Source organism: Homalodisca vitripennis, chromosome 1 (assembly GCF_021130785.1).
Source record: "Homalodisca vitripennis isolate AUS2020 chromosome 1, UT_GWSS_2.1, whole genome shotgun sequence".
Lineage (NCBI taxonomy): Eukaryota > Metazoa > Arthropoda > Insecta > Hemiptera > Cicadellidae > Homalodisca > Homalodisca vitripennis.
This window is the reverse complement of record NC_060207.1, coordinates 9,872,255-9,944,343: the sequence shown is the minus strand read 5'-3', so window position 1 is coordinate 9,944,343 and position 72,089 is coordinate 9,872,255. Positions and strand designations below refer to the sequence as shown.

General features: G+C 31.3%; 3 protein-coding genes across 3 annotated transcripts; 1 reads left to right on the top strand and 2 right to left on the bottom strand.

Annotated features, from left to right (window-relative positions):
* Nucleotides 1–13,231: 13,231 nt before the first annotated feature.
* LOC124352716 (putative gustatory receptor 2a) lies at nt 13,232–14,407 on the top strand. The gene has a single exon (XM_046802382.1). The coding sequence runs from the start codon at nt 13,232–13,234 to the stop codon at nt 14,405–14,407; it is 1,176 nt and encodes a 391-aa protein (XP_046658338.1).
* Nucleotides 14,408–40,608: 26,201 nt separating this feature from the next.
* Nucleotides 40,609–46,856, bottom strand: LOC124356811. The gene is made up of 5 exons (XM_046808437.1): nt 46,744–46,856; nt 45,123–45,165; nt 44,820–44,863; nt 43,263–43,317; nt 40,609–41,120 (listed from the first exon to the last, which is right to left on the bottom strand). The coding sequence occupies exons 1-5, from the start codon at nt 46,780–46,782 to the stop codon at nt 40,660–40,662; spliced, it is 642 nt and encodes a 213-aa protein (XP_046664393.1). The 5' UTR covers nt 46,783–46,856; the 3' UTR covers nt 40,609–40,659.
* A 9,576-nt stretch (nt 46,857–56,432) lies between these two features.
* On the bottom strand, nt 56,433–63,725 carry LOC124356994. The gene is made up of 5 exons (XM_046808354.1): nt 63,607–63,725; nt 61,708–61,750; nt 60,010–60,053; nt 58,411–58,465; nt 56,433–56,946 (listed from the first exon to the last, which is right to left on the bottom strand). Exons 1-5 carry the CDS (start codon nt 63,643–63,645, stop codon nt 56,486–56,488), a joined length of 642 nt encoding a protein of 213 aa, XP_046664310.1. The 5' UTR covers nt 63,646–63,725; the 3' UTR covers nt 56,433–56,485.
* Nucleotides 63,726–72,089: the final 8,364 nt, after the last annotated feature.

Here is a 72,089-nt window from a genome sequence, read left to right as displayed (position 1 = left end):
TTAAAAGTTAATACTTATTTTGTGTGTGTGTGTCCAGTAATTTTTGTATAGACAATAAACGCCAGATAGCAAGCTGCCATAATAGCAATTTTGAATTTATATGTATATACATTAAAAGTAACCTACTTTTTGGCTAAGTCTGTAGAAGAATTTCCCATGCCATGCTACGACCATTTTAATTTTCTTAATCGAGTTGGCTGATGCTAATATAAAAATTATTATTGCGATCGTTCTTAAGTGTGTCAACCTAAAAGAATGTGGTGTTAGGAAAAGTATCCTCATCAGTTTCATAACAAACAAAGGTACTATGTTTATTATACGATGAACATTTCATCCTGGCTTTTGGAGTTTTGTGGAAGTTTTATGACAAATTTCTATTGTTATTTCAGTTTCACTAATTATTACTCCAGTGAATCAAATAGTGGATAAATATCAACAGCGATAGCAGTAAAGTAAGTGTAGGAATTTCACCAGTAAATTTGCATTGGTTCCTTACATCCCTATGAGGATCGGTGATTCAAAAAGTTGATTATACAACTGATTTTAAATTCTTACTGATTGAAATTAGTGAGTATTAAAGGTTTTCTGTAGATTGTTATCATTTTTAGTATTCCCTAATGCATCATTCTTGAGTTACGAATGCCAAAACCATATTCGTGGTGGTACAAAGGTTCCAAACACCCAGTAAGTTTTGTGAGCTTTATTTTCGGCATTTTCATATCAAACGAAAAAGCTGCTTATATAGTTTGTTTTAGAATTTACATAACAAAAGCATCTGTCACCCTGAAATTATCAGGATTTTAATAAACAGTAATAATTCTTTTCAAGCTTGAGGAATGAACATTGCTTTTCGTATTGTCACTGCGTAAAATTTCAAATGAATTAATTTTACAATTCATTCTTGCAGTGTTACAAAGTACCTAAGTACTCAGAACAGAAGGAACATTTTTCTCCCCTCTCCCTCACATCTGGTGTCACGTGACCGACTATCCATCAGAGCAGTCTCCCTAATGGCGCGTTTGTTGTTCTTGTCCGAACATGTCTGATCGATGGACGGTGTCAAGAATATCTTCCCAACATATGAGAATCTCAGTCCTTATAGCAACTTGACCTCTCTATAAAACATGATTTACGTGATTGCTCTTTACATAAGTTTAATGTGTGTGAGATAATTACACTACGTATAACCTTGTAATTGAATACCTAAACAACTTAAAAGCCCATTGAAGTGTGTAGAAGGAAATGTATCTTTCGCATAATTTCTGAGACAGAATTTAAGAGCATCAATAAAGTGCGAGGAAATAATTTTAAATTTATAATCTTTTTAATAATTTTAATAAACTTCTGATTTTAAAAATTATATAATTAGTACGCAAATAAGATATCGAACCAATTATGATAAAATTTAATAACGGCGTTGATTTTTCAATATTAGTAGTTCATTTGTTATGTAGCGTATCGTTCTATTTCTATCAGGATTAGTATTATTATTATTGTATGTGCTAGGGATGAGTCAAAATTAAAATAGCTTAAAACTTCAGCATCGGCTGGTGAGCGAGGGATAATGTGTATAGACTTAATTCTACGGAACAACCCCCCCAAAGGCCGTAACTTACGTCAAAACGTAACTACGTAACTACACGCACTTACGTGTGTAGTCTTGTTAAGATTGTCTTGGTAAACTGGAAGTTTTTGATTGCATATTGTATGTAAACATAGTTTTAAGTTGTTCCTATACCTAGATAAATAAGTCATTTTTTTAGTCATAGGCTAAATGGTTATGTACCGTTGGAATAAATAAATAAATAAAAGGAATTACGACTACAAGATCGAGGACAAAATATCCATACAATATAAAATTCCGGCCTACCTTACAAGCAGAGTTATTTAATTTTACGATCAAAATTACAAGAACTAAATGAATTTACAAATGTTATACTATGTTAGAAATTAAATCAGGGACACTTAAGAACTAAATCCATCTTGGAAAAGGGATCAATGAATCTTCTAGAAAGTTATGGATAAACTTAGTAAGCTTGCACATAGAGAGAAAAAGGTTGAATAAAATAATTATGCCACTCTTCTATGTGTTCACCTGCCACATGTACAGTAATTTACGGCCGAGACGTCTCATCCTCCTAAAGAATTGTCACAGAGTCGACACACTGTATATAGGCACATTTACAGATGAGAGTAGAGTCCAGCACATTACACACTCGTAGTCCTCCGGTATGAAAGGTTAGGAAAATCCGATTAGACGGGAATCCACATCTGTCCATAGTCGCGAAAGACGAACTCCACAAAATCTAAAAGCAGATTAAATGTAAAGTAGTCCACACCTTGTGTGAGTTAGGATCACATAATATGTGAAGAAAGAAAAGAACAAAACACATGTGCTCGGGGCAAAACGAGCAAAGAGAAATCGACATAAACACGTTCCAGATTTACATCATGGAATTTCGGCAAGAACAGTGACAATACGCCGTCTTCCCGATCACGTGTTTCATTTCGATCTAGAGGGGTAAGTACAATACTTTGACCAATCAAAAGAGCGGTCACCTTATTATAAATCATCGTCTGCATCCATCTAGCCAATGAAGACAGCATACTGTGTATTTTATATAAAAAATACAAATATAAACGAAATTAATCTAAAGTACATATTATACTACAAAGTAAAAGTGTTTTAAATATGAGATACAACAAAAAAGACCTTTTAATTAAAACTATACAAATAATATGTATATTAAATAGTACAGTATAATTTTTTTTATCATTGTAATATTGTTTTTAATACACAATGTTTAGTTCCGTAATTTCAGTAACATTCTAAACCAGTTAGTGGTATTTCAATATTTCTATACCAATACATTCAAACCTAAGTACTAAAATAATTCAACAATACCATTTTTAGTTTCCTCTGTCTATTTTAGCTTCACCAGTTTATGCGTTTGTCACATTGCAACCCACGTGACAATTTACAGCGTGGTTGTGTGGTCACGTTTCAACCACTTGTAGTGACGTAGCATGGCGGAAGTTTTGATTATTCAATTAAAATAGTAATTTTCTCTTGTTGTAAAGGTAAAATTTGTTGTAAATACACGTATATATTATATATCCATGTAAGTTTCATAATATCCAAAGTTGCATGGTAGTTATTTGTAACTAATACGTTTCTTTGAAGTGGTTTAAATCTTAATTTTTAAACAAAAAAAATTAATTGTGGAATCTTTTCCCAAATAAACAAAAAGAAAACGCAATTATAAATATTTCGTTGACATTTCGTACACCTAACATATTCTTTTTAATCTTAGCGAAGTACGAGTAAGGTTTTATCAATCATTAAACCTGGATTTTGTTTTAAAATATATATAAAATATAGAAATATCGATACACATGTTGCATTATCTTCTTAAAAAGTGTTCTTCTTAAAAAGTGTAAATACAACTCTAATATCATAGCCAATAGTAACTGTAACTACCAGAACTGAACTAGAACAATTTTATTAATTGTATAACTTTTCTCTAGTTATTGGTTTCTTTTTTTTTCACACTGTTTAAGTATCTTATGAGGGTTATAGTACCTTTATATCGTGTATTCCATTAAATAGATTGAAAGGGTTAAAACACTTTCAGTAATCCCTTTTATACAGGCATTAAAATTTTGAAATAGATTCGAAGACATGATGTTGTAGGTACAACGTGCTCATATACTGGTATTAAAACGTTTGAAGCCGAAGCAGACACATAGTACTCGTGCATATGATAATTTCGAATTTCGAAAACCTAAGGGAAATACTAATGGTTTTCATGAAAACTACAAATAAATGCTGAAATTCCACACAAATTCAAACCGTACACACACACACACACACACACACACACACACACACACACACACACACACACACACACACACACACACACACACACACACACACACATACACACACACACACACATGTATATGTATATATATATATATATATATATATATGTATATATATATGTGTATATATAATATATATATATGTATGTATATATATGTGTATATATAATATATTATATATATATTGGAATTATTATTGTTATAAATAAAATAATTATGATATCTAATATGCGAAGATTGCTACTGCAAGTAAAATGAATTGTACTGGTTCTAGTGTAATTATGTTCATTAATGCAGATCTGAACTATCGTGATATGATTAAATTGGTTAAGATTATTAGTAAGCATACAGGGGTAACATCGCCTGTAATATATGATAGCAGTAATTAGACTGCATCAACTTGAGGTAGCAAAACACGCAACATCTCAGAGACAGCGCGTTATAACCGCTCTGTTATATAATTGACTGTAACGTTATAACCGCTCTGTTATATAATTAACTGTACCATGTCACATTAGCTGATAGTCTCTTCAGTCATGGCGTTAACATCGCCAGGAACTTGAGGCTGTATCAAACGGTACGTGAATATTACTGAAGTTCCGGAAATATTTGTTCTTATTAGTAGTACCTCTTACTTAAGTAATACCAATAATTTAGTTGTAAAATTTAATCAAATCAATATATAATGAGGTAGAAATTTAATTGATATCAATTAACGTTAAAAAAATCTCCCATGTTAACGACCTCTTAAAACAAACTAGGAATACGCTTTATAATGTTATCATTTAAAACTACTAATTTGAAAGGATAGCTGGATTATGGACATTTTCAATATTTATATGCTACAAGAGCAGAAACACCAAACTTGTAGAAGTCCAGCGACATTACAAAATTTAATTTCAAACACACTTCCTACCAATACTCTGGAATTTCCAGCTTCTATCGGTAGAAAAGAGGATGTTCGAGCTCACCACAATGTGAGATCCATTTATCAGTATATGTAGAACGTTTTTTCGCCGACGCTCAAGTCATATCATGGCCTGAACCATTGACCATAGATCATGTTAGTTGGTTTGCGTTGAAGGATCAAGATTACATCCACAACGAGATGGTTAATAATTTCATCATTCGTTGAAGAAGGTCTACTTTGGATCAGATTTCAGTGGTCAACCTACGACAAGAGGAAGGTGAAATCGAGTAACATTTCAACTTCATTAACAGTAACAACCAAGTAACAACCAACTTTTAGAATTGGTTAGTTTTTGCCTTTAGGTATAAAATGTAATACGCTACATCGAGAATGTGAAGAAGAAGAAAATGTAAGGACTTAACTATTAACATAGCAAATGTAACGTTTACAAAAGACGTGTTTGTATTTAACCCCTTAAACCCCTCCTTCGAGTACACCTGTGAGTTTATTATAGTGTATCGTATTAACGATCTTCTTGTGTCACATCAACGTCACATCTTGTGTCGATCTTTAACGGTTATCGTCACTTAAGATACACACCAGGTATTCATTACTTTTAAATTTTTTTACTTTAGCAAATATTCTGATATTTTTAAAATGTTGTGTATTTAGAGGTAGTTTGAACCACGATCTTCCCGTGTATTAGACTTCTGTATATGAGCCAAATAGCCATAAATTATGTAACCTAGGGCTATGAGCAATGTTAGTATGAAGATTTACAACGTTATTATACTAAAAATGTTTTAAAATAATTAAAAAAGTTGCTACAAGTACATTATGTTTATTAATTTTGATTTCCACTGATAGGAGTGTCAACTTGTTGCACCAGCAATAACGACTGAATCCTTCCATCTATGAGTTATAACAATACAGATGCATATTTCGCTAACAAAAGCTATGTGTGAAATGTCTACACTCATAAAGCTAACAAAAAGTTACGAATTTCGTTATTATTTTTTTGTGGACAAGACAGGAATTCCTTTAGAACCTCGTGACAGGAAATCAACAACGTTTATCCCAACAATGTGTCCCACACCATGGTCTGATTACTGCTCTGAACAAATCAGGCTAAAAAGAACCAAAAGTTACCTGTAATCAAGCCAACAGAACTGATAACCCCATCGAGCAAAATGTTTGAAGGCAACGGACGTATATCCTTGACGGCGTCATAAGACGTAGGCGAGGGACATCCACCAAAGGAACATGCACCTTCCTTTAACTCAATGATGTATATTTATAAATTTCAATTTATCAGTTACATTCGGTCCCATGTACAGTTAGCTTTGCCAAATGGGGCTGCATGCGTTGCCTAAGTGCGAATTAAATCTAATCCAAAATTTTTAAGCTAATATCTCGACCAATTTCCAAGATACTGAGCAAACAATAAACTTCGCTAATGCTCATACAATTTACATGGAGGCACATACATTCTCATCAAACTCAATCCTCCCTACCTAGAAATGAAGTTCTAAGTCAAATTTCAAATCTATATCTAAATTAGTTTTCAGGAAAGCCAAAGGAAAACACTGGCTAAGGAGAACTCCTTGTTTCGTGCAGCGTTTGAAAACTGACACTGGCACAGAGTAGAGATCCGTAGAAAATTGGCAACGGAGATGTTAAAAGTTTTCTTGTTTCATCGCTTCAACATCAGAGACACCTAGGATACAAACGGTATCTTTCTGGTTAGAGTGCAGCTATCTAGTGCAATCTAGATAAATCAACCTTTCCCACCATGGCTACGTTACTAAGTTCCTACACGGTAGTTCGGGATTGTGTCTCAAACTTTAAAGTGCACTCGATTGTGCATCCGATGAGACAATTATAATAAATCTTCATCTTTAAATTTAATCTGTAAGTATGGTTTTTGGGAGGTTGCCAAATAAAATAATAAAGCGTTACTAAACTAGCTTACATTTTAAGGTATTATAAGGTTGAGTTACCTCATATTAAAAGTTGGAATTGTTTAGTCAAATTTAATTCTATTTAATACCGAACCTTTTATATAAATTTCAAGCAGAAAAGTTCCTAAAAATGCGTACCTTTATAATATTATTTATCATGAACCATATTTTATAATTATCTAATAACCATAACTACTCAATGTTCTTCAATCGGCGGAATATCCTATTTTGTTTTTAAAATACACCTTCCTGTTTGCAAAACTGAATTAACCAACCAACCACAATAGTTTTTTTTCTTATTTCATAACACGTTATTTGTAGTACCATTAGAAATCCATGTTGGTGTAATTGTAAATAACCTACATTATCCTAATGGTACCTATATAGCACAATACGGTGTGGTATATTAACCGCCGTTATCGTGATAGTAAAACTCTTAATTCAGATGTAATTTATAAACAAATCGTGGAAATCGTGCCAAGAAGGGGGTTTTATCATTTTCATTGTATATGCACATGATGTCTGTATTATAAGAAAGTCAAGAGAACTTCTAAGAACGAAATGCTTGTCAATAACAGGCAAACAACAGGTAGGAAAATAATTTACCTACACCTTGACTCGTGTGAGGTGATGACAAGAACAGTGCTTCTTGGTAGTTTCATGTCACATAAATAACTTAAATCAAGGATGTAGTATTCCTGACATAATTTAACAAGTAATTTTATAATTTTCAGCTAATAATACAAGTTGTTTGCGAACTCTCAAAAAATTCTTAGTTTGCTGCCAGTCTGTATGTGTGTGTTTTAACTTTTATTTTTTTATTTCATAAACGAATAAATGCTGAAATTTGGCATAATTATATTTTTCATAGCCTCAAATTAAGAGAAAATTTGACATTACATTATTATTCAAATTTTAAGATGGCGGACGATTAACGTTATTAAAGCTTAATACTGTAAAAGCTAACAAAATTATCAAATCCTTAAAAATAATAATAGTTTATAAATGTAATTACATATATTTAAGCACTTAAAATATACAAATGAGCCAAGAAATAATGCATATTTAAACTTAAAACTTTTCATTAACCATTTCTTTCTATTGATGTAATCCTTTGCCCCAAGGTTTTTTTAAATCTGAATTTAAATTACCTAAATACTTTGAAATACAGAGGTATGCTATGATGTATAATTTATTATTAAAAATGTTAGAAAATGTCAGCCACACACAGTATTTTCCGTTTCAATTCAAAAAGAAAATTAAATATTAAAATAATGCATTTAAATTGAAATTACTACAAAATACAGTCAACACTTTTACAGTAACAGCCAAGTTAAATTACCTATCATTGGCTGATATTTTAACAGTACGATTTATATACTTGATGTTATATATTCAGTTAGAAGTGAAGCCATTAGTATTTACAAAACTCAAACATGAAATAAGAAGAAAAGTCCTGAAACCCGAAGATCTACATCCTGAAGTATTCATATTTGAACTGAGATTCATCATCATTATGTTACGCACGTTATAACAACCTGTACTCTTTATTGACTTTTCTGTACTTCACTTCATTGTTATATTTTCATTTCCAATAAATGCTTACTTACTGTTCCGTATGCTGTGTGTAGAGATTGAAGTGAAATGATCCATAAACGGATTTCTTTACCTTTTATCTACTTGTTGTCTGTACGTATCGTACAAAACATCGTACAAAATATATAATAGTAATAATATTAATAATCTTTTATTGCACTGTATTAACAATATACATTGCATCGCAATCGTTAGTAGATTTCTTAGTTCAATAGGTAGTTCCCTCATCAAAAAATTCACACACACATTCAGACTTACAACTATACCCACATACATTCGGAGTCGCATTGACTTCAGATTCAGTAGTTTCAAATATCCCACTGTCTCGTAATGAATTCATCAGTTGAGTAAAACACATCGGACACCAAAAGGTGGTTGAGACGAGTTTAAAATTGATATTGATTATCAGAACATTTTATACATTCAGGGAATTTATCGATTAGTCTGACACCAACTTATTGCAGTAGCTGTTGAAATAATATCAGTCAATGTTAGTGTCTTCTTAAGTTTTTTCTTGTTTCATATTGATGAACGTCACCACCACGAGTCAAAATGCATCTAAATTTGCAATATCGATTACCGCAAGAATAAAGAGGCAAGGCAGTCAGTAACCCCAACTCCTGAAAGCTTCGCTACACGACTCTCATTATTCATTATTTTGCCGATTATTCAAGTAATCTATTTTGATGACGGAATACTCGGTCCATTGTTTTAGCACAGTCTCACTCCACACACAAAATATGAATAGATTAAGCCATGATAGGCCATTTTTGAACTCCCGGGGAATAAATGATTACAATATACTCGCACCACTTAAGCCTTCTATCCAGGATCATTCCCGGAAATTTTGACGAATTAGTCTCTTCTAAAGGGACATCATCCACAAACACAAACAGCTGCATAGCACGATCATGCTGACGAAGGCATAAATTTATGATATTAGATTTAAACTGATTTGTTTTAAAATTGATTTCAAACACATATTAAAAGCTTGCATTTAATGTCATGGGAAATTTCAATTTTGCTTGAAAGAATGCTGGAAATCTCCACGAATCAATAACGATCTTTTTAAGGTACACATTTTTCATGGAACACACAGGCATAGTTGCGTATGCATTTTTTTACTGAATGCCTAGAAGCATATCTTCTGAGATCAATATTTTCAATTTACTCGAAAACTGTGCGTGTCATAAATTTATTCTGTCAGTAAAATTCATCGCAATAACATAATACTTTAAGTACACTGGACCTGAAACTTTGATACTTAGTGAAAGAGATTTTCAATAAGATAACATGGCATGCAAAGTGTATACAATTGTTAATAATTTTTTAAATAAATAAATGCACGTCATAATGGTCTACTACGCCTTTAATTTCAAAAGTGGTCATCTATGAAAATGGATATCTTTCTTCTGCGTGGAGGCATAATTGTTACTTTCATCGTCTAAATATGAAGAAGGATAGTTGCCCAAACGTTGGAAGCTTAAGCATTAGACTTTTTATGATTTTAATGTTTGGAAAGGTGATTGAGTACGGTCTAAAACGTGGAACTTTGGATCTGAGTTAACTCCACTCATACAACAATGTCTTGATTCGTCTCTTCACCCAAACTTCTGGTTTACCTTCTCTGCCAGAAATAGGTGTATATGAAGGCCAAATGCGGCCACCGACCAGGTTCAACAGTGCATGAAGATCATTGACTGAACATTTGTGCTTCACAACTTCAAGCGAACCAGGCACGGTCAGGATAGTCGGACTAAGTTGGATAGTGTATGGGGTACATTAGAGATAGCGCTGGTTAAAGTCTTGTCTACGACCGAAGCACATATCGGTACTGCTGACCTTTACTGTACCGACTCTCCCTCTTAACCTGTCTGATAAGATTTTCGTACGGAACAGTGATCATAAGAATGAGCAGAATAAGGCTAAACGTGCGATGGCCATTCTTTAAAGAAGCCTTTGTAATTAAAATCCTCAATTATGTAATAATCATTTGCGATCAAATTCTCTGGACATTTGCCAAACATTATTGATTTGTTCAGCAATTGGAAATTGTAATCTATAGGATAGACATTGAAAACGTTATGTTTACAGTACTTTGTTAATCAATCTCTTCATATGAAATAAAAGTTTATGGAAATAAAGTTTCTGACAGAAATAAAATGTGCCTTATTAGTTGGAAAAGTATTTTTTTAATGTAACCTTTACTTGATGATTAAGTTCATCAAAGTTTCATTATAAAAAGCAGTTGACCATTAAAAAACTGAGGTAAACATAAAATGTTTTAATAATTATTAACTTAATTTTGACAGAAACGTAACAACGCGATGCCGATGAAACTGTAGAAGATACAAAAACAGTTTCTACACAATGAGATGTTGAATTATTTACTTCTTTTATTAAACAGTTATTCAAGATAAAACCTAAGCCTTAAACTTTGCTATATCTTTAGTTTAATTGCGGCTAAATGGTGCAATCACGCTCGGTTATCGAGGGATTTCAGTAGACCCACCAAACGTCATACTAGTTTTTGATTACTTCCGTTTGTAGTTAAGTCTGTTTTGTCCGTCTAATCAAACTCCATAACCAATTTGGTTTTTCTTAGACACCAAAACTTTGGTATAATCGAAATTCAGGCGAAGCTGGAGTATAGCAGTGGCAGATAGTGAAAACCCTATTATTGATGAATACCAATATTCAAAACCTATTTCTTGCTGACAAGAGAGAAGACACATAACATAATACCTACTTTGTACACATTCTTCAAACCCCCCCCCCATTCCTCTTCTTTTATGAAACTTATTACTGATGTTTTTTGCTCAAATGCAAGAAAATTTGTAATAGATTTAAGGTATTTTTATATTACAACTGTAAATAATTATTTGTTCATGGTTCAGTGTTCTAATGACAACTGTACAGAGAATTGTTCCTAAAGTAAAAATATCACTTAAGCCATTTGGTTTAACAGCCCAGACCACTTGAGACTATACGTTACTCTTCTCCCTGTCTTAAGTGAAGTGTTGACAACCATACTAGCCACAATAGCTCGCGTTACCGTTTAGGGGAAAGCTGACCACAAAAGCATTTTAATACATTTTCAGAAAGTCCATAATGAAATGAATGATATTTTTATCAATTCATTATGTGTTTATTCAATGTTTATATTTTTGCCCACTGACTGTATGTAGCCATACTGTTTTGATTTGATACAAATAAGGTACGTCAAGTTGCTTTTTTCTCTACACCAAAAACAAAATTGTCAACAAATATTAATCTATGTTTACCAAAGATCAACAATATTTTCGAAGTCCCAGGAAGGTTTTTACTCATGATGCTATGAGATTCTCTTGTGCAGAACCGATCAGTACAACTTAATCTCCGTATTTTTAATTATGTAAATAAATTTACGTTAAATTCTCAAACTTTTCCCCCTTAACCCAATATTAATAATTATGTATAAAGGCCCTGAGTATTATTCAATGTCATTGTCTTTATCTTTGTATGGCCCATAAATTTATCAGAATTTGTACTTGGCAAATCAATAAGTTGTTGACCAAAAACCCCTTTCTTTATAACCATTGTAATTTTGAAATATTTAGTAGTTACTCTTAAATGTACGGAATGGTTTAAAAGTACGTAGTATCTTATCTATTCAAATCTCTGTGCAAAATTAGGTTTTTCTCTAGCCTAACTAGTTTGATAACTTGTTAATAGAAATACAAAATGGCGGCTAGCGGCTAAACGATGTGGAAATTAGAAAACATGTATTCTTCATTTTGATCTTAGAATTACACACAGAATTTGAAAATGCCTAGCCAGCCTAACCTTTTTGTTAAACTCTGTATAATGATATAGTTATTGAGTGTCAAAGACTCAATCATAGCAGTTAATTATTTATAGAACTAAATATTAGTAGACTAATCGCTAAATTATTGTATTGTATTAAAACTGTATATTTATTTAATTCAGTAAATCTATACAAAATTATTAAAATACATTAAAGTAAACTGCTTGTTAATACTAAATATATTGTGGTTGTTGTTACGAAGTAACAAAGTTCTTGAACTTATTTTCATTAAAACGCATAGTATGATAAACTTGTCAATCTCTATTGGTAATATTTTAAATGCATTGTAGAAGATTATGTTAAATCTAAACTATGCAGAAATACAGGACAAGTGCAAACTGTTAAACTCAGAATAGATACTTACTCTTCTATAAAGATACTTAAACTTCAATAAACATTAATCAAATCACTGCTGTTAGAACAGTACTAAAATACGTCTATGCCATTGTTTGGCGTTATTAAAATATGATTCTTACATTGTCCCTCATTGTCAGTGTGAAGTGCATGTAAGTGTCAGAGTGAAGCACTGAGAGAATAGTTTAAGACTTTTCAACCCATTTTCAGATTACTTCTAATGTATTTACTACTAGTGTCGCAATAGTATGGTTGTTTTCATACAACACATTTACTAGCTATTTAAAATTAGTAGTTACTCATAGTTTTTGCAAAAAATAATGGAATTGGTTTGGGTATTTTTGGTTTAGAATTAAAAAATTTTAAATTTGAAACTATATACGGTATCATGTATTTACTTTCAACTCAATCCAATGTCAGTGAATAACAGAGCCTGTGACAATAACATAAATCTTCCAAATTACCTTACATTTTGTATCATGTGAGGTTTTTTAAATGTAACAGTAAGGTTTGAAGATTACTGAAAAGTAATGGTGCAGGATTGCAAAATACACTTTATATAAACAATAATACGGTTCACTTATTTTATATATGTACAAATAAATGGGTTGTTTATCGACACTGCAGTAAACTGTTTTGAAAATCATTGCTATATCACACTAATGTTGTAGCAAAATGCATATACTTCCAAAATGTTCTCTTTTATATATCCAAGTGTTCATAGGATTCCCACTGAAATACGTGCCTGACTCTGCTGGAGTGCCTGGACTCATATTTTCTCCAGCAGCATTCTGGTGGGGATTGACAGTGACTTTACTACATATACTGTTTGTGTGTTATGAACTATACAGAAGATTTATGGGAGATCTCTCAATACAATTCCTAGAGACAGAATCCAGTGTATTGTTGCTTTCTCTAAGTGTGATCAATGGAAATATCCTGTTGATGGAACTTGTCATTTTCAGTACCTACGCCATGAAGTATCCTCGGTTCCTAAAATTCTGCACCTTACTAGAAGAGTTTGACCACACTTTGGAACTTGGACCGTCAGAGTACAGTAATACAGGAGAATTAATCATTATCATCCTTTCCACGGTGACTCCGGTAATACTAGAAGGAGCTGACCTGTTTAAGGCATTACTGAAAAATGAGGATGAACTTATCATCAGAAGGATGATTTCCTATGTCTTTATGGTGGTTATAACCTGCGGCCGAACTGGTATTTTAATCCATTTCCAACGGGTCGCCTACGCCATTGCTGATAGATTCAGCATCCTTAACGAAAGGATCAGACGAGAAGTACTCCTCAAGCTGAGTCAATTTATCCAACGCCAGAACCCTTCACGTGCTGATCTCAGACTGGAATGTGTCACTCGTAACGTCCAGTCGCTTATGAGCGCTTATCATCTCTTATGTGACGTTGTGAACCAAGCCAACGTCTTTTATAACGACTTGTTATTAGTCTCCATCGCTACTGCATTCATGAATATCACTGCGAGTCTTTATTTCTCAATACTTTCAATAGTGCAGGGTAACCTAGCAGGTATTATCGCCATGGCAGTTTGGACCTTTTCCCAAGCCGGTTTTCTGGTGCTGGTCACTCTCTTCAGCTCTGGTGTCTCCGAAGCGGCTGGTGAGACTGCACCGCTCGTCCGTAAGCTGATCAGCCAGGACTTGGGCTCGGAACTGAGGGAACAGCTAAAGTCATTTTTGCTGCAGCTACTAGATAAAAACGTAGAGTTCTCTGCAAGCGGATTTTTCCCGATCAATAGGAAAATGTTGACTTCAATTGCCGCAGCTGTGACTACCTATCTGGTGATAATAATTCAATTTGACGCTCAGTTTACATAAGGAAATGTTAATTGACTATTTTGTGTTTAGGGTAACGATGTTAGTAATTTTAATATTTTTCTTTTCACGCGTGTAGGCTAATTAAAACTGCATTGTTATACATTTGTTTATACTACTTACATATTCATGTTTATATATTAGCACGCAGTAGTTGTGTAAAAGTAAGTAAGAGGCACCACCATCATTTTACCTTTTACTATACCGGTACTATACATTGTTAAACTTCTATGATTGTTTCAGATTTATATTCACTTTCCGTGTAACATAGTGTTCAATAAATAGTAACTTCAAGTCAATTGCTCAATCTAACACTTTTAATTGAATTTCCCCGACAAATTTGAATGACTCCTCACTATTACTACAAATAACTATAAAAAAAACGCACTCATAACACTAATATATCGTATAAGGTTTAGAAAAGTTACAATTTGAAATAAATATAATGTTTGTATATGCATAATGTAAATATAATGCTATATTGTTAAAAATGTTTAAACAATTTTAAATTTAGCAATCTAAGCATACCAAACAAGATATCCTGATTGACTGATTCATCAACGCTCAAGAACATTCAAAGATAGAGAGCTATTATATTTGCACATAGAGGCGGACTAAGGAAGGAGTTTTCTCTCCGACCTCAGGGATCTGCTCCACTGGCTTATAAAACTGTGAAACGTCATATAAGAAATGCACTGCTGGAAATATGTTATTAATTGAACCCCTCAAATTTAATTAGCTATCCTGTGTAAACATTTTAATATGACAGCACACATAATTTTAAATTGGTTTACATTTATAGTTATTGAAGCTTGAAATTTAAGTAAGTTTGACAGTGACAACACCTACAATTTCAAACTTTTTTGGGATTGCAGTGGAACCCAGAGCTTATCCATACAAGGAAGTTAGAAGTCTTGGTAAAAATGTACTTTGAACTGTGTACATTTGAACAGTTATTACAATTAATTATGTAGTGCTTGATCAGTAATGTAATTTAGATAAAAAAAGCAATACCATCTGACTTTTATCACAGATTTAAAGTCTATTATAAAATCCACCTTAGATAATGTTTCACAAAAGAAGGCTACTCAGACATCCTTATGTATATTTCTTCTCGTCGGGGCAATGAAGCAAAAAGATTCGTTCATTCAGGCGCAAAGCTTAAGTAAAAGCTATTAGCAGTTTTGCTTCATATCTAATGCTTTTAACTATGAACAAAGACATAATATGGACGTACAATATACCTATTGTTTCTAAACTACGAGTATACATACCACATTCATTTATTATCGAAAATCTAAGTATTTCTACATTTGGATTCTTTCACACTGGCCTAGATCTTTTTGATTGTTACTGAATTTGTTGGCTTTATTCAATCAAATACCATAGAATGTTGGGGAGAACATAAGAAAAACATAGCTTATAAAACTGTTTCACTTTTAATTCGGAACCCCTAAACACTATTCGTTTACTTTGAGTCTAAAATGTATCAGGAGTTTAGAATACCTTTCAGATATTATGACATCTCAGGACTGGTAAAAATATAATTAAATACAATAAAACCATGTGGTACCTCATATAAACAAGAAATCGCTTGCGTAGGCGCGGGTAACTGCTAGATAACATATATTGTCCAAACTAATAGTCGTTTTCATTGCCACTATTTATTTAATTTAAAATCCTAATATTTAAGTTTTTATATAAAAATATGGTTTACTTATATTTAGGATTTAAACAGCCTGTTTATTTAATATAAGAATTGTTCGTTCTAGTTTTGTGACATTAAAAGCGTTACTTCCTGCCTTAAAACTGCCTCAAGGAGGTTTAATCACAGATTAAACGGCTGGGATTTCAGTTGATTTGCTAATATTATTTTATTTTGGACATAGAGTGAGTTAGCATTGATAATTACACGTTTAGTATATAGAGATAATTTAATTCATGTATGTTAGACAAATGTGACAGGTTATGCTATCCTAGGTGCAGTCACTGGTACTAATGGGAGTCATGACTAAGATGGTGACATTACAGAGTGCCTGAATGGAAATACTTTCATAAGCACGTAATTTACCTCACTAAAGAAACGGAATAATATTTACGTTATGCATCATGATGACTTTCTAGTCGAAGTCCAAATGTACTCGTTCATAAAATTCAATCATAAAAGTGACTATAAACTACCGTGTGTTTTTAAAATCTCTGTGGATTAAATTTACACAATTTTGAGGTCGTCTCTGCATGATCAGGATACATGTTTTACTGTACCTCAAAATCCTGTTTTACTGAGAAAATGTTTTTTTTTTTATTTGATAAGTACATACCTGTATATTAAAATAGATGTAACAAAATAACTAGCAAGTGTTACGCTTATACAAACATATTTTTATGATGAATACTGTAGATTTTAAGATTGCTTTAACAAATTTGTCTCCTTTAAACGTATTATTAACAGCAAACAAATGCTATGCTTGGTACCATGAAGAATGTAATAAATCGACTGAAGCTGTTTACGGCGTTGGCCTGGCAACAGCATTGTCCGGCTTTGTCGTGATGGCACCGATCGATCTGATGGGGAGCACACTTGGCCCTTCTTATTTCAGTCACTGGGACCCGTACTTAGATTATAACCTGTCTCATTATACGGTTAACTAGATTTATATTTAATTATGTCCATTTGGTAAGAGCTGCTTCTGATGGTTATCATTGCCAGGTATATTTAAATTTTCATATCGAAGATGTAATTAATTAGTAGTAAATTAAATCAAAAATGTATATCTTAAGTTATAACTAAACACACTTTACTGTTCGTAAACATAGTAAAAGGCAGGAGTTCCCCAGATCACCCGTCTGACGATGCAAGTTTTGACAGTCGGCTTCGCTGAAGTTGTAAAATTTCAAGTAAATACAGATCAGTTCATTCTCGAAATATCGTGCAGACATAAGACAGAGAAGAATTTTTCCAGCACACACACACACACACACACATATATATATATAAATTTCAATAAACATCGAACCACAAAAAGTACTTGCTCCGCTGGGATCGAACCCGGATCTCCCACTTGCCGGTTAAGTAACCAAATTTAGAATCCTCATAAACCTAAAACTAATCATTTGCCAGTAGCTCATCAGAGGGTTCTACAAACTAAACGGTCTGATGGTATAAATTTAAGATATGGATAGTTGTAAATATAAAATTAAGTATTTCAATTCGTTTTATTTTATTAAATTACCTAATTAACCACAAGTTTACTTTATAAATTGATATTCCTAGTATTATGCAAAATCATTTAATTTTTGTAATTTAAAATTAGTTTTATGATCTTATGATGTATTTTTTGTTTATTAGTTTTTTGTTAGTATGTTTACACTTTTATATCTCTTGAAAAATGTCTTGTATTTTAGTCTAAATATAGGAAGTTTGCATGTTCATTTTTCTGTTTTTACATGAAAAACACATTTTATACCGTTGCATGATTGTAACTACAATATTACGTAGTTATTAGGTATAAATATTAGTAATAAATCAATATTAGTCAGGTGGCATCTTTTGAGCTAAAATTCGCCAAATGGACTGAGAAACGAAGATTTCACGGAACTTCTATTAATTGTTGTAATGTAGTTTTTACATAACCATTTTCAATTTATATAACATGACCAGGTACAAAACAATCTGCTGCAAACAAATATATTATTCATAAACATCGTCTTCGACTTATTGTGAAATCAGGCTCCAGTACAATCTCCAGTGGCCAGCAATTCACTCTGAAAGGGTGTCAATTTTGCCCTCAATCAAGGAGAATATAAGTTGTTTCTGTTCCTCCAAAGCCATACTTTTGCCCAGCTGTCACGTTTTGGTGATTTCGAGGTGTAAAAAGAATATAGTAGTAAAGAAGCTGTATAAATTCTTTTCATCTCCCTATTAGCTCAGACTTCAAATTCAGACAGCGTAGTTTTATAATCGAGCTACTTTTATTATTACGGAGTATGCTAATACAATATCAGTGCTTGTAGTCCTCCAGATTATTTGAAGATTAAAATGAACTAGTAATTACAAGGATGCAACTTCACACGTAGTATTATTGATTCATTTTTAATTAGAAAGTATATAATGTTAGTTTTAGTTTTTAGTTTACTATAGTAGGTGTTATAAGTGTTAGTACATACTTAAAATAATAATTAAAAATAATACCGTTCCGTTTGGTTAGATAAATTAAATGAATTTACGACAGAAACAAAATAATACCTTTTGCTTTATGACACTGATTGCTTCTTATTCTTTAATTTTTTAGTTTGATGATTGTGTACAACACAAATATGTTCTAAACATATATATTCAAGTATTCACTTACGTTACCAAATTTTACAACCCAATTTTTGCTAGCTTAAAATATATTGTTTAAGATAAACGTGCTTATGTCAAGTAACATGCTAAAAAAAGTAACCAATCTTACCAGAAACTACCAAATCGCAGTTATTTATATTTAATGGTTGCTAAATAATCAAGAAGGGTGAGATGTAGTACGTAACGTGTAAGTAATTCTACCAGACGGTATTAAATATGTGATTATTCAAATTGATTATATCTAATATACTATACAGCCGCATGTGTAACTGACTCACTGACTGATATATAGATACAAATTCTAACATAGTTCTAGAAGTGCTAGAAACTTGAAATTTGGCATGCAGGTACCCTTTCGCAATATGACCAGGAGGAAAAGTCTGAAAACCGGACATTTTTACTTCTAAACCCCTCAAAAAAATTCGAGAAAATTTGCACATTTTTTCACCCTTGCAGGCCTTTTTGTAAGCCCGATAGCGGGCGAACCGTTGGAGCTAGCTCGGCATCTGACGAAAAATTCATGGTGAGGAATGAAGTGAACTACAAAAAAGGTCGAGTGACTTTTTGCTCTATCTTCCATGGTTAAGCGACAAAACGCTCGAATATTTGACATTCCAGAGATTTTATCGCTAAAAATAATGTTTCGAGCCCAATAGCGGCCCGAACCGTTGGTCGTAGCTCAAATCTGATTGGCCAATCAAATTAGCAAAATTGGCGCGATCTACAGAAAAGGGTCTAGTGACTTTTTGCCTTATCTCTATTGGTTTGGCTAAAAAACGTGATTATGTGCAATTCTTTTGTAATTTTTACGTGAAAACTTTGTTTTTAGGGTCGATAGCGGCGAAACAATTGGTCGGAGGTTAAAACAAAACAAAGGTTAGATTTAGGAAATAATATGATCTAAAAAAAACGTTTAAGTAACTTTTTACTATATCATTTTCACACATTTCACATTTTCAAGAAAAGTACCTTGCGTACTTATAGGCCCCCCGATATCATAAACCCCCTCCCCCTCCCGCGAATTCTGGTAGATGAACTCCTTGATTAAATTAGACCCCGTGATCAGCCTAATAATCTGATAAAGGTAGTTTTTATTTTGTTTACACTGAACAACTCACCATAGTTGGCCAGTGCAGTCTTTTCTCCCAAGCTTTGTACTGCAAAACCAGAGGTCGTAGATGAAATCAGATAGCAGAATCCTCCTTCAATTTTAAATTTTCTACAAGAAAGGTTTGGTAACTTTTTGTCGTATCTCTAACGGTTAAGGCCGTAAAATGCTCTTTAAAATCAAAACTTTGGTTAAAATTAACCACCCTACTTTCGTAAACGACTGACTAGTATACGTCTACTGGAGCACATCGTGAATTTGGCTGAGCGTTAGCGAAGGTAACATTAACCCCTATGACCAGATAAACCTCCTGAGTAAATTAAACCCCCCCCCCCCGATGTCTTAAACCCCGGTAACATTAACCCCGTCCCCTGGGAATTTCCTGGTATGACCAGATTAATTCCTGAGTAAATTAAACCCCCTAATCAATTTCTTAATCTGTTAAATATTACTGACTTAGATTGAGTACTCTTCATGTAATAACACAGCTTTCCTCATAACGCCCTGTGGTACCACGTACAATTTTTAACCCACGATAACATCAAACCCCCCTCCCGGGAATTTCCTTGTATGACTAGATAAACTCCTGAGCAAATAGTAACCCCCTAAACAACTTAAAAATACTGACTTATGGTCGTTTTTTTATTATATTACACTAAAAAATTCACAATAGCTGACGAGTGCAGACTTTTATCCCAAGCGTTGTACCACCTAAACCAGACGTCCGTACCTCAAATCTGATACCAGAATCGAATTTAATTTCCGACAAGAAAGGTCCAGTCACTTATTGTCGTATCTCTAACGGTTAAGCCGTAAAAAGCTCTCAAAGTCCAAAAAGTTTGGGTAAATCCGAAAAAAATTAAACTATGATATACAAACCTAATCTCGGACTTTAGTTACCATCAAATTCTTCTTGTCTTCTAATTTCGCGAACACATAACTTAATTGTTCTACGGTATCTATTGATTATTATTATACACCACATATCAATTAGCTGAGCGTTAGCAAAGCATTATGACCCGTACGATTCTCGAGAACGGATACATGAAAATTTGGAAACCTAATGTCTGAATTTAAATCAATCACCAAATTCTGCTTATCCCCAGAATTTGCAAGCGTACACCATGGGGACCGAAGGCAAGTAATATATATATATATATATATATATATATATATATATATATATATATATCAATTGGCTTGATATATATATATATATCATACCAGAAAAATATACCAAATTCGGTGCAATATACGAGTACTAAAAATCACATAGACTCCACAGTAAACCCATTAGAATATGCTCAACAGCAGATTGGTACATATGGTCCAGGTATAGAGTAACATAAACTGGATATGCAATTTGACAATATGGTCTATATGCAAGTTTATTTAGTAAATACAGTTACGTTATTCACTAGTTTAGGAGGGGCATGATACGTGATTGCTAACATTGCATACAGCAACATGTATGTATGTACAGAACATGTTTGGCCATAATGCCTATTTACTGTATGTAAATATACTTGAACCGGACCTACTGTTTTCGCATTTAAAAATACCTGCAGCTTCAAGATTATAAAAAGTATGCTATATAAGCTTAGCTTTTGTTTACTGAGGATATTTAAGGTCTGACATTTGACTGACCTATAAATAAAAGAACTTTCGTCTGGCAAGATAATCTTTCAAATGAAAAATAAACCCTTTAACATATAACAACTTATCTTTGCGATAACCCTTGTAACCGCTCCGCTGCGCCATTTGCAGCAGGGATGCGGTAGATCTCAAGTAGATGATTATCAATTCACAGACTAATTCTCATATACAAATTTATAAACTTCAGTCTGGTAGCTCGTGGTATGAAACGTATGCTAATTTTATATACCTTCTGTTTGGTTCGGCATTCAAAAACTAAAATTGATAATATTAACATAGCTTTATTACCTGTTGGTGTTGTTATAAATACATGAGACGTTTCCTAAAGTAAAAAATATTTTATATCTTTTAATATAGTGTATTTTTAATTTACTAGACCATTATGTGCTAAATATACAAATCTATTTATAAACGTATGTAATTATTTTATGATTTGGTAATTTAAACTTTATCCTTCCACCCAACACTAGATTATATTTAGATTTATAATGAAAATCTCTCATATACTATTAATAATATAATATATATATATAAATATATTACAAAAAATGTATATTATTATACTATTTTTATATTATTAATAGCTAAAATGCTTTACCAATAAACGTATTTTAAGTTTATGAATAAAATATGCGTGTGGAACATAGCGCAAATATTAACTTAAATATATATATATATATATATATATATATATATATATATATATATATATATATATATATTTAAGCAGGCTACTATTATTAAATAATATTTTTATAATATACCCTTATTTATACATTACATAATATTTCATATTTATATTTTCTTTTAATTCATTAATAACATTTTTCCAATACATAATATTTTATCTAAGTTGAAAATGAATACCACATCTTTTTGTAACTCGTTTATATATTTTACACGCATAAGATTAGCATTTATTTTGATGGGTTTTAAATAAATAAGTTGAAATATGTTTTACTGCAAAATTTAAAAAAAAAAACTTTTAAAAGATAAATCTTTTCTAAAGATTGAGTTGTTTGTTTCTTGGCTCATCTTTGTCTCGAGTTAAACGTTTTGGCCTTACTCATCATTGCTAAAGCAAGGTAATGACTTAACTTGTTGGATCGCAAATGTAAATATTATTTTATATAGAATATGTAAATTTTACACTACTACTTACGCAACTCCTTATTAACACCCAACGTTTGATCTATTATTAATACCTAGCGATTAACAATTTTTGCGACAACTCTAAAATACATTCAAGGCATTTAAGGCTTGAGCAACATAATCAAAACCTTCACGACTTTTGCATTCCTTGCTGTGGAATATATGGTATTGCCATGATATCGAATAAAAGGTTTTATAAGGCTATACTAAAAACTATTTTAGTGGTGACTAACGAACTCCATAATAAACTAGAGTTTTAATATGTTTATATTAACACTTTCTAATTTTCATTATACGTTTAGGTTGCTTCACAACAACACTAAAGTTTGAAACTGGTAGTATCTATTTAAATAATTTGGTAACATAAAAACATTCTCACAAGAACCCACGTTCCACGACTCTATAATTTAGTGTTGGTTGTAAGCCCAGTTGCTTGTTGTAAGGTTTCCTGCCAACACTTTTGTTCAATGGTTCATATGACTTTTCTGTATCATTCTAGGAAAAGCTATGCCATAATTTTTCACAATTCTAGTAAGTATTTAACATTTAAATTGACATAACATTCTACAATTTTTTAAATAAAACGTAAGTGTTATTTTTGGTATTCACAGTTAATTTAGTGACAGTTAACAGAACATAAACTAAACCTTTTGGTTAATAACTTTAGATATTATTTTATAAAGTAATTATATTTTAATTACAACTCTTTAGTTACATGAAATGTTTAGTTCAATATCCTCGTAGTTGCAATTTTGTGTGTGTAGTTACTATAACATAGAATTAAGTAATAATGTGAGCAGTATCACCCAAACTTTTAAGACTTAAATTTACACCCTGGTTGTTATATAAATGGTATTGCTATAATGTTGGAAAAAATGTTTTTTTAACAAGCCGTGTTTTTCTAGGTAATGACAAACTTACTCTGTCATAAAATGGTGTTTGAAAATGTTACTCAATCAAACTGTAATAACACGTTTGAATTGCCATACAATAACACTAAAGTATCATTATTTGAAATGCACGTTTAAATAGTTTTGGTAACAGATAAACATTCTCACAAAGGTCCCATGGTTCGCATTAAGGTTTAGGGTCGGACGCGCCAGAGTTGTAGATCTCGGGCTGCCTGTGATTGTATGGCTTGTCCCTTATCTGAGGGATTACGACCTGAACCGTGGAATGTTTCGGGCGGAGGAGCCAAACGACCACATAGCCGTGGGACGTGTTGTTGGGGCCAAGTATAGTCTCTCCTCTACGTCTAATAAACAAAGAATTCCGCAATAACTCTGGATAGCAGGATTTCTCCTAAACATTTTTACGGTACCTGTTACACTTCCTTTAAGGGCTTAAACACCTGTGTCATTTTCATTGCTTTTGTTTAGCGTATGACATGAATTGTTCTATTATGAGCACGATGTTTATTTAAGAATCTTGTGTATTCCTGCTAATTGAATAAATTAACATGCAGGTTATGTACGTACTGTCAACAAAAATATATTGATTAAAATACAATTAATTAAACTTCAAACACACTTCGTCCTATAAATACAATCATAGTTGAGTTTTACGTGTTGGGCACTGTGCTAAATACGTTTTGAATACGAAAATTTCATTTAAAAGAAACAAATAAGCGTAACAGTATGAACTGATTTGATGATTTTAAATCATTTCATTTGTCGTTGTTTATGCAAATACAACGTTCCGGAACAAGTTTATATCCAAGCAATTTACTGACAAATTTCGTCTCAGTATGAAAAATATATTCTGTGTGATTGAGTATCACATATTTAAATACTAACATAATGAAATATCCGAATACCAAAACACCATTCTTCAAAACTTACAATATAATAAGATATAAATATTTAATTACAGTTTACAAAAAATTTCTAATTAATCCTAAAAGTTTCAATAGTGAATAAGTACTTCTATATTGTTTCATTTAAATTTATATAAATTATTAATAACTAATAGTGATGCAAAAAATTTTCAATAGTTGTTACGTGTTGTGCTGTTTTCGTCTTTGGAGAGAAGACAAGTTTCAGTCCAGACAAACAAATAGACCGACTATCATTCCTCACCCCCAATTGTCGTAAAGTCAGGAATGCCACTCACTCACTCCAGCTAGTCTTTACAGAAAATAGTCTTGCGTGTGATGAGGAAGTAGTCTTTTCCTTACAAGTTACTTTTCCTTAATGTATTATTTGACTAAATATTTTGTGTAAAAATTTGAGGTGAGAGGTATAAACGATGTGGGTGATTAACTCCTTAAATCTTTTTTACACAATACTTATAGTCTTCGTAGAGTATTTACTTACAGTTTTTTTTTGTACTCATTTTGGAATGGTCAAAATCTAATTTAGTCCAAAAATATAAAACGCCATAACTTAAGTGAATGAGAGAGGTGAGGGGCATTGTGTAAGACATGCACAATGTTACTGTTAAAATTCAGGGCATTCAGGGAGATTATAAAATCAGGAAATATTTTACTGCTTAAAAATCTTTAAGGTGCCGGTATGTATTTGTGCACTTCTTTATACAACTATTGAAAATTCAAATGTAACATGTAACCTATTAGAATTTTGTAAAATCTACTATTATAGAAAATTAAATTGTCGTATAAAATACTCTTTTTTGTGAATTAAAAACCCTGTATATATTGAAAAGATAAGAGAATTTTAAGGAACGTACTTTGTTAAATAACAAAGCCTAACACACATACATAGCCTATTCACATGTTGATGTATTACCTCTCTGAATACTGTTATAGACAAGACCCGTTGAAGATGTTAAAACACACTCTAAACAAGTTATATAGATTAGAGTGGATACAAACAGTATTGTTACTTTCTGAGTTTGGGTACTGCTGCCAAAAGGAGATCACAATATCCCAATTTCCATTCTAACTAACAAGGAAGAAAATACTATCTCGGAGCTTATCCATTTTTAATCTTCTGATATTTGGTTTTAAATTCTTTTTTTACCGTTCGGAACCCCATGGTTCACTTTACAAACATGAGTTGGAACCTGTTTTAACAATATGGCTGCAATAGTTTGCTGGAAGCCTGCTATGCAGTCTGGGTTCTGTCTGGTTAAATAGGTGATTGGTTGCATTGTTCATTATTCAGGAACTATATTTCATTCATCATCGTTCTTCTTTTGTATGTCAAAGTCAATTCATGAAATAATTGTCTGCTACTGGATAACGTTGTAGTTTTGATAAATTTTCAGCCAAATACCTAGTTTACGGATTATCATATTTTAGTACTGGTAACAATTCTAATCAAGTCAGACTGTTCCAAGGTTTAGCAATGAATTATTTGCTATCAATATCCTACAAACAATAATTTGATAAATTTTAGTTTTATTCGATAGTAATCCATTTCAATTGAAGATTGTATAATTATCTGCATTTGATATCTCTAATAATTGCATGTAATGAAAATCAAAATTCTGTTAAATAGCCGTTAATTATTCAACATACTAAATTAATCTCTTATAAATAGTATTCTTAGGATCTAATCTAAATTTTGTGTTGGCGTTGAATTCAATAAAACTGAATATTAAATTCATTAAGATTATACAAGTCTAATGTTTTTGGCAAGGGGACGAATTTAGGTAAATTTCCTTTAAGTTTTACAGAGCTTTTTGTATGACATAATGGCAAGATTAGGATTTTATTTAGCATCATCCCAATAGTTCGTACGGTATAGCTGTTTTATAGCATCCTCTTCAGATAGAGAGTTCACATTACGCTGTTTTACTAATACTATCAAGAGTATGGATTTAGTTGTGAAAACAGACGAAATTATTTGTGTTTCAATGTAAATTAAATTAATTATTTTTATTACCGTCTGATTATAATTTCTCGCTTTTCATTACTCTTGGCGATTAGTGTTACCCTTGAAAGTAGTTAATAACATCACTTTTACATCCTATTTGAAACGCAATTTAAACTATTTGCATCATTTAACTCTAAATTTGCCAATTAATGTTATTAGTTTTGTAGGTGCTCGAATAATTGTTGCATGTAATATATAGTATATATGTTATAAATTAAACTTAAACTCACTATTTATGTCATTTGCTATTTCTTCAAGTTTGCAAATAGTTTTAGATTTTAAAACATATCAAATATGGAGAATAGGTATCAGGCTAAAGATAAAAGAAGTTATTAAGTCCCTCGTGGAATAAAGCCCTAACTCCCTTCATTTATCATTCCAGGCGAACCGATTAAACGATTAAGGATTTTAATTTACATTTGTCGTTCCCTTGGGAAGTAAAATAATACAATCTCATATTTGCTAAGGTTTTTATTCCGAAATGTAAAATGTCAATATTCTATATAGTATTTATTACAAAAGATTATGAAAAGTTTTATTTTTGAAGATTAATCTAACGTTCGTTCAATAATAAATTTTCACGGGTAGAAATAAATGGAAAATAGAGCCCAGCCCAACCAAGATTGCAGAACACATTAATAACATTGATTGCCGATATCATGATAAAAGAAATCTAAAGTCTTTAAAAATAATCCACATCTCATCTTGGCCTCCACCACCTAAGATAAAGAATAGCGTTGCTAATGGCGCAGTGTAGCGGTTAAAACCGGATTGCAATGTCGAGCGTCACTGCTACTTGGATGGGTGACCGCTGAGCGATCCTGTCCTTGGAAACAGCGCCGCCTACATCCGGCCATTGGTGGTGGTTAGGAAGTCACCTAAAATCGTTGGTCCCCAGGTTGTGTTAGAGAGGACTTCTTAGTCTTAAATTCGCCTGGTACGATAGAATATCCTTTAATAAGATTACTCCACCTTAAATTAAATTTTATATATATATTTATTTATTTTATTTATAAATAAATATATGTATATATTATTTATTTGTATATACATTAAATTCTCTATTGAAAAACATGAGAGTGAAAATATTTATTTCCTGATGGAACAAATATAGCTATTGTATTTTGAATAATGTGGTTGCAATTATTGGTTTTAAGATGTGCAGGTTTTTCCTTTTTTAGTTTTTCTGTGACAACGCCTTTGTCTTCTGTTTACGTCATAAGATATCTTCCAATTAAAATAAAAAAAATATAAATTTTTTTATTAATAGTTTTACATTTTTTTCATTTTACTCGACTGGGTCATCCTAATAGAATGTTACCAAACAAATCCTGAAAGAAACAATACTGGTTTTTATCAATGTGTACGTATACTTTTGCAGTATGTTTATACAACCTTTCAACACAAAAAAATATGTAGGTATGTAACATTTAAAATAAAACATGCTTTTCGCTGCAGACGTTCTTTCATAAATTATTTCATTAAACATTTAATTTCTTAGAGCCAATGTTACAAACATATTTTAATCCTCTGGGTATGATATTAAAAGGAACTGAATGTAATGTTATGTACATATGTTATAACATATAATAATATAATATAAGTTGAAACTAGGTCCTGGAATGATATTAAATACGTAGCTAATTTAATTAATAATACTTTTAAAATGCTCGCAATCCTAAAATGAAATATGCAACATTTAAAATTTGTCTGTTAGGTGGCTTAATATTTTTATATTAGTATAAACAAATAATACAATAGTCTACTATAACAAGTACACAGTTAATCGGTTTGAACTCCATTTTCAATAACTGTTTCATAATTGCTATTAATATCCAAAGATTAATGTCAAAATATCGTAGAATACGATTTTAGGTTCTGTTTCACCCATTCAAAGCGAAGGAAAATTATGTTTTCTTAAAACACAGCTTCATATAAATGTTTTACTTTAATAAATAATGTATATAAAAACATGTACTTATGAAGTATGTTGCTGAAATGAATTTTAATGGAACTAAACTGATATAAAAGAATTAATTATATAACGTTGATGCAAGTAATCCACCACTAAATATTGGAACACATTGGCGATGTAAGAATTTCCGATTCTAACAGTTTGATAATCCGTATGATAAACTAATTATTTGCCTTAAAACGGATCAAAACCATCTTGTAGCATACAGCTATTTCACAGGAATGTACTACACAAACAAAAGGGGAACGGTGCTGAATAAAACGCAGTTCCGTAGTAATAAACAATACGACCAATCACCTGTGTTTGTTAACTGGACAGACTCCGACTACACAGCAGCCAGCAAACAATTGCAGCCACATCGCGAAACACATGTTCCAATTCGTTTCATGGAGTGCAAACCATGGATTCTAAGCGTTATAGAAAGTATTTTTAAAAGAAATCGTCAGAGGTGTACGAAAAGCCATAGATCCGAAATAACTAGTATTTGCTGCCTTGTTATACGAGAGGTATTAGAAAAATAAGGTTCCCATGATTTTTTAAAATAGACAGCTCTATATTTTTACTTAGTGTTATACATCAATTTAAAACTTAAAAGTTAAGCTATTTTTCCACATAATCACCGTTTCTGTCCAAACACTATTGTAGACGATGCTCCAAATTTTCTATCCCCATGTTGTAGAATTCTGCCGCCAATCCTTTGAGGAATTGAGTAACCTCTTCCTTGACTTCATCATCGGTACTGAAGCGTTGGCCACCCATGTTCCTTTAATTTTTGGGAATAAGTGATAATCACTTGGGGCTAGGTTTGGGCTGTTGGAGGGATAGGGCACAATAGTCCAGCCAAAATTTGTCAGCAGTTCTTGAGTTTGACGTGAGACATGAGGTCGAGCGTTGTCATAGAGAAGTCTCACACCACTGGACAATCTTCCTCTACGACGGTTCTAGATCGCGCGTCTCAGTTTTCTTAATGTGTCTTAATGTTTCCCCATAAACTTCGATTCACTGACGATGAATTTCAATAGGTGAAATCTGTTTTGCATTTAAAAAACGTATCACAGCACGAATTTTGCATCTGGCGGTAACAACGATAGGGAGCTCCATCTTCGAAGGCAGGTAGACCGGCACTGTTGGACGTAGCGAGGCGCGAATGGTATGGATAGAGAGAGGGACAGTTGATGAGTAAGACAGTGTTACCAGATTTCTCCCAACATATCTCATTTTGTCTAGGCGGCATATTAAACCTTACTTTTCTAATACCCCTCGTAACTAACTGGAAATGTAGGTATTTAAGTATTATGATCTCCTCCTCCTACCAGTACCTAAACTCAGTAGGTAAAAACCCTGTACGTATCCATTCTAACCTTTATAACTAGTTTAGAATGGGTTTTGAAATATTTACCGCGTTTAGTCAATAATAGTATTCAGAGAGGTGGCATATTAGCGCGTTAGTAGCATAAATAAGTATCCTTAAAATTTCTCAGTCTTTTTTTTAAGAAAATGCTGGTTTTTAATTCACAAAAAGTAATTTAAATAACTAGTAAACCATGTAGAGTAAAAAGTAAGTTACATTAATACGTCACTTGTTACATTTTTATTTTAAATAATTCCAAACTTATGCGTGCTTTAAAGTTTTTAATGTCGTAAAATATGTATTGATCTTATACAGTAAACAGTTAAACACTTTTTCATATTTAATAAAAAATATTAGTATTTAAAACGCTACTACAAATTGTAGAAGTGAAGGAATACGAACTAAAAAATGTAACGAAAAAGAAAAAGATGATAAAATTATCTCAAATTATTAAAACTTCATTAGAATATAACAACTGGATGCATAGGCATAAATATTCTAGATAACCAAGTTATTTAAACAAAAACAGTGATCCAGTACGACCGTTTTTACAGCTAAGTAAAGTAGATTTTATAAGACCTCTATCATTTCAGTGTGTAAGGTGATTCGTAGCCTTTGCTTGGAACATACAATGTTTTTAATCACCGATGGAATAAGGTTTAGGAGATTAGGAGTACAAAAATGTCTTTTATGAAACGTTTTTAATCTAATTTTCTGAAACTTAGTTACATTTTAAATGTTATTTCTTTCCGTTAATTTACGAAGTTACCCTGATAAGGTTTTTATAGTTTTTCAACAAGCGCTTTACATTATGGGTGAGATATCATGGTGCAAATATGTTTGAAGATTAAATAGGACATTAAACACAGTAAAAATATGCCTGAAGCTATTAGAGGTGAAATTAAACTAATATTCAACGCCCAATCGAGGACGAATTTAGAGATAAAATATCTTCATGGCAAATCTCAAAATGTCAACAAAACTTTAATAATCAGTAAGCTGCTATAACGGTGGAAATATTACCAAGTCCAAACTTGTAGACTTGATTGGACATCAATTAAGACTGAGGAAAGTGAAACCTATGAATACGTTTTGACCAAATCGTAAAGAAAGAAACGCTATTTCAAAATATGAAATAGGAGCAGGACGACAGAGCATGCTTAAAAGGATGAGGCTAAATCAAGTATTCAACCAATACACTGCCTGTGAAGTAAATTTTTTTTCCTCTAAAACTATTTCTTTACACTTCAGGAACATTAAAAAAACTAATAAGGATGTTGGATTCAGATTTACACAGCCTTTATTACCTAGAAAAATACATGCTGAGTTATTTTCCATCACTTATACAGCATTTCAGTTTAAAATTTTAAAGACCAAAAATATACTATAAAAAATAACAAATTATAAATTATAATAGTTTTAACATTGTAAAAAACTTAGCATACGGTGAAAGGAGCATCAAACAATTGCTATAAATGTCACTTCTATAGGCCTATTATTAGTTCTTTGATAAAGTATTTCTATTAGCACTACGAGTATAGCCATCCCGTCTCCACTTAATGGAACATTTTCAACAAATTTTATACCACTTCGAGTCTGGAAAACATTAAAATATCTACATAAACATCCTATTCCTTCTACAAATAAAATAATAAAGAGTTAAGATAAATTTAACTAAGTCTAACAACAAAATTAATATTCTTTTAAATAAACAATAGAACTAATAGCTGTTTGGGAGATAGTTGAATATTACTGTGACGTAACGAAAGCATCCGATCTTCTGACTTTATTGTGTTTTATCCTCAGTTTATTATCTATATAAGGCCTAAGTGTTATAATAATCTGATTTATGATTCCTGTCTGGATGTCTAGAATATTTGCTATTTCTTCACCGTTTATTTATTTTCAGATCCAAATCAATTCTATTAAAAAATGGTAATGTCAAAACACGATTTAAGAGTAATACGGATCCACCTCGCATCCATTTACCACACCCTCAAATAATGGCCTTTATAAGTGCGAAATTCAATATCCTGATTATTTTGGCAATAGCGTAGTAGGGTGAGGAAATAAATGTCTGTTCAGTATCAGTCCAAAAACACCGAAAATAAAGTCCTTTGATTAGAGTAAAAGTAAACCGAAATTTTCATGTTTCGGTTTATCTGATCGCGTGGATCATAAATCGGCAAAGTTTGCGGCTTAATTTTACGAGAAGCCTAATGACTTCCTTGTTCAAAGTTTACGATATTTATTGTTTAAATGTCCAAGTTTCCAAGTTTTACATACATTTTTATTACTTGCGTGTAGTTACGTAGTATATAATTTTGTTTCGATGCCACAGTTGATTTTGCCCTCTTGCCTCGATCAAAAAATAGAGTTTAGTTGATAATCCTACTTGGGTGGAAAATGTCTACTTACATTGCCTGTAACATATTTTGGTATAAGATGTGGAGTGAACATCGCGTCCGGAGGTACCTTATTCAATTTATCTCGTTCAGATTGAGTGGTAGATAAATAATAATATTATTATGAATACCACGACAGAGCTATAGTTACTTAGATTGATTGTATTAATATTGGTAAATATTTGGTATAAAGAGTTTTTATTGACGGGTAGAATGGGTTTGGTAACCTAACTTTTATTTTGTAACAATATAATTTTTCATTTTGTTTCACAATATTTACAAAATATAGTCTTTGAAGAGTATTCAGTTACAGAGATTTGTTATGCATTTGGAATTGCCAAAATATTATGTAGTTCAAAAATGTGAATTGCCACTACATGATTGAATGAGAGTCCTTAGGGAAGTTGTATAAGTGACATAAACTACTAATAATGTCTAAACCAGATAGAGTTAGAATGATTTAGGGTAGACACACCCTCCCGTCCTTCAGTATAGGATCAGTCACTAAGAATTCAGAAAACATAATACGAGTATATCCACTTTAAAATGAAATATAACTCCAAGTACTCCTAAGATCTGTAATGGCCTTTGAATTAAACTGCCAAACAGTCCACTATTTCGTTTTTTTTTCGAAACATGTCTGAGCTATCAATATTCCTACTTTGATAATATCAACTGAAACATTTGTCAATACCATATAAGGAGAATTTCTCTAATTCAAATTTCAAATATTGTCATTGCTATTAGAATTATGTAGTACTATATTCTTGGAACTCATTTTTTTTTCTTTTCTGACTTCATATAGGTTGTGTAATTACATAAAGTTTTAAATTCATATGTAGTAGAATACACGTATAACAGGGTGTTCATTTAGCTATTTGACTGAAATTAAAAATTCATTTTTAGCTTGAATGTATTTCTAAATATAAATAAGTTATACAGTAAAAATTATCTGAACTAATATTATGAAAATGTAAAACTCTCTATTTACCTCAATATCGAAAAATATATAACAGTGAAATAAACTTTTTAAAGGAAATGGATGCTTTGTTAGAATTTATTTCTTTTTTTAAGACAGTGAGATTTAAGGTAAAACATTGTTATTTTTGTATTTTTTTATTACCCAGGAAACATAATTCTAGAAGCCATACCTAATGTTGATGTACAAATTATCAAATTATTCCAGGTAAATACTAAGACTCAAAGGGGACGTATTTGTAATGCACGACTATCACTAAGTAAATCCAAACCAAGTACCCAGAGCCCCGGAGGAGTTTTGTCAAGTGTGAGTTGTATCAAAGCTACTACATGTTTACCTTACGTCTCATAGCTCCTAATTTAATTGACTAGGAATGTTACTAAAGGCATGTAAACAAACAGTAACAAAACAGTTCTAAACGTCATCTTGAACGTATCATACACGTATCATAATATGTATTTCCGACTGATATTATAATTATCTTTCTGAAGTTTTATTATTGATAACGGAAGGATCGTGGAAACAGGATTTTTCCGGACATTTACCACTTTTCAGTGATAGAAAATGAGTAACACTACGATTCGAAACTGTAATCTGATGCCTTCCTAAGGTTAATGGTTAACCTAACACATTATGTGTGTCCCAACGCTCTGGTATTATTTTTTTATTTCAATCTAGATTGTAGTTATGTGTTAAGTTACTTATCCACTTGAGGAAGAGATAAGATTGCAGATTTTGAAACTTTGTGTATCTTATGTTTTGTATCACTGAATGACATTATAATGTTTGCAGTTATATCCTATGGCCTTTTTCTTTCACTACATCCTTACATTGCATTTGATAAAAGCCATATTTTTATCAAAACATTTTCTTAACATTAAATTAATATGTCGTATATTATTTTATTCTATTACTTCATAGAATTATTTCTCGAAAGAAGGGCACGGTTTAATTTTACGACTAAGCCCTAGTTATAAGGTCGATTTACCTTGAATTATGTAAGTGTATGTCACTTGTATATTCAGGGCATGGAAGATTGCTAACACCTCCTTTACACCACTTATTTAGAGTGTCAAAACTATAAATGTGCTATTTTTAGATCGTTCAATTAAAAAGGATTGAACATATCAGCCTTATATAAATTCCAACTGTAACTAATAACACAATAGATTGCATCTATTAAAAGATTGAATGATGTGGATATAAGTGAGGATATGATTCATCAAAATCACTCGAACTGAAAACGGTATTTCCGAAATCAAAAACCTTCATATAACCTATCATGATATTTATGTTTACTTGTAAACATTTTTCTTGTAAAATATGGTACGTATTTTGAGATATTGTAAAATAGGCAAAACTAACAAAGTTTGTATAGCACAGGCTTATCTCTTCGTTTGATGTTTGTCTGTCTGTTTGCATTTTAAAAAAGAAATCATAACTCAGAGAGGTATTGATTGTGTGGAGTTTCTAAAATTATAAGAATGTGTATATTTTTAGAATATTTATAATGTGTTGTAAAGTGTACATGTATGCTATTGTAATTTACTCTGATTTTAGTATATTTTGTTCCATAGTAGATTTTGCCTTATTTCTGATCAATAAACTGTATATACATACACAGGTTTTAAAAGCCTAATTATATCAAAAGACAACAAAATTAGATTCCATAACCGTCTTTAAATGTATAGTAAAAGTTAGATCACACTATATTTCATATCCCCACTGCCAGCAGTTACCCACTCCTCCGCACGCAATTTAGTAGGCTTTGCACGTTTATGACCACTACTGGTTCTAGTGAGTTATATTTCCGACGCCAATGTTGAGTTTGACTTGTTGCCACGATCAAGAAAATGCGTAAAAATGTTTATGGCCATTGAAATGTATTTGTTCTTAGTATAATTTGTTGCATATTTTATATTGCCATGTTTCCAGATCAAGAACATATGTATCAAAGATCAGAGAAGCCTACATCTTTCAAAAGTAAAATAAGATGAGTTGTATGCCGGTTGTAAAATGTGTAGTAAAAGTTAGATAGTAACATTATATTTCAGATCTAATACTTAGTATTTTATAAAAATGTACAAAACTACATTAATAATGCCGTTTGCTTCTTTATAAACTAAAAAATATTATTAATATTATAGTTAAATTATGCCATAGCAGAATTTGCTTGTTGTACCAACGAAGAAATGAAACATAATTAGCATTGGGAAGTATACTTTATAGTGCCTTATATTTGTTTTGATGTTTTGGTGCCTTATTCCCGTGATCAAAATACAAATAAAGCACTCGAAATACTTTGTTCAAAAAGTGTCAGGATCCTGTAATCTACTTTCAGTGTAATATATTTCAGATGTAGAGTATAAAGTTATGATGGAGAGGGAAATCCTACTTAAACCCCTTTTTATTTCCGATATAAGGGAGGTTATAACTCCTCTGCAAATATATAAAGATACATAAACTCTGAAAAAGAATGGTTTATAAGGTTTTGCTCTATAAAAGTCTTGTTCTTTTAAGGAAAATGGATAATGTAAACATGTTGTTTTTCCTTTCCCTTAATTCACGGTTAAATAATAAATTTACATGATTAAAACTAAATTTTAAATTCATGTATTTTAACTGATGTAACACTATCTGTCTAAACAATTTCAAACGCTCGTACAAAAAATTAATTTATTAAAAGAAATATTCACGTAAAATAATTAAACAAAATTTATTTAAAATATAATGTAATATACACAATGATAATAGTGTTGTTTTTATAGTGAATTTATAGGGGAAAACGGAACAATGGACTCTATAATTTAGTGTTGGTTGTAAGCCCAGTTGCTTGTTGTAAGGTTCCTGCCAACACTTTTGTTCAATGGTTCATATGACTTTTCTGTATCATTCTAGGAAAATCTATGCCATAATTTTTCACAATTCTAGTAAGTATTTAACATTTAAATTGACATAATATTCTACAATTTTTTTAATAAAACTTAAGTGTTAATTTGGTATTCACAGTTAATTTAGTGACAGTTAACAGAACATAAACTAAACCTTTTGGTTAAAAACTTTAGATATTATTTTATAAAGTAAGTAGATTTTAATTACAACTCTTTAGTTACATGAAATGTTTAGTTCAATATCCTCGTAGTTGCAATTTTGTGTATCTAGTTACTATAACATAGAATTAAGTAATAATGTGAGCAGTATGGCCCAAACTTTTAAGACTTAAATTTACACCCTGGTTGTTATATAAATGGTATTGCTATAATGTTGGAAAAAATGTTTTTATAACAAGCCGTGTTTTTCTAGGTAATGACAAACTTACTCTGTCATAAAATGGTGTTTGAAAATGTTACTCAATCAATTTGTAATAACACGTTTGCATTGCCATACAATAACACTAAAGTATCATTATTTGAAATGCACGTTTAAATAGTTTTGGTAACAGATAAACATTCTCACAAAGGTCCCATTGGCTCGCATTAAGGTTTAGGGTCGGACGCGCCAGAGTTGTAGATCTCGGGCTGCCTGTGATTGTGTGGCTTGTCCCTTATCTGAGGGATTACGACCTGAACCGTGGAATGTTTCGGGCGGAGGAGCCAAACGACCACATAGCCGTGGGACGTGTTGTTGGGGCCAAGTATAACCTCTCCTCTACGTCTAATAAACAAAGAGTTCTGCAATAACTCGCTATACCAGGATTTATCTCACATTCCTCTACCTTACACTTCCGTACCTGTTACCTTTAATATTAGTACTTGAAATATTAATTTAACTGAGAGCCAGCGAAAACTGCTTGTATTAATGAAGTGTGAACAGTACATGAGGGCAACGTTTATTTCAGTTTCATCTGTTTTCCTACTAGTTTAATAAACTAACATGCAGGGGAAACGGAGCATACAATTATAATACGAAACATAATAAATGTAATGGAATTTATTTAATTTCTTATTTCAAAATACTTTTGATATATAATTATTGAAAGAATATGTTGGAAACTGTGGTAAATATGTTTCTGGATATGAATAATTCCACTAAAAACAAAAATAATACAAAATAATATATATATATATATATATATATATATATATATATATATATATATATGTATATATTATAATGGGTGTTATTTTACGAGACAAAATATCTAAACGCACTATTTTGGTATTCAATCAATGTCAATGCCAAATATCGGCTCAGTATGCCCACTAGACTTTGTGTAATTGCGTATATACAAATACCGACACGTCCCAATATATAAATATCTAAGCAACATTATTAACAAACTTATAACAGTGCTGTGAAATATGTTTGTATTCAACGTTGCGTGATGTGATGTTATTTCTGTCTTTGAAGAGAAGAAAAGTGTAAGGCCCGACAAACAAGTAAGCCGACTATTGTCTCTTAGCCCAATCGTCGTAAAGTCAGGAATTTCACTGTCCCCAGTATATTATCTGGGGGAAATAGTCCTCAGCCAGTTTATTTCTTTCAGAATGTGTGTGGTAAGGAAGTAACATTCTGAATACCATTAAACAGCTAAGATACTTACCTTGATTTAATTTTAGTAAACATCTTGTATTCAAATTTGAGGTTGAGTGTCAGAGAGGGTTTGGTAGTGTAATTCCACTTTTGTGATAAAGGATGTTTGTTGTAGAATATTTATGGTCTTCTCGAAATTATTCAGTTACGGAGGTCCATTTTTGTATAAATTTAGAATGATCAAAATCAAATTGAGATAAAAAATGTAAAAAGCTACAACTTAAATGAATTTAAAGGGTGGAAGTCCATTGGGCTCATGGACAATGTGTAAGAAATGCATAATTAACCCTCGTATACCAGATAGTGTTGGGAAGAAATAGCATTAACGTTAGCTATCATATTAATTGTATTAGTTCTCAGAATTTTATAAACAAACTTCTATAAACCTAAAATAATCTTAGAAAAAATTTGGAAGCATAAGCTTATACAAATGTAATATAAACTAAAAATATAACCTTTTTAGTAACATGAATTCAATTATTTAAAAGACGAACAAGCTTTAACTTAAAAGAGAATTACAATATGGCATAATCATGAATTATTATATGTTTAAAATAGCAAATAATAGTAAATATTCCGTATAACGTTCATTCATTATAAATAGTCTAATTTAGTACCAATTAAGATTAAAAGTACTCCCTCCTCCAAGACTCAAACTTCCTGTTCGACAATGATACCATTACACTGCAGAGTCGTGGTTTATTGTCGATCAGTACTTCTATGCATACCACGTAACTAAGTTTAATAATCAACATGTATGATAAACTTGTTGCCTTGGACATCTGAAGAATACATATCAGTGTAAACTTTGAGGAAGGAAGTCATTAAGCCTCTCATGACATCAAGCCGCAAACTTTGTCGATTTATCATCCACGCGGCCACATCAACTAAAACATGACAGTTTTTACTTTAACCCTGTTTTTGATTGTTTTTTTTTTACTTTTTAGTATGAATGACACTTATGCTGAATAGCAAATTATTAACTGACCCTTTCTGTTATCGTCTAAAATAAACAAGTTTTATACATGGGATACCGTACGTTGGATGTATTAAGAATGTGGGGCACTCGAATGTGGGGCAAATTCGTGTCAATCCTGAAACGTATTTTGAGATTCATATCCAATTCTAGGTATTACTATTAAACTTATCATTTAAATCTATATATAAACTCTGTGGTTAACAGTAATTCTAGAAAAGGTTGAAATAAGCAAATTTAAAATGGTGTTTAAATTAATTAAATATATGGTTGTTTTGCCATATTACCATGCTTACACAGAACAGTTGATCTCATGTCACGGACTCATTATTAATATATATTTATGGAAATATATTTCTTATAGGGAATTTCACAATTTTACAAACCAATGTTGTGGAGTCCTGACGGCGGTGAAGAAAATCCTTAATAGTGCACCTCTAGATAACAAGATAAACCTATGTACCAAGTTTAATATTTCTTTCTTTTGTGATTTTAGTTGGGTGTTAATGAATCGGCCAGTGATTTAGTCAATAAATACATCTCCTTTTTTATATATGTATAACAAAATTATATAAGACCAAGCCTCAGCTTTCAGGGGACTAGCAGCAAGCCTCCCCTCCCCCGCCTGTGTTTTCTCATTCGCCCATGATATCATTGAATTCTAAGTTTGACGAGATTGCTTATTTGGAGGCTGATTTCTTATTGAAAGCTTTTTAGGTGGCGGAGACTTGGCTCCATCCTGGTACACTCTCAGATGAGTGTATCATGCCGGGGTACACTTTACTTCTAAGTGACCACAAACTACAAGACATAAGACAAACATATGTTGTTGTTGCCTTACAACCTAAAATCTTGAAAAATTTACGATCAGAGTATCCTGTCGCAGGACGTGGATTCCGGTGTACAATATGTTTGTGTTTTCATGAGGTTATAAGGAGTCAGGCTCGTTTTCTGTGTGAAGTACAAGGCGCCTTGCATTAATTACACTCGGTTGAATGCTCATTTTCATACCATGTTTGTTGACCAGGAATTCATCTGCGTGAGAGAGATAAACATAAACATGCTATGAAAAATGAACCAAGATGCTAAATATCTACGTCAATTCTTGAAAGAATAAAGTGCTGTGCATGTCAACTACTAAAGCACAGAAACATAGCAATGAAACTACTAAAGTGGCACGGTCTATCATGGTTTCAGCGTAGAGACTGTAATAAGATCTCATCTATGTCATTGAAAATGGGTCACCATGCTTGGCAATGATATTTTCCAGTTGTTCTCTAAACTGCGTCGTGTCCCTGGAAGTAGTTGTCTATCTTTGTTCCTTCTGCAAAGATTTAATTCTCTGTTAACCACCCTATCTCATCCTCTCTGTATCACCATTTTCCTTTATTACTGTAACTCTTTTGTTTGTCCTTTGATGTTCCCTCCCCTCAAGAGTTCTCTGGTTTTGTGCGCCCTTGTTCAAGGACTCGTGATGGAAAACTTGTTTTAGCGAGAGACTTCATTTGGCACATTCTATGACATTTATTCTTTTCTTATCTTGTCCCCTTTAGTTGACAAGTTTAGTTAATCTCCAAAAATCTTAACAATAACTAATTCATGTATTTTAATTGTCCTCTTTAATCGACAATCACGGTTTTAAGAAAACTAACACTTTAGCTTTTTTTCTAGATTTTCCCTAAGAGACAAAAATTGTCCGTGTAGTATGTCTGCTGTTCAAAAACTGATAGTTTTACAATAGTTATTTTGCAGAAAGTGGACCCAACCATTTAGTTTGGGTTGAAAAGTTATAATGTCAGGTTAATATTGAAAGTTAGCTGAAATGTATTATATAGAAATTAATGTAAGGTGATAATAAATAAACAAAATAAATAAACTTAGTTTTCCTTGTAGCAATTTATTTCTGATTGAGATTTATAATGGTTTTAGCTCTCCATTAGTGTTTTCCAATATTCCAAAGTTGTAGGAAACTCTGGAATCTGTTATCGGGATTCTCGGCGGGGTTAAATAAAGAAGCGGCAGCGGCGACTCCATCAGCCCACTTGCCCCATTTCTTGGCGTCATCGTTCTGCCTGACCTCCCTCATGACCTTCTTCACCATGGCGCAGTCTTGTCTGCTGAGAGGAGTGGAGCCGGCCACCTTCCCGTCCTTGTATGTCTTGAGCACGCAGCGGTTGTCCCGTACCACCACCAGAGTGTTGGCTGTGTTGCTGAAGATCATGTTGCCGACTGTCAGTTGGTTGTTGGTTGTGATGATGCTGGACTCCATGTAGCAAGGAACTTCGATCTCGTCATTCACTCCGTTCCCTTCCACAGTCACAGTCTTCTGGCACTGTCCGTTAACCACGTGGGGGACAGAGATGGTTGCCGAGTACAGAGGTTCCTCACTGTCTGAGTCTGAAATAGTCAACATTCTTCTAGAATCATATAATATTGTATCATTCCATATACCGTACAATATGTAGTTTTAAAGTAAATCTTTTACATAGATGTGAAAACATTTGACTGACTTAATGTTATTTATCTTTAAATTGTAAAACAGCACCTAAGTTCTAATTACGCAATATTTAGAAATTGATCTTTTTCTGTAGCTTTTACGATGTAATTATTTAAATCAAGCTCGAATCGTTTAACCAGGTATATCTGAGATGCAGAATCTTACAATATTCCTTTACACTAATATAGAATACTACGTTTAAATGCGCTAGATCGCGCTAGAATTAATTTAATGTTTTTTTACTATGCATAATATATCATATTTCTTAAACGTTAACAGAAACATAGAAGATAATAACTCTAAGGATTTTTTCCCGAGCTATAAAAGATTTATAGAAAACTTACTGAAGCTGCAAATGCGAACGATACCATAAATTCCATTAATTCTATCAAAATATAAGAAAAACAATTTGGTATATAATTAAAAATAAAATAATCTTACATGATAAATTAAATTATTAATGGTTCTAAAATGGTCAAATTTAATTTGGAGATCAACGTGTGGATTGTGAGAGTGAGGTAGCACTTCTTTAACTTAATTTAAGTTATTTTACTGAAACCTGTGAGCAGGTGTCTCGTTCATTAGAACATCAAGTAAATCTCATTCAAATACAAAGTCCTGTAATCTCAATGGTCCTGACACCAATCGTCGTGGATGAGGTGGATAGAATCATTGACCAGCTTTCATCGTAAAAGTAAAATGATACTAATTCAGTGTAAAATGTGGCTCATCAAGCAATGCTCCAATCATATATGAGACCTTTGACGGTATTAGTTAATACAAAATGAAATAAATAATTGTCGGTTGGTCTTGTTTTCCAAATATTCAGCAAAAGAACCTAAACAAATTTTTTAACGGATACAATATTCCATTTGAGTCTTCAAACGAACAATTTGGATTCAAAAAAAGTCAATCGACGATAGCAGAAGTTGTGAGTCTGGTCAAGATGATTGAAGGAGGTCGAAATCACTTATTGAATGTATTTTTATATTTATCCAAAGCATTTAATTGATCATCTCACGCTGCAAACTGGACAAACTGGAGTACCATGACATCCGAGGCATGTATATTTTGTGGCTTAGTTCATCTTTAAGTCACATATCTCAAGGTGTCTAAATTGCAATAATGTTTCTAGTTCTATTAAAATGATATATTGAATCCCTCAAGGATCCATACTTAGTCCTATTCTCACCCTGCACTATGTCAATGTCATAGAGCCTCACGGAACAATCGTGTAGTATGCTGATGATACAATTATTTTTTTAATGAAACATATTTATCAGTTTTAGAACAAAAAGCCTGTTTTGTATCAAACAGTTGTGTCTAGCATTTTCACAGCCTTAATATAAAACTAAATTCTTCGACATTCAATGTTCTAAATGCCTATGAATATGAACCTGCGGATGCCAGACTAGAACAGGTGTGTTTAATTTAACTTGTTCAAGGTTTGACATAGAAGCTTCATATTGATCACGTGTGCTCTAAAATAGCCTCAGACCAGTACCCTTTGAGGTCTCTAGCTAAATACTGCCCTATTCTGGTTATGATAATCACTTATTTTCGACCTTACTATTGGTTAATTTTTCACATCTCACTTTCGCATTAGTGATACAGGTAAGAGAGTCGTGCAGGCCAGTGTTCAACTGTTGATTCTGCCAAGTCTCTAGATTTTAGAAAAAACGTCACATTGAATGTTTAAATGTAGCCAATGTACGAGACAAGGAGGAAAAACTACCGAACTGAGGGACACAGGACGGTAGTTCATTAAAACTTCACATGTATGGGTTCATATCATAAACAGCTTGCCAAATAAAATTTACAATTTGCTTACGCTTAAAAAAATGTAAACCCGTTTGAAACTCCTAATAATAAGGTTATGGAAATCGTAACTACAAATGCATAGTAATTCTTACATATGGTAATATAAAGCTAAATTTAAGATAGAATATACTGTCTTATATCATATTTCAAATATATTCTGGTGAACATTATGAATCCAATATTTAAAAGGTTTTACAAAGACTGCATATTTAAGTATTTACCTTTATTATTTTCCTCAACTGCATCTGTCATTTCATTGTAAGCTTCATTCACTTGCTGAAACACACATAGAGTGAATTTCTTTATTCTTATTTATTTTAACGTTGAATATATGTGGCATATTTCATAACAAATTCTTAAAACTATTCAATTTATTTATTGTTCTAAATCTTCATTTTAAAGATACTTTAGATATAATCTTGGATAAAGCATGTACCAGCTCTATCCAAAATATTGAACAATATATGAATGCAATGCAACAGAAGATAGCATTTTATTAGTTTATTATTTATTTAATATTAGCATATGTTCAAACATTTAGGAATATTTTTAATTAAGAGTCAAGTATTTTTAAACTCCCAATTAGGACTGCTCACATTCCGGAAAACCACGTGCATTTTATTGGCTACGATATTCCCATGGTAGGATAAAAAAACTGCAAAAACATTTTATGAACTTTAAATACGTATATGCCTGCATGACTTATCGGCTTTAAAATAATGCGACTACTGAGGTATGTTTTTATAGTATAAACATAACGGATATACAGTAATATATATTATATTAACTATGTTTTAACTGTTCTTTATCATTTTTAATTGTACCTCACTCAGGACCAAAATAGTAAAATATACATTTAAGTTTAATAATAACTATAACATTGTATTATTTGCTGTTCTTTTTAAATCTGAATCAGTATAATTTTAATATTTTTGTCTTCCCTCCATTATACTAAGTAATATTTGGGCAACATCCCAAACTCCAGAAACTAGTACATGAATGTATACATAGTTTAGTTGATGCAGTCCATCATTGACAGATACATTTTTATTATGGTGAACCCACGAACAGAAAGCCACTGTTAAGACCCTATTTGTATTCTAAGTAAAAGTTTTGGGATATTTAAAATCAGTACCAAGAACAAGTCGGCTGAGTATAAAAATATGTATATTACATTAGGTATGTATTTGAATTCTGAGAAAACTAAATTACTTGTTGAGTTAAAGTATTAATACAAATACATTTAATACAAATATGTATAAATAAAGAAGAAACAATTTTTACTCATATGTAATCCGATAGAAAATGGTAAAATATGTCGTTATATACAACTTAATTTAGCAATACTTTAAAATGTGCTTGTAATTATCTCAGAAATAAAAAAGTGAGTGATGCTACCTGTCCAATGTCTCTAAGACTAATGTGTAGACTAATTAATATTTTGCAGCGCACTATCTTGGATCTAGTATGTCTACTAAGATCTAATACCAATGATCTAATCATCAAAACCAGAGCAATTTTTAGATCTTAAAAAAAGTTTCAAATTTCAACTTTGTATACAAAATGTGGAATAGTGGTAGACACACGAGCTACATATAATGAGCATTTTCCGAAAAAAGGCTAGAATACACTGTTGTGGTAGGTAACTAAAGTTTGAAATACAGATGGTACAATTTGATTTTTTAAGCCGCATATATTTTGACTAGGGTACTTTAAATTAGTGCAAAAATTTAGTACTAAACCTCCTAAAAACCTAAGAACCATAACTTAAAACTTACATGTGCAATGTTCTCTGCTATTTCTCCCCAGGTGCCCGCAGTCCCTGGACATTCAGTAAAAATAATAATTAGTTAAATATTAACAATAAATTAGTCTTATATTTAGAAGAGATCAACTCTTAATGTATTCACATGTAAATAAATACCCAGCATATCGTTTACAATATAAGCTTACGTCAAATATTTAAGATTATATTTTAAATCTTTTTATTATATCTTGTATCTATTTATGTGCATTATTGAGGATAAAATTATATACTGCATACTTTTTAACACATAGTGTTACAAAAAAAACTTACTTACCATTTACAGAAGCTGCTTCAATGGTTGAGAGGATAGAAGCCACCTGTAAAGTATAAAATATAATGCCATTCAAATAAATATGCGTTGCCAATTATTTTAAGAAATTTATAATTATATGTAACATTTGAGAGTATTACACTACTCATTACTTTTTTTTAGTACACTTATAGTTACTTTGATTTTTATATACACACTGCAATCTGAACTAGAATTAACAAAGCCATTTTGAATCTGAAATTAGGGATTTCATTTTTATAGAAAATAATTCATAAATTTTGCTTATTTTGAATTTAAGCGTGTAATAATATCATGTAGTTATACTAAACTATTATTACTGTTAGTGTTCTTTTATTGCTAATTGAAGTAGGTAGCGCAATTATAATGACAGTGTCAGGATTAATTTATATAGTTTTAAATTGTAAAAATATTGTTATTGCGTTATCTTATTATACATGGTTACTTGTTTTTGGTTACTTATATTTCAATATAGTTGGAGAATTTCTGTATTCTATTTCCAGTAGAGTAATCCAGAGAGAAATTATGTAATATCAGTATTTTATGTATAAAAAATGAATATTATTTGCTGAAAGGGTACTTATATTGAGAAAATATAATGGCATGAACAAGCTAACATAAGTCAAGTAGTAATAATAGCCACGTAAAAATATCAGAACCACGCAAATATTAACTACATTAAAATAGTAATTTTTTACTTTTAACTCCTGAAATATCTTAGAATACTTTTAGGTTTAAAAACGGGTCAACTTCGTCCAGGCCGTTAAAAACTATAAAAAATATTATTTTTATATATGTCCTTAAGGCGTAGGAGATTTATTAAACACTTAATCGTAACCCACAAGTTCTTTAAGGATATATATTCTAACCGCCGGAATGAAAAGGAGTATATTTTATAAATTATTTATGTAGTATCTATTCACGTATGTACTTGATAAAGTTTTTTTATCGGAATATGGAACGAAAATTACTTTTCTATTTATTTGAACTGTTCTAGACATCTGGAATTTTCGCATATAGAACCCAGTGTACAGAGTCTAAATTTGAGTTTCTTTCTATGTAAGTATTCTTAAATAAAAAAACTTGTAAACAAGCAGTGGTTTTATATGTATTGATATTTTACATGCTACACTATTTAATAATATATTTCTATTATTAATAATGTTTGTTTTTGTTACCGCTGAAAAATAGTGTGGCATCAAACTATGACCAAACCTAACTTAAAACCCAAATAAATTCATGTACAATATATCTAAAGTAATATTATTACAGCTGCTTCAATTTGTGTAGTTTAAGACTATTATTTTGAAATTGAAACGAATTCATTATGGATTTCGGAAATAATTAACATTGACGTATATAGCATTAGGTCTGTCTAAGGCGTATTAAGAATTTGAAAAGGCTAAAACGTTACAATTTTACAGTTTGGTATGTTCAAAGAAGAGGTGCAAGAAAGATCTACTTTTAAATATAGACTATGCATTTAAAAAACTTTACTACAAAATTAAGTCATGGAGAAGAGAAACGATAACATGATAGTAATATTATTTAAACTTTATATAAGTCTATGTACGTAACCATAATAGGAAGCAATAAAATATATTACCAATGCAGCAAGAAGCAGAGCCACGGTTTTGGAGGTCATGGTGGTACTGTTATGTGTTCTTCCCGAAAACGATACAGGTAGAGTAACAGAGATGTCAGGATTATATAGTTGTAGAGCGCAGCAAACATAGTAAACAACATGTCACTGTCAACCGAGACGCTGGTTTGTGTGACAATAAAGCATCATAGCGTATCCACTGTTTGACGTCATACCTAGAATAGGTTCTTTTGAAAATCTCATCGAATTGGTTTAAAATTTTTTTAGGAAGATAAAAGATCAATCATCTACACTTTTATTTAACAAACGGAGTTATTTTATTATGTTTTATACGAACCATGAATAGAATATTGATGGGGTTAGAGCGTTGGACTTTTGGATCTAAGAAATTTTGCCGTTTCAAATCCTGCCTGTGACCGTTGAAAATTTTGCTCTTCCTTCTTCTGTTTGATAAGATCCTTGCATAGGCTAGTGTCTTGTGAGGATAGAAGGAATATGGTAAATTGGTACCGAACTCTCGTGAATATTATGAAAAGATGTTGAAAGTGCAATAACTGTATTTCACGATAAAAAGCTACCGGACAATATTATAATTGAGAATAATTATTTTCATTTTTAGGTTCTTGTATTGCATAATTTCATTGCGACATATTACTGATGTATACAAACTAATTAATATTAGTATTTAGCAATTATATTTGATTTTACAGTCAATTCTAGCAACATTTATAAAATTTAAACTAAGGAAATGTGTATTAAGTACTTTACGGTCTACCATGCGTTTATGATTATGTGCACATACACCAAATCACAAGTTTTGAAACCTTAGTATGTTTCAGGTTCATGTGGTGAAACCCATTACAGATTTTAAAGCAATAAATTGTCACAAAATATTCAAAGCCTGCAGATTAAATCTATTTTTCCATAAGATACATTAACGTTTTTTTTATTAAATTTGGTTTAATATAAGTGTTTTAATAAAAAAAAAGTCTTCACACTAAGTCACCATATTATTATGTCGTGTTACATATGTGCATAAAAGGATAGTGAATTATGTTAATACCTTATAAGTAAAATTGTTTTAATAAATGTTTTGAATTTTTTGTTATTAATTTTTCTGCTGAATGGTTATTTATTTTCGCCATAATGCTTGCCCATAAGATCTATGTAAAAGTATTTGCTAAAGCTCAGCCAAATCTCATGAAGTGGCCTGCAATATCGTCGAAATCAGTGCTCATCATATAGATATAAAGTTTTGATGGACGAGTTGAAGTCTATATATCTAAGAATTCGGCACATGAGCGTTCAGTTTCTCAGACCCATGATAGTACTCCGAACATCACTTCACTGTTTGCTAGTCATATAGATATAAAGTTTAATGCACAAGTTGAAGTTTATATATCTAAGGTTTCGGCACATGAGCGTTCAGTTTCTCAGACCCATGATAGTACTCCGAACATCACTTCACTGTTTGCTAGTCATATAGATATAAAGTTTCATGCACAAGTTGAAGTTTATATATCTAAGGTTTCGGCACATGAGCGTTCAGTTTCTCAGACCCATGATAGTACTCCGAACATCACTTCACTGTTTGCTAGTCATATAGATATAAAGTTTCATGCACAAGTTGAAGTTTATATATCTAAGGTTTCAGCACATGAGCGTTCAGTTTCTCAGACCCATGATAGTACTCCGAACATCACTTCACTGTTTGCTAGTCATATAGATATAAAGTTTCATGCACAAGTTGAAGTTTATATATCTAAGGTTTCGGCACATGAGCGTTCAGTTTCTCAGACCCATGATAGTACTCCGAACATCACTTCACTGTTTGCTAGTCATATAGATATAAAGTTTCATGCACAAGTTGAAGTTTATATATCTAAGGTTTCGGCACATGAGCGTTCGGTTTCTCAGACCCATGATAGTACTCCGAACATCACTTCACTGTTTGCTAGTCATATAGATATAAAGTTTCATGCACAAGTTGAAGTTTATATATCTAAGGTTTCGGCACATGAGCGTTCAGTTTCTCAGACCCATGATAGTACTCCGAACATCACTTCACTGTTTGCTAGTCATATAGATATAAAGTTTCATGCACAAGTTGAAGTTTATATATCTAAGGTTTCGGCACATGAACGTTCAGTTTCTCAGACCCATGATAGTACTCCGAACATCACTACACTGTTTGAAACTCATATTATAACATTTATGAAAACTAAACGCCAAAATCAATTTCACATAAATTATACAAACCCACGTAAAGTATACATAATTTTTGATCATATATAAAACACATACATATATTTTGTTTATTGCAATGGATGTATTCTAAACAATTGAAAAACAGTCTTTAATAATTTAGTTTTGGCTGTAAGGTTTGTTCCTCCTTAAAAGTTTTGTAACTTTGATTCCCAGCCAACATTTGGGTCCAATGGTTCAGATAGCTTTATGTTTTTTATATCTTGTAACTTTGATATTCTATAAAAAGCTATGACATAGATTCACAATGGTCTCTAATAATTTAGTTTTAGCTGTAAGATCAGTTCCTCATGAAAAGTTTTGTAAGTAACAATTTGTTTCTTATAACTTTTGTATTCTATAGTAAAATGTATAATGTAATAGATTCATAATGCTAGTAACACTGACAGCATAAAAATACACAATACTCTGAAATTATACTTTAAGTATGCTATTATAGTATTCACAGTAAATTTTATGAAACTTGAAGATTACTAACTTTAATCTTTTGTAGGGTAAAACATTTAGATGTAATTTTGTAATGGATGTGTACAATTGATACCTCACTGAAATTTTTACTTATATACAATGTATAGTTCATTAATGATATCGGTAATAATTGCAATTTTGTATATGTAATATTTCTTAAAATCTTTTAAGTTTAATATTATTTAAGAACTTTTGCATTTATCGTTGTGAAATATATGGTATTACTACAATTTTATTCAAACGCTTTTTAAACTGTATTAAAAACTTTCTATTCCTAGGTAATGGAAAAACTATTTTCTTATAAAATGTATTTTGGATTTATTTATATTAACACTTTATAACATTATAGTAACAGTTCCGTTGCTTCACAACACTGAAGTGTATTAATTGAAAATACCTGTTTTAAATAGATTAGTGGCAAAACATTTACCACGAGGGACCCAAGTTTTACATTAAGGTTTAGGATCGGACGCGCCAGAGTTTTAGATCTCGGGCTGCCTGTGATTGTATGGCTTGTCCCTTATCTGAGGGATTACGACCTGAACCGTGGAATGTTTCAGGCAGAGGAGCCAAACGACCACATAGCCGTGGGACGTGTTGTTGGGGCCAAGTATAAAATCTCCTCTACGTCTAATAAACAAAGAGTTATCCTATAACTCTAGACATCAGGATTTATCTCATATTTCTCTAACTTACACTTTCGTTACCTGTTACCCTTCAGTGAAGGGATTAAACAAACTCTGTGCTTTCAATAAGCTGGGAGTCAGCGAATTACTTGTATTGATTAAGTATAAACAGTAAATGAGTACAAAGTTTATTTTAGATTTCAATTTCAGTAATAGAGCTTTTGGTTTGTAGATTCAAACATATTTTCCAGTATGGTGATAAATTGTACTATATTTTATGAATACTTTCCTATGCAATGACAATTATTGTAATATCTTATTGACAGTTTTTATAATAATTTTAAACTAAAATGATATATATCAAGAGAATATTTCGTAGTTATGTGACAATTAATCGTATACATTGCACACAGTGCATAAGGTTATCTATTTTACCAACACGTGTTACGGAAAGAACATTGGCTTCACAATATATGTATAGATGTTGTCATCCATATCCGACCAAAGCCGATCTTTACCGCACCGTAAGCACAATCCATTCTATATAAGCCGTTTCAAGTAAGGTTCCGTGCATCCATTCTGATAATAGCATGTTATATTTTTCAGCCAACTTGTACCAATATAGCCACCAATATCATACAGCTATATTTCTTTATATTTTATACATGATACTTTTCGTCAACTAATATTTAAGTTGGTAGTTACTTTAAAAATAGTAAACTAATATTAATTTATATACACAAATGTAACTGATATAATTAAATTATTCCACACAAATACTGAAATAAAGTGGTTTTCGTTTTAAAATACTCATGAAATTAATTGTTGACTATAGCTCCGTTTCACCTTCCACCCTTTGCGTCTGGATCTGGAGTCCACGTCTTTCTGAAGTGATCGAAAAGAAGTTGGCGACATAAAAGGTCACAACTAACTATAGCTAGAGTAAAATAGACACCTAGACCACAAGAGATGTCTGTCCGGTTCACCCTGCAGCTATCCAGTGCGATCTGGATGAAGAGGTGTTTCATTGTCTCTACACAGTTGGGTGGAAGGTGAAACGGTGGTAAAGTCAATATTTCATTTAATCAAAATTTCAAAAATTTCATCTACACATCTTAAGCAAAGGAAATGACATCTTATCTTATCGGGCTAAAAAAATTGCAGTAAAACGTGGCGTTAAACAGTTACTAAAACCTAACTCCACTTGAATTACAAAATACAATATATCGTTAGTTAAAGTAGTAAATTTCAACATACATGACTAATCACATTACAACATAAAACTTCAACCAATCATTAAAGCTCAATTTACAAATGACTAAATGATATTCAAAATAACCTTAAAACCAGTCTTAAGGCCAATCCTTAAGTATCTAGAATACTTTATAACATAAACTTAAAATACTACTTATTTTAATTTTAAGTTACAAGCACAATAGAGCTAGCCACCATTAAAAGATTTAATTTAAAGTTAAACTTAAGTTCAATTGTTTAAATGCAATTTTAAAAAGAGAATTTCGGGAAACTTGGCAAAACACTCCCATGGCAAATTCACCAGAGGGCCTCATACTCCGCTAAATATGTCGTGGTTATAAACGAGGAGTAATTTATTTCAGGAAGGCATTAGCTAGCTGAGTGAGGAAGCCATAAAACTTTCCTAATTTGTCAGTAAAGTTTACATTGCGACATTGAGGATTTAAGTGGAAAAGACTCAGCAAAATGATTCGTTTTATTATTTCCATAAAATTCTTCACAGTGTTTACAACATAGTGTGAAAAATTTAGTTTTCGCTATATTAAATTAACTAAACATTTAAGAAAGAAAAAAATTCAAAGAAATCTACATGGCAATCTGAAATACAATTTGATTATGATTCTAGATATGTATTCATGAAAACGTTTCAGAATTTTAAATCACTTTAAACTTATAAATCTTGACAATAATCCCAAAACGAAACGGCGAAAATTATTTGCATGTGATTTACACTGGTAAATTGGTTTAATAGTGAAAGTTTGTACTTAAAGGGGTTAGATTATTACCCAGTAACAAATAATGAAACTATACGATGAGTTGAAGAACAGTAATAGCCCATTTACTAAGTTTTTATGACACACATATAAAGTCATATAGAATGTCATTAGATGTTCCTGGCTTTATGAGTGGGACGACACCGAAGGTGTTAATAAGGCATATAAAATCCATAATGCGGCTCAGGGCTGATGGCACATAATCCACGTGGAAAGTGCTCAGGGTTCCTGCAGAACTTTCCTGTGTGTATGATGAGTCTTTAGTACGGCACATTATACGGTAGTACAATTATTCCATTTTAATCTGTAATCTGAGCCTATATCGGTTGAGCAAAGCCTAGCACTTTTGACGTGTAGGAAATATTTAATTTCCGTCTGTTTATATATCCGCACAATATATCGGAAAACGGACTGAGGAACATATTTGGGTTTTTCTTACAAAGCTTCATTTGTATTTCATTTAAAAATGATCTTAAAATAAAAAGAAATATTAAACCCTAATGTATTTTACATCTAACTCTGGTTCAAATCCCCCTCCTAATATTCGCTATTTCGAAGTTGATTTAGATGGGGTAGGTATCATAGGCCGGATATAGCCAACTACTCCTACGTAAATATTTTTCTGGTTACGAACTTGGACTGAGTTTGTTCCATATCAGACCTCCAAAATTTTTAAACGAAAGAATTAAGTTAACAGAATACAGCAAGCTTGCAAGTATAGTCACTTGTAGCGGAAGGTCCGCGTATAATTGCATCTCTTGTTGATTTAATAACAACTTAATGGTGCCGGTTGATTATTACGGCACTTAATTTTCTCGGAATTACAATTCATTGCCGAGTTTCCTGACCTACAATGGCCTTGTCTGTTACCTATACGCAACTACATGTGGGATAAGTGCCACTAGTTTTTACTAGGGGATCACATTAAACGAGTTAAACCCACAATGGTGGCTTATGAACGATTGCCTTTGCAGGCAGGAGTTCAGATCGTCAAAAGATTTTCAAATTCAATCAACAATGCCACAATGCCTAAGGCATTTTTTCAAACTCGTCTGAAAACCGCGCTGATCCCGGTTACAGTACAGACGAGTTGATGCCAAACGATTGGGGGACCACCTAATTGGCTGACCATGTGATTGGAGTAGGAAAATTATGTAATGAATAAGAATTTGGGTGAATGAAAAACTGTAAGTCTGAATGAGAGCCATTGTAATGATGAATGCAAAATTTTAGCTTTTAAATGACACGACGATTACTATGCCATGTATATTGCCTTTTATGCAATAAAACATTGAATTGAACTTTCATCGATTTGCTAATATACGAGAACGACTCATGTAAACGTGAAAGTGGACCTTTACCGACTCTTCTGTGAAATTCTGGGGGTGCCGCAGTATATCAGGATATTTACACGCAGTTTCCAATTTTTTTAAATGAACTTAATTATTATTTGTTGTCTTTATGAATTGTCTAATAAATTTGTGTAAATACTCGATATAGCACTGATATTCTCCTGCTAGATAAGAAAGTTTATGGCAGGAATTATTTTGTTATATTTAGGGACTTAATAAAGATTTTAATTTATTTTAATTTCTAGTTGATACTGACAGTTCAGGACCAAAGACTTTGCTTTAAGCCACAGTGCACTCCTTCCTGTGTTTTAAATGTTTGATAGACACTTAACTGTAATAGTAAATTATTTGCTATTTAAATTGCGTGAAAGGAAATTATTGATCTTGTAGTGTAATTTTTAATTCTTTATTTTTTATTTTGAAGATTGGGCTACTATGACGGGATTTTTATTTTAATACGTCTGAAATAATAATACACCATTCAATTTACGAGTATGAATCATTCAGTCACATCAAATAGTCAAGAAACATAGAACAATTTTGCTAGCATGAACTAAGGAAATAGATGAAGACTAATCTTACTAAAAAGCTTAAGGTTAGCAAAAGTGGCATCAGCTCAACTGTCTGTGACCGTCAGACAGTGTAATGTGCGCAGTTACGGGAACTGGTCTTGTAATGAGAGTGGTAGTATTGGTGAAGATTACCACAGGGAGAAGTAGGTAGGTTTAGTGACAATTGAAATATGATTAATTTGTTCTCATGGAATTTACATATACTCAACATCTTGAAAACTTTTCAATATACTAAAAAATTATTTATATATTAGTTGATCAATACTTCAAACATACCAAAAGACTTTAAATTTTCTCTTCTACGTTTATAAACAACGGAGCTGTGAATTTTTATTAAAGTTTAATCGGTCGCCATATTGAAACGATACAGTGTACTGAGCTGGCCAACGAACTTCGTCGAGATATATATGAGAACAAGTCTTGTATAAATATATATATATATATATATATATAACTTGGTTTTTTTTATAACTTTGAGACATTCCCCACAATATTCGTTTTATAGGATATATATATATATATATATATATATATATATATATATATATATATATGTTATATATATACACACATATTCGTTATATATATATATATATATAATATTCGTTATATATATATATATATATAATATTCGTTATATATAATATTTTGAACAAGGGAATGGGTTTTGGATTCTGGGGGTCATGATCAATGAAGTTGCAGAAACTTTTGGTAAAACACTACCATGATGACAAATGTAATACACAAATACATAAATTATACACAATATGGGAAATTTAAAAAGAGATAATTTTACCTGCTATTAATTTGACAATTATTGTATTATTTTACTAATTACTTGAATTAAATTTAATTTTATCAAAAGTTAATTTTGAAATTTTAAAGGTATTCATATTTACATGCAGAATTCATATGAAGTAAAACCGTTAGCAATTACATAATCCTTTGGTATTAAATTTTAATTTAAATTAGTACCTCCACAAAAACATTTTCACTATAATTTTTTTAAATACAGATACAAAATTGCTACTTTTATGAACATTTTTACAACTCATTATAAATGTATGTCTGGTATTGATATGTAGGGTCAATCAAATTGAGGTACAATTTGGATGAAAAAAGGATTGGTTCAAAACGTAGCCTCCTGTTCTATTCTAAAAATATTAGCAGTCAAATAGTTCTAAGTCCTGTTACAATATCAAATCATACATAAAGACTAACCAATTTTAAATAAAGGACTGACTGTTTCAGCTATCAAATCATGACTCGTTGTTTATCTTATACGAAAAACAACTCTATTACAAGGCCTAAATTTTCACAAAAGTGCATCAGAATTGTGAAAATGGGGTTTTAAACTTTACAGATATTTACTAATTTTTTTTACGATTAGCCTTCGGGCAGTCTGTGTAATGGGAACAGTTAGCGGAATTGTCGCTAGTAACGAGAAGAGCGCTAGTGTCGCCAAGACAAGTCCTCTCTAACGAGGTGAACATCTAGGTCGTAAGGTCCATTAACCATTATAACGGAATAATGGTTATTTCTAACGGAAATAATAGGCACCACAAAACAATTGTGTTACAAGTGTTGAAAATTAATAAATGTTAAAAATTTTAAAACATAATAACGTTATAATGATTTCATATTAAATATTATGTATAACAATAATAAATTAGTTGAGTTAAATCTTTGATAAGCGAATGTGATAAATTATTTGTATTTTTCAATGAAATATTTGTTATTGAGGTAGACCAGTGGATAGATTTTTGTAGTTTTGTATTTTAGTCGTTTAGCACATATTTATTTACTCCCTTCCAAAAAATATAAAATTACCTTCTTTTACAACGGAGAGCACAATAATAATAAATATATTTTAAGATTTTTAAGATTCAAGATTACAAAGAAACACAAAATTTTCTTTGTAGTATGTCTGCTGTATAAAAACTGCCTTCTATAGTACACCTCATTTAATATAAAAATAATGTTCACAATCATTTTATCCAGTTTTTTAATAGGAAGAATATGTTTTACAGGATTTATTATGTAAAATTGAGCTGCCAATTAGCGCAACCAATGAAATAACAAACCCTACCATGGAACATAGATTCGGGGGATTGATGTGGTAATCGGAACTTGAAAGAAAATTATACACGTTAAAAAGTGCAGGACAAAATTTGTAAGAAACATTTGAAATTCTTCTGTGTCCAGAGTTCAAAAGAATCATAACAAAAAAGCAAATAATTTTACGATGGTTAATTTGCTAAATATTGACACCAAATTTTGTTTATGTTTACAAATGATCAACATGTCAGTTTAATATTGATATTTAGATGAACAATACATATATGAATTAATGTAGGGTGATAAGAATGAATAAACTTTGTATACCTTGTATAAATTTATTTCTGATTGAGATTTATAATGGTTTTAACTCTTCATTAGTGTTTTCCAATATTCCAAAGTTGTAGGAAACTCTGGAATCTGTTATCGGGATTCTCGGCGGGGTTAAATAAAGAAGCGGCAGCGGCGACTCCATCAGCCCACTTGCCCCATTTCTTGGCGTCATCGTTCTGCCTGACCTCCCTCATGACCTTCTTCACCATGGCGCAGTCTTGTCTGCTGAGAGGAGTGGAGCCGGCCACCTTCCCGTCCTTGTATGTCTTGAGCACACAGCGGTTGTCCCGTACCACCACCAGAGTGTTGGCTGTGTTGCTGAAGATCATGTTGCCGACTGTCAGCTGGTTGTTGGTTGTGATGATGCTGGACTCCATGTAGCAAGGAACTTCGATCTCGTCATTCACTCCGTTCCCTTCCACAGCCACAGTCTTCTGGCACTGTCCGTTAACCACGTGGGGGACAGAGATGGTTGCCGAGTACAGAGGTTCCTCACTGTCTGAGTCTGAAATAGTCAACATTCTTCTAGAATCATATAATATTGTATTATCGCATTCCATATACCGTACAATATGTAGTTTTAAAGTAAATCTTTTACATAGATGTGAAAACATTTGACTGACTTAATGTTATTTATCTTTAAATTGTAAAACAGCACCTAAGTTCTAATTACGCAATATTTAGAAATTGATCTTTTTCTGTAGCTTGTAGGATATAATTGTTTAAATCAAGCTCGAATCGTTTAACCAGGTATATCTGAGGTCCAGACTTTTACAGTATTCCTTTACACTTATATAGGATACTACCTTCATGCATAATATATCATATTTCTTAAACGTTAAAAGAAACATAGAAGACAATAACTCTAAGGATTTTCCCGAGCTATAAAAGATTTATAGAAAACTTACTGAAGCTGCAAATGCGAATGATACCACATAATATTGTATTACTACAGTACATTTACTGTACAGTATGTATTTTTGAAATAAATCAATTACATACAAGTGAAAAACATGAGACTCAATGTTATTTATCTCAACATGGTAAAACAGCGCCTAAATTCTAATTATTCAATATTTCAAAATTGATCTTTGGATGTAGCTCGTATAATACAATTATTTAAATCGAGCTCAAATCGTTTAACCAGGTATACTTGTCATACAGTATGTTACAATATTCCTTTATACTAATATACTATACTATACTTAAGTGCGCTACACCTAATTGTTCTTTAAGACTAATTATTTGAGTGCACTAATTATTAATTAATTTACATTTTTTCTTTAAATGTGTATGCCGTATAATTAAAGAAACGGACGAAACACTTTTTGAAGCAGCCAGGATTATACTTTAAACACAAATTTATAATCACTCGTCGTTTGAATCTCCCAATACTAACGAAGATTTTTAAAATTACAATCCCTGCTAACAGACTTGACTCACGATGACCTTGAATTTGTCCTGATGGGCGATTTCAACATTAACGCTTTGGAAAACAACCACAAATCCACCAAACGTCTAGCCGAATTATTAAGGTCTTTCTATTTTCAATTATTAATTAAAACCCCACCAGAATAACAACAACGAACAATCGAATATGTATAATATCATTTCCCACCTTCCCAATGTCACGGTATCTGTGGGTAATACGACGATTTCAGACTAATATAGTCAAGAAGCTATAAATAATAGCTTACGGAAGAATCGTGCAATATGCTAATAATATGACTCTTTGTTTTAATGAAACACAAATATCAGTTTTAGATCAAAGAGCCTTTGTTGTTTCAGTTGTTTCTAGCATTTTCATAGTCTCAATATAAAAATAAATTCTTCAAAATCCAATGTTCTAAATGTTTCTCTGCGCTCAACATGCTGCACATATGACCTCGTTTTGGCTGATGCCATACTAGAAGAGGTTTCCATGTGCCATGTTTAGAAAGGTTTACAAAACTATATAATTGAGTATTACCTTTATTGTTTTCCTCAACTGCATCTGCCAGGTCGTTGTAAGCTTCATTCACTTGCTGAAACACACATAGAATTTTTTTTCTTTTATTGTTAGTTATTAAGATATTTACGTTAAATAAATTCTGCATATTTCATATTAAATTCTTAGCACTATTCCATTTAGTGATTGTTTGAAATCTTCGTTTTGAAATATATTGTGTATATAATCTTTTAATCTTTGAGGGAACTTTTTACAGATTAATATACAATAGTAAATCTCAATATTATTAAAAGAGCATTTACAAGTTCTATCCAATATATGCCACAATATATGAATGCAATGCAACAGAAGATTGGAATTTATTATTATTGATTTAATATTACTATATTTTCAAATATTTAGGCATGTTTTAAATTAAGTGTCAGTTATCTTTATACTGCTAAATAGGACAGTTCACATTCCAAAACACCACGTGCATTTTACTAGCTGCGATCTTCCTGTGTAGAAATCTGCGAAAACATTTTATGAATTGTAAATACGTATGTCTCCAAAACTTATCGGTTTTATAAAAATATGGGTTATTGGGGACTAATAAAGTACCTTTATATTATAAACATAACAGATATAGTGTAATGTACTATATTAACAATTATATTAACAATGTTTCAACTGTTCTTTATCTTATATAGTACAATATCAGTTTAAATTAAGTAATTAATGGTGATTATAGCAAGGTATATAATTTTGGTATTGTTTAAATCTCATTCAGTATAATTATAATAAGTTTGTACTCAGTTCATTATAATGAGGAACATGTGGGCAACATCCCAAAACTCTGGAAACTGGTACATGAGTGACTATGTAATTTAGGTGATACAGTCCGTCATTGACAAATAATAATTTTTAAATTCTATTTTCATATCTATTTAGAGAGGTTTTATGGTAAAACAACAAAGAGAAAAACAATCTTAAAAAAACCTATTTGCATTGTAAGTAATAGTTTTAGGATATTTAAAAATTAGTATCAAGAACATGACAGCTGATTATAAGAATATGTAAACTGCATTACGTATATATTTGAATTCTGAGAAAACTAAATTGTTCTTGACATATAATATAAATATGAATATATAACGAAGAAAGTAATTTTACTCGTGTGTAATTCGATAGAAAATTGTAAAATATGCTGTTACATACAATTTAATTTAGCAATACCAAATCTGCTTGAAAATATCCAAGAGATAAAAAATATTAGACATACTACCGTTTAATGTCCCTAAGGCATTAATTTTACAATGCACTATCTTGGATGTAATATGTCTACTAAGATCTACTACCAATGATCTAAGCCAAAGCAATGTTTAGATCTTGAAGAAAGTTTGGAATTTCAACTTTGTGTACAAATGTGGAATAGTGTCAGAGATCACACGAGCTACATAACGTGCACTTTCCGACAAAAGGCAACAGTAAACTGTTGTGGTAGGTAACGAAAGTTTGAAATACAGATAGTACAATTTATTTTTTGAAGCCGCATATATTTTAACTAGGGTACTTTAAATTAGTGCAATAAATCTAGTGTTAAATCTTGTAAGAACCCAAGTATCATAATTTAAAACTTACATGTGCAATGTTCTCTGCTATTTCTCCCCAGGTGCCCGCAGTCCCTGGACATTCAGTAAAAATAATTATTAGTTGGCTGTTAAAAATAAATCAATATTTTATATAGGAGTGATCAACTCTTACAGTATTTATATGTAACAAAATATTCAGCATATCATTTACAATTTAACCTTCGTAAAATATTAAAGATTGTGTTTTAAATCTTCATTTTGTAATTTATATTCATATTAAAACATTTTTCATATATTTTATAATTTTCCATCATAATTATTATTATGATTATTATAATTTTAGGACTTAATATCTACCCAAAGACTTTTAATCATTACTCACTAGTTATTTCATATTATATGTTTTATATTTAATGTGAGGTTATCCTACCAGTCGTAAGTTTTTGTAAACTCATTTGTGTCTGCCTGTTTGATGCCCACACGTTATCTCTAGAAAGAACTAATTTGAATACAAGCACTGAGTTCAGTGATGGTGAATATCATTTCAGAGGATTTGGATGAACTGTAGCGAATATTTCTTTATTTATTTTATGAGTAACTATGATGGCTAGGAGTAACTGGCAGATCATTTTTTTAGATTCCAATTATTATTAATGAAATAAAACACAAAAATAAAACATTGGAAAGTCAATGTTAAATTTAGATATAATTCCAGCTCAATGTACCCTCTATTTACTTTTATACCATCTAAGGTATTACATGTTTATGTTTTTGTAAAGCTGTCTTTTATGTCCTTTGATATTGTTCCTTCCCGTCGATTTTCATGAAGATTTGCTTAAAAAATGTTTAAGAGATGACCATTATGAAACTAGTAGCAGGAGATATTTTACCATCCAGTAGAAAATAATATCAAATAAGACATACATAATCCAATAAGTAAATAAAAATGTAAAATGAACCGCCAGTCACATAAATATGGAATCAGACCATAGTATTAGAGGAACCTTTTGATCGTTCTCACCTATTCAAACACATCCGAAATATTTACCAAAATTTACACCCTGTACTTATATGTTTAGTATACATTTACTGTCCTATAAATGTTTTTATGCTGAGATAAAACTCTAAAAGTTAAAAAAATCTACAGTTTGCCTAGAGTTTTGTATCACTCAGGTCATTGTATCTTTATATTAAGTATTGTTAATAAATTCAACATGGAATCACAGTGGTTAGGTATAAAAGACAGAAATAATATGTTTTAAGTAGTCAAATGGTAAAACTACGTTATGTTTTTATTCGTTAATACAGGGACTTTTGTTGTGTGTTATATATTATTTCAGTTTGCTTGTTTAGTTATCAAACCGCTCTTTGTTCTTGGTTGTAGTAGAAGTCTCACCTTTGGTGTCGATGTTGGAGAACCTATTTCTCGTATTATTTTGTAGGAGAACTCTTGTTCCGGATTCCGATGCCCTTTGTAAACCGCACATGTTGGCTTGTGTACTATGGCGAGTTATAGCTGTGCTTGTATTATGCTTATATTACTTTTTTTACCGTAAAAGTTTTGCCTTAATGCCATATTTATGTAAACATTTCAGACGCAAGATAACACCGTTATGAGTATAATGGTCACTTAAATCCAAGTGGTATTACCATATTGTGTTGGGTTATTTCTATTTATGTGCATTATCGAGCATAAAATTGTGTACTACACACCTTTAAACACATGGTGATACAAAAAGTTACTTACCATTTACAGAAGCTGCTTCAGTGGTTGTGAGGAAAGAAGCCACCTGTAAAGTTGCCAATTAATTAGAGTAGTTTATGATTATATCTAACAGTCAATCATGATATTAATCTACTCATATGCCGTTTTTTTACAAACTACATAAGTAGTTGTACTGTTTCTATGATTTTTATATTCTTCCTACAATCTGAACTAGAATTAAAAATGCAATTTTGACGGTGGAATTAAAGCTAATTGTCATAGATATTACTAAAAAAAAAAAACGATTTCTTTCTTTTTTAGATTTCTTATATTGTACTTCCCTTATAAATGTAAGCGTGTAATAATGTCTTATAGTTATATTCATAAAATTATTATCGTTAGTGTTCTTTTATCAGTAATTGGGGTAGGTAGCGCAAATATAATGAAGGTATTAGAAATAATGTATATAATAATACATTTAATAATATTGTTATTGGATTGTCTTATTAACTCCAGGGTTACTTATTTTGTAAAAAAATTATTTGTATTTGTATAACTAATAATCTTTTAGTACACTTATTTGGGAATTTCTTTACTATATTTCAAGTAGAGTAAAAATATTACGTAATATTATTCTTTCAAGTATGAATAAAGAATATTATTTGCTTGAAGGGTACTCGAGTATTGAGAAACTATAATGATATTAAAACAACTAACATAAGCCAAGTTGTAAGAATAAAACGATTGCCACGTAAAAATATCAAAACCACGCAAATTTTAACTATAATAAAAAACGTAAAAGTTTCTATTTTATATGCCTGATACATCCAAGAATACTTTGAGCTTTAAAAAGGGGTCAACTTCTTCCAGGCCATTAAAGACTATAAAACAAACTATGGTAGTACTCTTTTTAACCCACAACCTCTTGAAGAATAAATATTCTAACTGCCCGAATGTACAGGAGTATATTTCGTAAGATATTTTATTTATTTAGTGTGTATATATTCACGTATGCACTTGTTAAAATTTTTCTCTATCCGAATATGGAACGAAAATTACATTATGATTTATTTAAACTGTTGTCGACATCTGAAATATCCGCATATAGAGATCACTGCATGCAGTATGATTCCAGTTTCTTTTTATGTAAATACCCTTAAATAAAAGAACTCATAGATAAAAACTTGTAAAAGAGCAGTGGTTTTATATATGCTATAATTCTACATGCAAAACTTTTTTAACAAACATTTCTTACTTGAGTATTCATTTACAACTGACAATATTGGTAAAGTAAAGATGTTTTCAAAAGTTAAATACGAGGACATCTTTTAACAAGGAATACAATATTTGTGTCCTTAAAAGAAAACATGAGCTCAAAGTTTAGTTTGATCTTAATCTCTCATTGTATCCAATACAGTTTGAATTTAATATCAAACTGCTGAAAAATATAGTGTGGCGTCAATTACTATGGTTTCCTAACTTAGAAGCCAAACCAATTGTTTTTCATTTGAATTGAAGTAGTATAGAATTGAAGGTGCTCCGATATCTGTAGTCTGCATTTAATTATTATTTTTTAATTGTTACGAATACATTAAAGGTTTCGGAAATAATTTCCATTTTTAGTAGAAATCTTACTCTAGCCTACAATAAAATATTTCTCTGGATGTTTACGTATTGACGTATATAGCATTAGGTCTGTCTAAGGCGTTATAAGAATTTCAAAACGCTAAAACTTTACAATTTTACAGTTCGGTAAGTTCTAAAAAGTGGTGCAAGATAGATCCATGGTACTGTTAAATACAGTCTTTGTATTTAAAAAAACTTTACTACAAAATTAAGTCTTAGAGGACTTTATAAAAAGAATCCTATGATAGTAATATTATTTAAACTTTATATAATTCTAAGTATGTAACCATAATAAGAAGCGATAAACTAGATTACCAATGCAGCAAGAAGCAGAGCCACGGTTTTGGAGGTCATGGTGGTACTGTCAGGTGTTCTTCCCGAAAACTTTACAGGTAGAGTAACAGAGATGTCAGGATTATATAGCTGTAGAGCGTAGCAAACATAGTAAACAACATGTCACTGTCAACCGAGACGCTTGTTTGTGTGACAATAAAGCATCATAGCGTATCCATTGTTTGACGTCATACCTAAAATCGGTTCTTTAGAATATCTCAACGAATTACTTTAACATTTTATAGGAAGATAAAATATCAATTAATCATCTACACTTTTACTTTACGAACGGAGTTATTTTATTATGTTTTATATGAACCATAAATAATTGCTCTTTCTTTCATTTTTTTTTCTTTCATTCATTTATTCTGATAAGGAAATTCTTTTCACCATCATGATTGCCCATAAAATCTATCTAAAAATACTTGCTATATATTGCTTTTAAGTTTAATCTTTTAAGATTTATTTCTGTATTTATCGTTTAGAAATATAAGGTATTGATATAATTTTGATCAAATGCTTTTTAAAACTGTATTAAAAACTTCTTATTCCTATGTAATGGCAAACCTATTCTCTTATTAAACGTATTTAGGATTTATTTATATTAACACATTCTGATTATAGTAATAGTTCCGTTGCTTCACAACACTGAAGTGGACTAATTGGAAATACCTGTTTTAAATACATTAGTAGCAAAACATTTACCACAAGGGACCCACGTTTCGCATTAAGGTTAAGTATCGAACGCGCCAGAGTTGTAGATCTCGGGCTGCCTGTGATTGTATGGCTTGTCCCTTATCTGAGGGATTACGACCTGAACCGTGGAATGTTTTGGACGGAGGAGCCAAACGACCACATAGCCGTGGGACGTGTTGTTGGGGCCAAGTATAGCCTCTCCTCTAAGTCTAATAAACAAAGAGTTCTCCTACAACTCGAGATACCATGATTTATCTCACATTTCTCTACCTTACACTTACGTTACCAGTTACCCTTCATTTAAGGGCTTAAAACAATTCTGTGATTTCAATAAAGTGAGAGTCAGCGAATGACTTGTATTATGTAGGTATGGACAGTAAATGAGTACAAAGTTTATTTAAGATTACAATTTCAGTAATAGGGCTTTTGGTTTGTAGATTCAACATATTTTCCAGTATGGTAATAAACTTAGTACCATATTTTACAAATACTTTCCCATGCAATGAAAATTTTAATACCTTATGGACAGTTTGGATAATAAGTTTAAACTAAAATAATATCTATATAAAGAAAATATTTCGTAGTTATCTGATAATTAATTGTATACATTGCACACAGTGCATAAGGTAATCTATTTTACCAACACGTGTTACAGGAAAGAACATTGGTTTCATAATATATTTATAGATGCCATCCCTATCTGACCAAAGCTGATTTTTCCCGCACCACAAGCACAATACATTTTATCTAAGCTGTTTCAAATAAGGTTCTGTGCATCCATTCTGATGATGACATATTATATGTTTCAGCCAACTTGTGACCTAAATAGCCATAATGATCACACAGCTATTTTTCTTTATATTTTATACCCGATTTATTTTTTCAAGTAATATTTAAGTTGGTAGTTACTTTGTCAAACATTAAACTTAATAATGAAGACTAATTTAAATACACAAATGTAATTTTTTGCAATTAAATTATTCTATACAAATACTGAAATAAAGTGGTTTAAGTTTTACTATATGCATTATAATTAAATCTTGACTGTAGCTTCATTTCACTTTCTGCTCTTTCCGTCTGGATCTGATGTCTACGTCCTTCTGAAAAGATAAAAAAAGTCGGCGACAAGACAAAAAAGGTCAAAACAAACTCGACCTGGAGTAAACTAGACACTTAGACCACAAAAGAGGTTTGTCCGGTTCACCCAGCGGTCATCCAGTGTGATCTGGATGAAGAGGTGATTCATTGTCTCTACATTGTTGGGCGGAAGGTGAGATAGTGATAAAGTCAACGTTGCATTGAATCAAAATTTCAAAAATTTCATATAAACATCTTACATAAGGGACATCTTACCTTTACGGACTAAAAAAATACAGAAAAAAGTTGCGTTTAACAGTCACTCAAAACTAACTCTACTTGAATTACAAAATGCAATATATCATTAATCAAGTGCAAGATACACATGGCTTTATCACTTTACAACATAAAACATCTATTTTTGACTAAAATTACTGTAATTATATTCAAAATACCCTTGAAATAACTTTTAAGACCAATCCTTAAGTATCTAGAATTCGTTCTAACATAGACTTAAAATACTACGTATTTAATTTTAACTTACAAGCAGAAAAGGGCTAGCCACCTCTGAAAAATTTAATTTAAAGTAAAAAAATCTGAACTAAAACTTCCATAATATAATAAGATAATGCTACCTACAGTCAAAGCTTCATAACAAATTTCAACGTATATTTTACTTTTAACTAACAATGTCACGTAAAATATAAATTTAATTTTACAGATACAATTTTTAGAAACTTAAAGTGTGTCAGTAATTTATGTTAACTAAATGTGCACAAAACAATAAGTGGGGATACATAAGACTTTCATAGATTTATCCTGGTACAAAACCAAATAAAACTGGAACACTCCCACGGCAAATTCACCAGAGACCCTCATACTCCGCTAAATATGTCGCGGTTATAAACTAGGAGTAATTCATTTCAGGAAGGTATTAGCTAGCTGAGTGAGGAAGCCCATAAAACTTTCCTAATTTGTCAGGAAAGTTTACATTGCGACATTGAGGATTTAAGTGGAAAAGACTCAGCAACATGATTCGGTTTGTTAATTCCAGAAAAGAATTCTTCACAGTGTTTACTACATAGTGTGAAAGATCTACAGTAGTTGTAGCTATATTGAAAGGAACTAAACTTTTAAGAAAGAAAAAAAACAAAGAGATCTACATGTCAATCTGAAATACAATTTGATTATAATTCTAGATATGTATTCATGAAAACATATCAGAATTTTAAATCACTTTAAACTTATAAATCTTGACAATAATCCAAAATTAAATGGCGAAAATTATTTGCATGGGATTTATACGGGTAAAGTGGTTTAATAGTGAAAGTTTGTACTTAAAAGGGCCAGATTATGACCCAGTAACAAATAATGAAACTATACGATGAGTTGAAGAACAGTAATAGTCCATTTACTAAGTTTTTATGACACACATATAAAGTTGTATAAGATGTCATTACATGTTCGAGGCTTCATGAGTGAGACGAGTCAGAAGGTGTTAATAAGGCATATAAAATCCATAATGTGGCTCAGGGCTGATGGCACATAAACCACGTGGAAAGTGCTCTGGTTTCCTGTAGAACTTTCCTGTATGCTTGATAAGTCTTTAGTACAGCATATTATACGCTAGTACAAGTATTCCATTTTAATCTGTAATCTGAGTCTATATTGGTTGAGCAAAGCCTAGCGCTTTTAACGTGTAGGAAATATTTCATTTCTATCTGTCTATATGTACGCACAATATATCGAAAACAAACTGAGCCCAACTATATATTTGGGTTTTTGTTACGAAGCTTCATTTGTACTTAATTTGAAAAGAATCTTAAAATAAAATGAAATATTAAACCCTAATCCATCTTAAAACTAACTCTGGTTCAAATCCCCCTTCTAATATTCAGTATTTCAGTGTTGATTTAGAAGGGGGTTTCATATAACGAAGATATCTATCAACTTCCACGTAAATATTTTTCTGGATACCTTTTTTCACTTGTTCACCTGGTACACTTGGATCGGTGTTTGTTCCATATCAGGGCTCCAGATTCTTTTCCAGCTAGAATTGAGGAAAACAATTTACACGCCAAACAAATAATGAATTAAGTTAACAGAATACAGCAAGCTTGCAAGTATAGTCACGTGTAGCGGAAGGTCCGCGTATAATTGAATCTCTTGTTGATTTAATAACAGTTGAATGGTGCCGGTTGATTAGTACGGCACTTAATTTTCTGGGAATTACAATTCCTTGCCGAGTTTCTGACCTACAATAGCCTTGTCTGTTACCTATACGCAACTACATGTGGGATAAGTGTCACTATTTTCGACTAGAGGGTCACATTATACGATTTAAACCTTTTTGCTAAATAAATAAGCACATCAGTAAACCAAATTATTTTATACAGGTATGTAACCTAATTAGTGCCGTAAGTATTGGGGGCTGTTACCAATTTTTTTTGTATTTCGTGCTAAAATTATTTTAGCTTTCACATGGTTCAGCATATATGCAACTATTATATATTTATATAGTATATTGTAAGGACTATTGGATAAAACAATGCATGACGACAAGAAACGCTAATAGTCAGTAACTGATAATACACGGCGAACAATATCATGCTGAAAATTATTCTTCAGATCCAAATCCAACAAACTAACAATCCAAAAAATGCAACGGAATCGATAGACTAACGTTACAGAACGATGTTCACTCTCCTTTATGGAGATATACAGTAAGTTGAGGCCGAAATGTAAAGTGTTCTTAATATGTGTCTATAAAGTGTGATATACAGTATACTGATGTTCGATGTATAATGTTGGAAAATAAAATACTTTTATCCTAAGATTATTGAATGTATTATTAAATAATAAAATGTGTTGTAACAGCTCATGAATTGTAAATTGACTGTGTATTTTTTGACAGATAAAAATTAATGTTATTTAGAATTCTGAAGTTATCAACAATTAAAACTCAGTTTCATTCATCAAAATAGTTATACCAATAGTTTTCTTTAACTACCGTATTGTAATTATTATAATCAGTAGTGATACAAATATTAATTATGATTCTTGTGGTAATCATTGCCTACAATGTAGTTTTTAAATGTTCACATAACCTAAAATAATCAAATGGTTTTTAGAAAAATGTATTTGTTATCGCTTAGTAAATAATTGTATTTATGTTCCTTACACAATGTATTGTCTCGGAGGAACTATCACAAACAAAACAGCAGACGTACTTATATACCCTATTTAAATAACATTGCAGCCATTTATTCTATACATAGCTAATCTAAAGTTACTGATTACATTTAGAGAGCAAAACTAACTAAATGTTTTTATAATGTTATCCTTCGTAAATCTGGACATGTAAAACAATTAGATTTAATCTTATATACCATGTTATAATGACTTGGATTGTAGATATTAATATTCCAGAATATTAATATTTAAATTATCAATGAGACATCCAAGACGATATAAAATATTTTCTTGATTAGTAAGCTCCTAGTGAATATTAAGTACAATTTATTACTAAATTTGTTAACTATTAAATATTATCTGGTTTGTCTAAAATAAAAATCACAGTTCTAAATAAAAATAATGGATTTATTTTAAACTGGCAAAATTACTAAGTTCAAGGTTTTAAAATTTTCATCACTCTATTTTCCACAAAGAATTGACAAACTGTTTGGTAAATTTAAAAGTTCTTTTGGCAAGAAATAAAATATTAATCAAATATATCAAACTAAAAATCAGAGCTCTCTTCTAAAATTAAATAATAAAGTTTTAAAATAAAAATCAAATACCACTTGGAGATAATAAAAATAAAAATTTGTACTTCTAAGTTAACTTAAAATTCAAAATAAAAATTTAAACTTCTATTTCCACTAGTTGAACCTCAACTTTCAAGTCTCTGCTATTCAGATTACAATTCTCTCAAACAATTATTAAAGTTCAATTAATTAGGTACCAATTAACAATTCACAATAAATCAGTTCCAATTAAATATTAATAAATTACCAAATCTCAATTAAAGTTATTAACAAAGTTCAATTTTAATTCATTTTTCTTGCAAGTATGAACCAAATGTAACTTGTATGATTCTATTATGCTCTATTATTCATCGAGAATCAGTTATTCAGATCGCTCTGTAGTTTCTATGAATTTAATTTTTTCCAGTAAAAAAAAAAAAACAACAAAATTAATTTAAAATCATATCTGGTAGAATATTTCAATAAAACGTACAATAAATTTGGTGCTTACGTCAAAATCCCTCGCGGAAAAAATTTAGAAACACGGCGCAATGTAATTAACTTAATTCACGAAAATTACCAAAAGAAGGGCGAAAATTTATGAGTTGGCGCTTATATACTTCCCCTTCCAAGTAATTCTGACGGACATCCGCGGTGTTCTCTCATTGGTCCAGCTGTATCCATCTAGGAGTACAATAGCCGTAACAAGACTAGTTCTGATTAATTCAAGGCAGTCAACCTGCCTTCTTAACAATTTAAAACTACCAGTACTAACTTGCCAAAGGATTACATGTTCGTTTTTACCCTGACTTTTCACAATCCAATTTAAAATTAAATCCCAATATTTCGTTCCCAATATTTTCATTTAATTTAAGTTTTAATTTTAAAAAATAAACCAATGTAGCTTTAAAAACGCTACAAATATATATCTAAACTGATGATGCAGAATATGTGCATATTAAGATAATACGTGTATAATAAGATAAGTGTAGGATTTTAATAGAATCATATAATTTATAATACAAATCGTATACACTCTCATTAGTTATTTGTAGTACTTCCAAAAGTATTTATTATTTGGTAAAAAGGATAGCAAGTGATATGGTAAGCAAAAATTCTGGTATAATTATTTTATTTCTGGTATTCATGTTAAAGCAAAACAAATTAGCAAAGCTCTCACGTACCAACACTAACGCACTGATCTCTTTTACATTCTAGGCGGATATTGCAGCTATTTTCTGTGCGCGGAATGTTCCTCGCCAAACAAACGGATATTCGTGTTACATTCATGTGTACTTTCCTGGTATTGGAAAACTCTAACTATTAACCTCCGGATAAATCATAGACTTTGCTGACCTGTAAAACTGAAGTTAGTACTAAGACAGTACTTAAATTTACCTTCGGTTAGTTAGTTCGTTAACAAAAATACTAGCCAACAAACGGTTTCAAGAAGGCCCCCGTTTGTATTTGAGAACGTTTTTAACTATATTATGTTACAAGGAAATAATAGTTATCATAAGTTTCGTGGAATTAAAATTATATTTTGTATCGTCACATTTTTAATCCTTCAGGTTTCAAGTGATGGTGAACGTAAGTTTTTAGAAGTGAACAAATACTAATTAAGATAACCGTTGTAATCTATAAACACATTCAATCTAAATTTCCTATAGATATAACATCTAGTCATGCCTTAAGTAATTTTCTGCAAAACTATGCCACAATATGACAAAAATAAAATGCTTATTTAGTGACTTTGAACAATTTAAAGCCATTTTCAAACGTATACCTTTTTACATCTCTTACCATTTTAGATACCGGTACTAGCTATAATTTATCGTAAAAAAATATGAAAATAATAGTTCTAATATTATTTGCAGAAACAAAAATTGTTAAAGTGTATGTAAAGGGTTGAACTCTGACGTAATTAAGTGAACTTACAAGTTTATTAAGTTTGAATTACTTTATTTTTAAAAACCTACACATGAGTCCTACTGGGATTAAATTTTAATTGGCCGCCATATTGAAACGAAACAGCGTACCGAGCTATATATATATATATCTAAGCTTTTCAACAAAGGAAGGGGTGGTTATTTTTACTGAAGGTCATGATCAGTGAAGTTGCAAACACTTTCAGTAAACGCTACTATGAAGACAAATTACAATAGGTTTATTTCTTACACAAAATCCACCTAAAAAGGCACAAAAATATACACAAAATAGAGTATTTAACAAGAGATTAGTTTACTTGCTGTTATAATGTTACAATTATATTATTTTACTGAATTACTGTAACCGAATTTGATTACATCAAAAGATTATTTTAACATTAATCATTATTTATAGATGTTTGTGGAATTCACACATTATGAAGCAAAATCTATTGATATTCCATAATCCCTCGGTTTTAATTTTTTTTTTTATTTGTATTTCCATAAAAAACATTTTGACTATCATTTTTTTAAGACACAATATTGCTACTGTTATCAAGATTTTTACAACTCATTATAAATGTATATCTATTATCGATATTTAGGGTCAATCAAATTGAGCTACACATTTAAATATAAAAAGATTGGTTCAAAACGTAGTTTTATATTCTTTTCAAAAACATTAGCATTGAAACCATTCTAAGTCATGTTATCTTTTTAAATCACCTATAAAGTCCTATCAATTTTAAATCAAGGACTGATTGCTTCAATTATCAAATCATTACTCGTTGTTTATCTAATACGTGAAACAACTCTATTTAAACCCTATATTTTCACAAAAGTTTACATTAGAATCTTTTTGTATAATGAAATTTTTCTAGCACAAACTGCTTAGAAAATGCAATTACCAATTAAAAGAACTTTGTGATTCCATAAATATTGTATTAGGTTAATATAAGAACCATATTGTTGAATCGTATACGTAAATATTTCAATAGATATATTTATTAGCCTACTT

Coding starts and splice junctions, on each gene's coding strand:
- LOC124352716 (XM_046802382.1), top strand. CDS start 13,232: ATGCATATACTTCCAAAATGTTCTCTTTTATATATCCAAGTGTTCATA.
- LOC124356811 (XM_046808437.1), bottom strand. CDS start 46,782: ATGACCTCCAAAACCGTGGCTCTGCTTCTTGCTGCATTG. Junction 43,318..44,819: donor TAGCAGAGAACATTGCACAT/GTAAGTTTTAAG, acceptor TGTGTGTTTCAG/CAAGTGAATGAAGCTTACAA. Junction 41,121..43,262: donor AGTTGAGGAAAATAATAAAG/GTAAATACTTAA, acceptor TGACTATTTCAG/ACTCAGACAGTGAGGAACCT.
- LOC124356994 (XM_046808354.1), bottom strand. CDS start 63,645: ATGACCTCCAAAACCGTGGCTCTGCTTCTTGCTGCATTG. Junction 61,751..63,606: donor CTCTGCTTCTTGCTGCATTG/GTAATCTAGTTT, acceptor GCAACTTTACAG/GTGGCTTCTTTCCTCACAAC. Junction 56,947..58,410: donor AGTTGAGGAAAACAATAAAG/GTAATACTCAAT, acceptor TGACTATTTCAG/ACTCAGACAGTGAGGAACCT.